The 69,750-nt window shown below is 35.9% G+C and overlaps 8 protein-coding genes and 1 long non-coding RNA gene across 13 annotated transcripts in view; 6 read left to right on the top strand and 3 right to left on the bottom strand.

The window, feature by feature from the left end:
- LOC117613977 (E3 ubiquitin-protein ligase BRE1-like 2) overlaps positions 1-1,174 on the bottom strand; it is a 7,294-nt gene extending 6,120 nt beyond the window's left edge. The window contains exons 1-3 of the mRNA XM_034342628.1: positions 921-1,174; positions 226-387; positions 29-116 (exon numbers count right to left, since the gene is read on the bottom strand). Coding sequence (XP_034198519.1) covers positions 29-116; positions 226-387; positions 921-962 — 292 coding nt within the window. The 5' untranslated portion in view covers positions 963-1,174. The remainder of the gene's footprint in view (positions 1-28; positions 117-225; positions 388-920) is intronic.
- A 20,199-nt stretch (positions 1,175-21,373) lies between these two features.
- LOC117615500 (cytochrome P450 CYP72A219-like) lies at positions 21,374-23,749 on the top strand. The gene is made up of 4 exons (XM_034344595.1): positions 21,374-21,656; positions 22,300-22,517; positions 22,619-23,242; positions 23,324-23,749. The coding sequence occupies exons 1-4, from the start codon at positions 21,377-21,379 to the stop codon at positions 23,747-23,749; spliced, it is 1,548 nt and encodes a 515-aa protein (XP_034200486.1). The 5' UTR covers positions 21,374-21,376.
- Positions 23,750-26,562: 2,813 nt separating this feature from the next.
- On the top strand, positions 26,563-46,853 carry LOC117636906 (probable rhamnogalacturonate lyase B). Of its 2 annotated transcripts, XM_034371642.1 has the most exons (20): positions 26,563-26,641; positions 27,060-27,181; positions 27,284-27,343; positions 34,102-34,221; positions 34,504-34,623; positions 34,720-34,861; positions 41,416-41,537; positions 41,627-41,686; positions 42,051-42,170; positions 42,450-42,569; positions 42,666-42,807; positions 43,628-43,798; positions 44,278-44,439; positions 44,540-44,646; positions 44,979-45,069; positions 45,215-45,356; positions 45,448-45,604; positions 45,988-46,104; positions 46,197-46,323; positions 46,431-46,853. In XM_034371642.1, exons 1-20 carry the CDS (start codon positions 26,600-26,602, stop codon positions 46,707-46,709), a joined length of 2,523 nt encoding a protein of 840 aa, XP_034227533.1. In that variant the 5' UTR covers positions 26,563-26,599; the 3' UTR covers positions 46,710-46,853. The 2 variants fall into 2 exon arrangements, with proteins under 2 accessions (XP_034227533.1, XP_034227526.1); XM_034371635.1 differs by lacking the exons at positions 26,563-26,641; positions 27,060-27,181; positions 27,284-27,343; ... (1 more) ...; positions 34,504-34,623; positions 34,720-34,861 and adding an exon at positions 40,902-40,980.
- On the top strand, positions 29,983-31,757 carry LOC117636937. Its single transcript, XR_004587127.1, has 3 exons — positions 29,983-30,197; positions 30,413-30,475; positions 31,694-31,757. It is a non-coding gene; the product is annotated as an uncharacterized LOC117636937 (long non-coding RNA).
- Positions 36,629-38,288, top strand: LOC117636920. The gene is made up of 5 exons (XM_034371650.1): positions 36,629-36,725; positions 37,035-37,127; positions 37,483-37,599; positions 37,692-37,818; positions 37,928-38,288. The coding sequence occupies exons 2-5, from the start codon at positions 37,099-37,101 to the stop codon at positions 38,228-38,230; spliced, it is 576 nt and encodes a 191-aa protein (XP_034227541.1). The 5' UTR covers positions 36,629-36,725; positions 37,035-37,098; the 3' UTR covers positions 38,231-38,288.
- Positions 46,831-47,319, bottom strand: LOC117636929. The gene has a single exon (XM_034371659.1). The coding sequence runs from the start codon at positions 47,286-47,288 to the stop codon at positions 47,019-47,021; it is 270 nt and encodes an 89-aa protein (XP_034227550.1). The 5' UTR covers positions 47,289-47,319; the 3' UTR covers positions 46,831-47,018.
- An 854-nt stretch (positions 47,320-48,173) lies between these two features.
- On the top strand, positions 48,174-51,817 carry LOC117616817 (transcription initiation factor IIA subunit 2). The gene is made up of 4 exons (XM_034346246.1): positions 48,174-48,288; positions 48,404-48,542; positions 48,656-48,706; positions 51,252-51,817. Exons 2-4 carry the CDS (start codon positions 48,414-48,416, stop codon positions 51,390-51,392), a joined length of 321 nt encoding a protein of 106 aa, XP_034202137.1. The 5' UTR covers positions 48,174-48,288; positions 48,404-48,413; the 3' UTR covers positions 51,393-51,817.
- Positions 51,818-52,508: 691 nt separating this feature from the next.
- LOC117616811 (alpha-glucan water dikinase 2) lies at positions 52,509-66,384 on the top strand. Of its 4 annotated transcripts, none has more exons than XM_034346238.1 (31): positions 52,509-52,899; positions 52,971-53,080; positions 53,201-53,238; positions 53,666-53,757; positions 53,851-54,004; positions 54,250-54,564; positions 55,021-55,131; positions 55,248-55,346; positions 55,455-55,589; positions 56,253-56,341; positions 56,573-56,707; positions 57,358-57,520; positions 57,612-57,701; positions 57,885-58,070; positions 58,994-59,053; positions 59,171-59,230; positions 59,339-59,398; positions 61,086-61,238; positions 61,361-61,444; positions 61,684-61,860; positions 61,955-62,061; positions 62,243-62,456; positions 62,586-62,689; positions 62,774-62,903; positions 63,395-63,520; positions 63,764-63,874; positions 64,588-64,686; positions 65,102-65,275; positions 65,357-65,449; positions 65,616-65,731; positions 65,964-66,384. In XM_034346238.1, the coding sequence occupies exons 2-31, from the start codon at positions 52,975-52,977 to the stop codon at positions 66,166-66,168; spliced, it is 3,786 nt and encodes a 1,261-aa protein (XP_034202129.1). In that variant the 5' UTR covers positions 52,509-52,899; positions 52,971-52,974; the 3' UTR covers positions 66,169-66,384. The 4 variants fall into 4 exon arrangements, with proteins under 4 accessions (XP_034202129.1, XP_034202127.1, XP_034202128.1 ...); XM_034346236.1 differs by having other exon boundaries at positions 53,160-53,238; XM_034346237.1 differs by lacking the exon at positions 63,764-63,874 and having other exon boundaries at positions 53,160-53,238.
- A 2,919-nt stretch (positions 66,385-69,303) lies between these two features.
- LOC117614565 (gibberellin 20 oxidase 3-like) overlaps positions 69,304-69,750 on the bottom strand; it is a 1,807-nt gene continuing 1,360 nt past the window's right edge. The window contains exon 3 of the mRNA XM_034343420.1: positions 69,304-69,750. This exon is cut by the window's right edge and continues 86 nt beyond it. Coding sequence (XP_034199311.1) covers positions 69,531-69,750 — 220 coding nt within the window. The 3' untranslated portion in view covers positions 69,304-69,530.

Here is a 69,750-nt window from a genome sequence, read left to right as displayed (position 1 = left end):
ATAAAACAACACATGTGCTGTAAAATACCACGAGAATAATCAGCGCCATCTAAAATTTGTAAAGCATTTTGGCTTCCTCCAGCACATAGTCCAAGAAGAATTAAATCATCAACCAACTGGACAGCAAAATAAAGAAATCACCATCAGAAAAAATTACATGTCATCCTGGTGGACACAATTGAGACCATGAAAAGGAAGAAAACCCAACCAAACATTTAAGATAACCTGATTCCATATTTGATTCACTGTGATTAGCATTTCATCATAAGAACCTTGCTTATCCTTTAGTTCCTTAATTTTGGCTTCAAGATCCTGCAAATCATGCTTCTGTTTGTCTATTTGCTGAAGAAGTCTCTGGTTCTGGTACTGGAGAACTGCTGCATCGACCTGGGCACATATAGTACGTACACAAAATACCGATACATTTCAATCTACTTCCTATCTCAAATCAAAATTGAAGTGTACTTGAAATGCCTTGAACTATCAATGTGCACTCATCTAAATGCATGCTTTTTTTAATGAAATAGCATACTAACTTCAGAAGTGACTTCATCAACTTAGAGATTAATGATGCTTTACTGCCCCAATTAAACAATTAATAAACAGAAACCCTCTAATCTACACCCTCTACTCCAAAAATTCCAATTCGTAACTTATATCCCTTTTCTTACACTTCCTCAACAACCAAACAGAGCATAGTACAATTTTTCACATTCTCAAAAGCACATCCAAAGCAGAAATTGCCCAAACTCCAATCACCCATCAATCACAGTAATTTAAAAAAAAATAAAACACCTATTTTTCTTAAACCAAAAAATTTGATCAAAAGAATTTTTCCGTCAGTAACCAAGCAGACTGTAAATATATATATATATATATATATATAGAGAGAGAGAGAGAGAGAGAGAGAGAGAGATTACGCTATGGTTATTGGGTGGAGAAGTGGTGGAGCTACGAGCCATGGTGGGCGAAAGTGAGTTTAAATGAGGCCTCTTCTTCTCTGGCTCGTCAGAGTCTGAGTTTTACATTTATCGTTGTTATGGTGCTCTTTACGGAACTCACCGCACCATTACAGCTCTCAGGTTCCAAGCTCTTTCTGTCAAAAGAAAAAACCCTAGAAGGACTGATAGCGTTTCCGCAGGCACGACTGGGAGTGGGAGAGAGAGATCGCTGTATAATAAATTTCAGCCCAAAATCAAGTTTTATATAAAGGTAGCCGGGGGGCTATACTATTTTTATAATAAAAAATTCGGGAAATTCGAGTATAGCCGCGCGGCTATACTATTTATAATTTTAAAAAGACCACCGCTGGCTTCTTGCGCCTGCTTTGCCACGTGTCAAAAAATAAAAGTATATATACTATTTTTATTTTAAAAGAACGCTGGGTATAGCCGGGCGGCTATACTTTATAATTTTAAAAAGACCACCGCCTGGCTTCTAGTGCCTGCTTCGCCACGTGTCAAAAAATCCAAGTATAGCCGAACGGCTATACTATTTTTATTTTGCACTAACACCGAGTATAGCCACTCGGCTATACTTTTTATAATTTTTAAAAAGACCACCTCTCGGTGACTTGCGCCTGTTTCGCCACGTGTCAAAAAGGTATAGCCGCCCGGCTGTACGTAAAAAATAAAATAAAATAAAATAAAAAGGGACCCGCCTAGCCAGCCTTGGCGGCCCATTTTTAGAAAACTTGAATGGCGTTTTTTAAATTTAGATTTCTTGTTTCCTGGCGGGTCTGGCGTGCCTGCAAATACATCAAGCTGGGGTTTTAGCGACTCACGTTTATCAACGACGTAAAGGTTAGCTCTTCCTAACAATTCACTCTCTCTTTTCTGTACACAAATCTATTGAGGCTTTGGACAGGATGGGAATGGATTTAATAGAAACTGGAAATTCAGATGCGTTCAATCAGTATCTGTCGGAGTTTGATAACACCATTCATTTGTAGAGGATCAGTAACTTGGGGATTATTTTCTGTCTTGTAAGTTTTGCTACCATAATTGGAATGATTTTCTTTTTAGTTTCACTTCCTGTTGGTTTGAATGGTCTGATTATGAATTTGCTACAATGTTATGAATGCGGGGTCGAAACTTGGCTGGGTGAAGGAGCTTTTGAGGAATTATTGTAAAAAGAATTTCAGAAATTGAGGTCTCTTGTGGCTTTTGGAAGATTATTTCTGCATATTATGTGATTCGATAGATTGTTCTTTAAAGAAATATCCATTATTGAATAAATTTTCTGTAGATATGCCATCATTATGCAAAATCTGACTGAGAGGCTTAGGCCCCTTGTGCGTTTGAAGACCAAAAGTTGATTGATTATATCACAGCACAATGCAACATTTCACAGAAGCAAGACACCCTGCTTGGTGCTGGCTGCAATACAAGCTTCCCTGTCAACACAAATGACAGAGCACTGAAATACAACCACAGCCCTTTCCAGGCAATGAGAATGAAGGAAATGATCATCTAAACAGTAATCATTTCCAGCAGTCGCCTGTTGTTTCCCCAGTGGATCATGATTCGAATGTGCCATATGACATATCAGTTGATCGAATCCTTCTCTGCAGCACTTCTCCAATGAATATCCTGCAACATGTCACTTACAACTCAGAGAACAGCATGAAGAATGTCCTTGTTTTTGTGAGAATTGATAATGCCCTTGTATTTGATAGAGGTCATGTGTTGAGCTGCACACGAATGATCGTCAAAAATTTCATCTTTTCTATATGGTTTTGAATGTATAGTTGATGTCTTGTATGATTCTTAATTGTAAATAAATGATGGGATTCATTGCTTAGTACCAACAATTGCTGTCAATAATGAAACAAAAACATGCAGAACATGGTATTTTTTAACATTGTTTATGTATAGATTATAAGAAGCTTCAAAAAAATGTTCTCACTTGTCAATGGCCTCAAGGAAATTTTGCTTTCTGATCTGGAAAAAGATCTTCGTCACATAGCGATTGTTATTTCTATTTCATATTGACATATTGGAGACATCAAATGAGGTTGAGAGGAAAAATGTGAGGGTCATTTTTTTGAAGAATTAAACTTAGTTTACCTAGACTGCAAAATGGTTCCTTTTCATTGCTCATAAGTTTGACTCCAGCTCTTCAGTTAACTGCATCTAGAATATTGGTTTTGATCATTATTTCATCCCTTTCAATTTGTTTCTCTGTTTTTCCCACCCGGCAGCACCCCACACACAAATCTGCAGGGCCAAAATGACTTCGTTAAATAACAGAAGTCACATTAGAGTAGAAGCCATGTCTGAAAGTAATTGTAGTTTCCAATATGCATCAGCACCAGAAGAAACTAGTACATTCAGAGTGTTCGAGAAGGCAAGGCTAGTGACTCTTTTGCGTGACCCTCAAGCTTCCTTGTAACCTGCAAAATATATAAATCAAGGCAATGACAAACTTTTGGGGTTTGCTTCATCACAACATCTAGGATGATTTGTTTTTTTTTTTTTACAAGAACAAACAAACTACCTCGTTTGAGTGGAGATTAATTCAACCTTAGTTGACTAGCTGTACCCATTTTTCCATATTTTCATTCAATTTCAATGGTAACATGTTTTGTTAGATCTCCATAGTCGGATATGTATGAGTTTAAGTACGGGATTAATTCAACCTTAGTAGCATCTCCAGGTTCACCTAAAACAAACATAACACTTGATAGTGAGTTTGACGGGATACTGTTGGACTACTCACGGCAATGTGCCAAGCCTGAAACCTTGGAAATTGGCAAAGGTGGGGTTGGCCTATTCGTAACTAGTGTCTTGTGTGGGGAAGGGATCGGGTGAATATAGTGTTTTCTAATTAATGTTGTCTATGCCACAATGCAGGCTGCATCCCTCAAAGAAAAGATTAACCGAATGTTTGGTGGAGAGCACGTACGTTTCAAGTTCATCTTCCTTTGGTCGAGTATTATGTGGATAGAACTACCAGTATAACAATAGCTAGTTGGTGTCTCCTATTTAAAATTAGGATGCCCAAATTTCTGACCTTTTAACTGTCTGAAATCACAAAAACTTATATTTGATAGCTTTATAGGATTTATGGCAAAGATGAGACCAGCTTATTTCTGAAGCCATTGTCATGTGATTCTTTTGCATTCTGTTTTTCTTTTTCTGGGTGGTGCCTTCAGATAAACAGCACAGGAAATAGATCAGTGCTTCATGTAGCTCTTCATGCTCCAAGGGATGCAGTTATACAGAGTGATGGGAAAAATGTGGTCCTAGATGTTTGGGAAGTTCTGGACAAGATCCATTTCTGAGAGTTTTCGAAGTGGATTTTGGGTAATCACTACAATTTTTTTTAGCATCCATTTTGGGTCCATATTGCCTGAATTGTGAAGTAATTGGAAATTCTGGTAGGTTGGTGCCACAGGAAAAGCCCTGAAGGATGTCATTGCTGTTGGTATCGGTGGCAGCTTCTTAGGTCCTAAACAGATTTAGATGATGCTTTCCAGTTTGTCAATTTATAACTCTATTTTGCAGTCTTGTTTGCTATTTAGTGTGAGTTTCCTTGTGAAAATGATTAAGCTTGCTTTGGAAAAAACCCAATTCTCCTCCCTCCTAATATAGAAAGAGATGGTTAATGATTGCACAAATAACACAAACCTCTTCCATGATGGCCTCAGAAAGAAAAGTATCCTTGCGCATTTTCGATTCCACAGAGTACTTTAACAGTGTGTGATGACTTCCTAGCTGCTCAAAAACCCATTTACCTCTAAATGAGTCAAAATCCCCTTCAACCTGTTCAAAACTTATCTCCTCTTCAAGCTGTTCACACAAGTCTAGGACAACACACGCATGAAGCACCATATAAAGTAAGCCCTTGCATCCTTCCTGCACATTACAGGAAAAGTAAGTTTAACTTGTGTATGACTTTTAAGATGATTGGCACTCTCACATCACTTAAGTTAAGAGTACTACAATGACATGTCAGCATGCAATTCTCTATGACAAATAATATGTGTGGAAACATAATAGTTTTGTTCGTTCTCCAAGGTATTGCAAACATGTTTGAGCTCCCACATTGGAACACTAGAGTTCCTAGGAGGTCTTTATAAGACTTACTCTTGGAAATAGAATAGTTTGTATTGGCAATGCAAGTGGCCCAATTGAGTGGCTTGTTGATATAAACCTTGGTTAAATGACTAATTAGTTGGGCTAATGGTTAATTAATATATTTAATTAATCAAAAGACGGGCCTTGGGCCTCGGGCCTCTTGGGCTATGTGATTTAAATGAAAACCGATTAGTTAAATAAATAATTATTTAATTTAAAAACAGTATATCCGAGAGGTTATATTGTTTTATTTTTTATTTTTAATTGCATTTAATAAATAGTATAGACGAGCGGCTATGGTCTTTTACATATACGCATATATACATTCGTGTTCTATACGTATACACATATATGTACGTACGTATTTTTCGATAATACATTTGTGTTCTACACACGTCTCACTTTTTTTTAAAAAGCAAACATACAATAGTCGTATTGTACTTGTACGTACGTATTTGTAATGTTTTATACACGTATTGTTTTCAAAATTTTCAGTAAAACGCACAAAATTCGCGTGTTATACAAATAATTCTCGTATATTATTGAATAAGAATAACATATGTTATAAAAATTACATGAAAATATTATATAGTGGAAGATTAATATCTACTTTGGATATGTTGATTGAAACTAGCAAATTAATATTTATAAGGGACAAACTAATGCAACTAGGAGGGCTCCTTTTTTATTTTTGTATTTTGTATTAAAGGGAATAGACCCTTTCAAACACAATGTATTTAAACAGTATAGCCGGGCGGCTATACTACGATTTTTTTAAATTAAAACGAGTATAGCCGGGATGCTGTACTTTTTTTTGACACGTGGCGCATTAGAAGAAGAGGGTCAACCGTTTTTTTCTCAAAAAAAAAATTTAGTACCGCCCCTTTAAACACAATTTATTTAAACAGTATAGCCGAGCGGCTATACAACGATTTTTTTTTGGAGCCGCGTGTCAACACTTGCCCTTTTAAAAAAATTTCAAAACAGAGTATAGCCGCGCGGCTATACTATTTTCAGTACAAAAAGGGTCCCCAACCATTTGGAGCCACGTGTCAACACATGTTTTCTAAAAAAATTTCAAAACTGAGTATAGCCGGGGGGCTGTACTATTTTTAATACAAAAAATTTCCACCAACCATTTGAAGCCACGTGTCAACAAACCTCTTTTTTAAAAAATTTCATACCTGAGTATAGCCGCGCGGCTATACTGTTTTTAATACAAAAAACAACCATTTGGAGCCACGTGTCAACACTTGTCTTTGCAAAAAAAATTTCAAAACTAAGTATAGCCGCGCAGCTATACTATTTTAATACAAAAAAGGTCCCCCAACGTTTAGGCGCCACGTTTCTACTTTAAAAAAAATTAAAAAACGCAGATTATAGCCGCGCGGCTACTCTTTTTTGTTTTTAAAAAAGAATCCTCCAACGATTATGCGCCACGTGTCCCAACCATTTGGAGCCACGTGTCAACGCATGTTGTCTAAAAAAATTTCAAAACTGAGTATAGCCGGGCGGCTGTACTATTTTTAATACAAAAAAGTTCCACCAACGGTTTGGAGCCAACAAACCTCTTTTTAAAAAAAATTTCATAACTGAGTACAGCCGCGCGGCTATACTATTTTTAATACAAAAAAAGGTCCCCCAACCATTTGGAGCCACGTGTCAACACTTGCCTTTGTAAAAAAAATTTCAAAACTAAGTATAGCCGCGTGGCTATACTATTTTTAATACAAAAAAGGTCCCCCAACCATTTGGAACCACGTGTCAACACTTGTCTTTGCCAAAAAAATTTCAAAACTAAGTATAGCCGTTCCATTTCAAAAATAGTATGGTTTTACCTCTTTGACACATGGGTTTAGACCTCTTTGCCACGTGGGCGTAGGCCATGGGCCGGCCTTTATATTTAAATATATCTATATATATATATATATATATATATATATATCAAACTCAACTATGTAGAGCTCACAGGAGAATACAAATATCTTTCCAGAAAGTTGAGATGGCTCTGCTGGCATGGATTCCCTCTAAAGATCATATCAAACGACTTTGATCAACAAAACCTAGTTGCCATGGATCTGCGGTACAGCAACCTCAGACATGTTTGGAAGGATGCCGAGGTAAATATAACCAAAACCGAGGTTTTATACAAACCATCATACTCTCTCTTCTCTTCTTTTTGGATTTGGATTTGGATTTCTGTATTCTGTTTTGTTTTTTGTTTTACCTAGCAATTGCTTGAGAAGTTGAAGATTCTTAACCTACACAACAATTCCCCATGAAGTTATTTGGCAGGGGCATTTGTCAAACAAGGATTTCAATTTGGAAGGCGGAGACTTCATTGAGGTTTGTGTTGCATTTGGATCTGGTCATACGGTGAAGAAGATAGGAGTCAGTCTTTTATGGGACAAATTTATATATGACACTGACTCTTTTATTGCGTGCAAGTCTGTCCCATATGCTTATATTCTTAGAGATGATGAAGACGACGATGAAGAATATGATGAAGACGACAACGATGATGATGAGGAGGAGGAGGAGGAGGACGATGATGATGATTATGATGATGGTGATGAGGATGATGATGAAGACGGTGACGATGATCATGAGCCAGAAATCAAGTTCAGTGGCCTTTATGATGATGAGGCAGGACCAAGCCTTCACTCATCTGACCTCAATATTGAAATGAGAAGAATGAACATGGAAGAAAGCTGAAAGGGAAGTATATATGGAAGCATCAAAGCAGAAAATAAATCTGCTGGGAAAAAGAATCATGTAAGCGTGAAGAAATCAGCAGCCAATCAGCCCAAAAAGAAAAAAGAAAAAAGAAGATCAAAGGTGTGAAAAAATGAACTTAATATCCACATTGGATAGTATGTATATATTCATAACTGAACTAACACACAATTTATTGTCAAGCAAATTTACTTTATGCTGAATTTTTTTTTTTTTTTTTTGTTGTCATCAATGTTACAGAAAGAGAAAGCTAAGCACAGCTTTCTTTACATTGTAGCAACTATAATTTCCCATTCGTAATGTATTGTCCAGTACTTTTACCAATTTGACTGAGCCCCAGAGGCATAAACTTAATTAGACTTTTTCCCTCTATGGATGCAGATATTTGGAGCATAAATCAGAGCTGATGTGCTGCTTAGCCTGTTGACAGAGTCAGAAATTTTCATAGGAGTAAGCCATATATCTATTTATTTTTCATTTAAAGAGCTGTTGGAGTGAAGTAGCTAGACTAAATTTTTCTAAGACGGGGTGAACTAATTTCCACTAAATAGGATGAACTTCCTAAAATTTAGTACTAAACCTTTTTTTTTTTTCACTCTAACCTAAGGGTGGCTCCGCCGTTCTGGGCAAATCAGATTGCATGTCTGGCTAGGCGGAGGAGCATTGTCCACCTGGTCCCCATTCCGATGGTTTATTTGATGTTATTGTTAGCAGGATTGTAAAGAGAAATCTAAAATCATCTTCATCATGAAAGAAATTAAAAAATAATAAAATAAATTGCTAGCAAAAGTTGACTCTTCAAGTCCAGCACCCAAGAAGCACTTTCTGTCATGTCACTTTCTTTTTAACAAACGTAGTCAAATATTTCCCCCATTTTTTGAAGTCTTTTGTATCACAAATAGTCCTGGAGATTTACGAAATTATCACATTTCGTCCCTAACGTTTCTTTTTTGTAACACCAACAGTTGTTAAGGCTACCCTCCCCACATCAAAATAGTCCATGCCGTTAGTTTCGTAAATTTTTTTGTTAAATGAATGACGTGGCACATGTGTGGAGCCCACACATCAAATGGTATAGAGCCACGTAGTTTTAGCTAATTTTTAAAAAAGCAAATGTACAATACTTGTATTGAACATGTACATACATATATTTCATATTTGTCAAAAAGAAATAGTATAGCCGGGCGGCTATCTTCTGTTTCTTCTAATTTTTCAAAAGAAATAGTATAGCCGCACGGCTATACTCTGTTTTGCCTAATTTTTTCTTCAGAGAATACTAAATATCAGCTATAAGAAGCCAAATAATATCAGGGTCGATAGATGTATCACGGAGACCTTGAAGGGCTTCAAATATATTTTCACAATGCACCAACAATAAAAATATAGATTTCTCTGTCGGCCAATCTTTTGAGGTGCCCTTTGTGAAAATTCCACATTAAAAAACCACACTCTTATAAAGGTGTTTATAAAGAAAGCACTATGATGGATTTGTAAGTGTAGACTATAGCCAAGGCTTTTGGATTAGGCTTTCAATAATAATACTTATATTAATCAAAGACTTGGGCCTTGGGCCTTGGGGCTCTTGGGCTATAAAGAAGTAAAAAAATAAATTTTGGCCTAAGCCCACGTGTCAAAGAGGCAAAGCCATGCTATTTTTTAAATGCAAAAAATGAGTATAGCCTCACGGCTATACAAAAATAGTATAGCCGACCGGCTATACTATTATATATATATATAAAGGCCGGCCCATGGCCCAAGCCCACGTGTCAAAGAGGTAGAGCCATACTATTTTTTAAATGCAAAAAAAGAGTATAGCCGAACGGCTATACTATTTTTTTTAAATTCAAAAAACAGTATAGCCGTGCGGCTATACTATTATTATATATACTATTGTGGAATGTGTGCAGGTGTCTTGGCCTTGTGACTTCGAGTTTACCAGTAAATTTATTGGACAGCAAACACACGAACCTATAGCTGTTGGCAAGTGGAAAAATTTGGAGGTGTTATCATTGGGTTCATGCTTAAATTTGGAGAAAATACTTGCAATTATACAAACACATTGCAAGAATTTTTATGGTTTAGATTTGTCCAAAGGCTCTGTTCATGGGCGTGAGGCATATTGTCAATTGTGAAGTTGGTGCCTAATATCAAGTACTTAAATTTGAAGGGTGCAAAAGTTAATCAAGATGGTCTTGTCACGTTGTTGCACGAATGCAAAGATTTGGTGATGTTGGACGTCAGAGATTGTTCTGGTTTTGATGAGAGCGACGATGAAATATCAAGGCTTGCGTCTCATATTAGTACATTTATGTGCGAGAGGGTTCTGAATTTCCCGAATTTCTTCGTGGTATGGGCAATTTTGTTCTTCTTGTTGATGGATACTCATTTCATGTGCATGTCGAGGAGACGTGGGATGAAATGCTCAATGATTTGTGTGATGCGTTCAATGATTTGGGCAACGAGGAATGAAGAACTATTTGATTGTACTAGGCGATATCTCATCTTTTTTTATATTTACAACACTAACAAGGAATGAAGAACTATTTGATTGTACTATTTGAATTCTCATTTTGAATAGTCCATATATCAATGTCATATGACCTCTGATACCTTCAATAAGTTTCAAAACAGAGCTACAAACTTCTCTTCGTTGTCTCGTTAGATTGTTTTGTATCCAATTTCTCTTCTAGAAAGTAAATTGCTATACAAGCAATTTTATACTACGAAATTCAACATCCTTTGATCCACAAAATGTTGGGGGATTTTGTTGTTGTTGTTGTATAAATGGGTTTAACATGTATTATTTTTTATAAATAAAATTCATTGTTTATTCTTGCCTAATGGGCTAATAGTTGGAAATCATTAGAATGAGAGGTATCAGAAAGAATTTAAATTCTGATTCCCTAATATCGCATGTATAAATAAAATAATTGAAGAAATAACTCTAGCCCCGCGCGGCTTTACTTTCTAAATACATTTGGATATTTTAAACGTATAGCCGTGTGGCTATACTCTTTAAATATTAATATATTCGAATATTGGAAGGGTATAGCCAAGCGGCTATACTCTTTGAATACATTTGAAACAAACACGAAGCTTGCACTCGCATAGGACGGAGCTTGCAGACGCAGTCAAAAGTTTCGGCTGCTTCGTCCTCCTTGTTCGGCACCGGAAAATGACCCAACCAGCCTAGGAGGCCCTCCCAGCCGCCTAGCGCCCGCCTAGCCGCCTAGCCGTCCGCCTAGCCCCATTTTTTGAACACTGCGATTGACTGAAAGTCTGCAACCCGAAATTGAAAAAGTTTACCTGCAAATTTGAGCTTGAGATTGAGATTTGGAAGCCGAAGCAAGCACAAGTCATGGGAACCCTAAATACAAAATTTGCTGACTTGGTGGCTGTCTTCGGTGGAAGGAAATGATGAAGCTATCCTATCATGGAGTTTCTATGGTCTTGCCAATAACAAGGTTCGGTTTTTAGGCCCCAATCTCAAATTCTGACTATTTATTTCTGGTTTGGTTACGCAATAGATTGATTGGTTTGGTTCTTCTTGCTTGAAACTTGATAAATCTTTATGCATTCAATATTCATCCATTGATGGTTCTTCTTGGTTGGACTGCTTTTCATTCTTCGGATATTGCATTTCTGTTATAGATTTTGACATTTGATCATGCCCTCTTGTTTGCTGATAGAAAAAAAAAAAAAAAAGAAGAAGAAAGATTTGTCTCCTCCTCCTCTTGCATAGGAACACAAAACCAACCCACGAAAGAACAGAAAAAATAAATAAAAATTACACCACCTTAGTCCTGACCCAAATGACATGTGGAAACTGTCAAGCTAACTGTAGGGAGAACCTACCTATCTTAGAAGATGGAGGGGCAGAAGAGTAGAAAATCAAATAGCTTACCATATTTTTGTTGCTGGTTCTTCCTCACATATAATAGCAGGGTTAGCCCCAGGATCAGCAGTCCAGTACACAACACAGTACTGGTTACTATGATCTTTGTATTGTGTCCTCGATCTAGGACTAGGAACGAAGTATTTGAAAGCAGAAGATTGAGGAGTCAGAAATTCATAAAGAAGACATAAAGAAGAAATCTAGGCCTGGATTTCTTATATTTGTGTAGTTCGAACAAAATAAATATAAAAAAAGTCTTTGATAGGAGTTCAATGTTCACTTCATCGCATTTTTGCAATGGAAGATGTTGGTTTAGTTGAGGCTCATGTAATCTCTCTTAATATCAAAAACAAAAAAACAAATCCATGTTTTTGCACTTGGTCGCTCCTGGCTCTGATTGTTTCCCTCCTTAGCTGATCCCACATAAAAAAAAGGCTACATGATCTCAATCAAAACTAACATTACTATATTCACCCAAAGATATCAATCAGGAAATAAAAGATGGCATTCGCAGGCCATATAAGTTGAACCTTTGAACATCAGCACTATGAGCCAGTTTGGTACAGCACTGCCTTCAAAGCTATCATATAACCATATTTTGATCTTGCCATCCACTGATGTTGAAAAGACAACTGAGGCATGAAGCATGAAAAAAAGTGTTGGATAATATATTGCAGGAACCGGAAAGTAAATCAGATGATTCAAAACAAAAACATCACCAGAACCACAACATCAATACCCAAAGTGGCCCTTACATGGACATTTTCTTTGGTATGAGGACAGACAGAATAGACAGGAGCTTCATGACCTTCAAAAGTAAACAGTCTTTGGCTACAAAATATATCCCAAACCTTAAACATACATTAATGAAACCAACCTTGACGGTCTTGTCATCAGCACAAGTTATGACCAAAAGTTGGTCGTGAGGGGAAAAGAATGCCAAAATCATTTACACTTCCTAAGTGAGCATCAATCTACGTAAGAAAAATGATGGGTTGGGTTTATAGTCACATACTCAAAAGTTGCAGTTTCCTTGAGAATTTGTGTTCTTTTTAATAACTCACTTCCAATTGTTTGTTGCCTCCATTATAAGATTATAATTGCACAATGTGCTTTGCATATGCAACCCCAGTTCATTGACGAACACGACGGCAGTGAATATGAACTACAAGAACTGAAAATCAGCAACTCCGTACCATTTTAAGTATGGGAACATTCTCACCAAATATAGAACCATCAGGACTCTGTCGGATACGATTAACAGATACATATGAATCTTTGAAGAGAGCTTCCTGAAATAATTGACATTGGTTCAAATTTCGGATCATATCAGTAAGGTTGAAAGAGTAGTACATAATCCAGAAGCAGATGCACCTTTAAGGCCATCGGGCCTGCATCAAGATTCCAGACTCTAAAATTTCTTGAAAGCAACTTTTTCCGTGAACTAACATCCTATAGTCCTATGTCTCCAACACCCCAAGGTTCCAACTGAAGAATCAAATGAGCAGGATTCATGAGTGAACCATCAAAAGTAGTTACCGCACACGATCATCCTAAAAAGACAGGAAATTTATAAACGATGGGAGAAAAAAAGAAGAAAAAAAGAACATAGTTTCTCATTACTTAACATAGAAGAAGAGTCTGCCAAGTGGGATGAAAATCCATGCTCATTGGAGATGAGCCCTCATTTAGTGTCAGGGCAAAAGTAGTGGGCAAAACATTGGGTATGGCAACCGCGGACAAGTGACTTTGGCCTGGATCAGTGACAGTTGATTTTACCTGAACAAATGAAAGAAAACCAAGGTCAAGATACACAAGTTCTATAATTATGTAATTCTGTACATAAAATTGATTCGGATTACCTCATCCAAAATCAGAAAGAACATTTTTTTGGACAAGCATGGATAGTCAATAACCTCTATAGCTGTAGCCACAAAAGTTTATTCAAAAGTTAATAATAACAACTATGCAACGTGTAAAATGACGACACATTTCAAACATAAATTAGAGGGTACCAGTACCCAACAACATCACTTGAAGAACTAAAATAAAATAACTGGGCTCTTTGCAGCATTGAGAGATACTGCTCCCGGAGAGCGCATCTTGTGTTACAGATAAATTTTTGGCTCAGGAGAAGAAGTTGGAAGTGGATTTGATGTTGCTTGTGAAGGCTAGATATAGAAGATTAGAGCAATCTTAGAAGAAACCAGAAAGACTAAACAAAATCTTGTTTAAAAATAGAGAAAGAAAATCAGCTTGTATGGCTGATGAGTAGGAAACATTGGTTAATGAGGACCAATACAAAAAGAATTTCAGTACATTTACCAGAACATATCTTACTTGCAAACTGTTCCCAGTCGATAGAGACAAAGACAAACAGTCCTGCCATTCACAAACACGATCAATGAAAAGCGTTTTAATAACTGGATTTGGACAAAAATCAGTAAGCGTAGACACCGAGCAGGACATTGGTTAATGAGGACAAGTACTTGGGAAAAATAAATTTATGTCACCATAACATATCTTACTTCCAAATTGTTTTCAATTGGTTGAGGCAAAGGAACATTTTCCTGTGGTTCACAAACATGATCAACGAAAAGAGTCTTAATGACTGGATTTGGACGAGGGTCTTTACATTGTTAATGCTGCCAATTCAAGCTGTCAAGTTAAACACACAAGTCAGTGTCTCTCCCAATTACAAGAAAAACTGAAAGTGACTAAATCTTTTGCTAAATATGAGAATAAAAAGTACTCTCTCACACACACAAACGCGCACAGGCATATGTATGGACATATGCAATCACAAAATAGAAAGGAAGACCAAAACTAGAGAGGAAGCATTACCTTTGGTTAATGAGTTTATGTAATCTATGAATTTTGATGCTAGGATACTTCAGTTTGCCACGGAAAAGTGGATTTGCCTCAATTATTTGCCTGAGTTCTTTCATCATATTCTTCCTCATAAACATTATATCTCCACACATAGAGAGTGCCTTATGATCCCTGTTGGATTGAACCCATACACATGTGATGCATTTCTTTGAACAGCTCCTCATTACCTTTGGCAAAAACTTTGAGATCCTTCATGAGGATATCTAATGCCTTGGCGCGACAATTGCTATCAAGAATGAACCAAAAACATGCAGAACATGGTATTTTTTTCAGAGATTGTTTATGTATGGATTATAAGAAGCCTTAAAAAAAAAAAAAAAATGATGTTCTCACTTGTCAATGGCCTCAAGGAAATTTTGCTTTCTGATAGATCTTCGTCGAGTAGCGAAATGTTATTTCTATTTCATATTGACATATTGGACATCAGTATTGACATATTGACCTCAAGGAGTACCGCCGATCGCCTATACCTTTAAAATATATTATTTAACGAGTACAGCCGCGCGGCCATACCGTTTTAAATATATTATTTCAGGAGTATAGCCGAACGGCTATACTATTTATAAAATAAAATAATAAGGACCCGCCTAGCCCGCCTAGATGGCCGATTTTTGGAAAACTTTGATGGCGTTTTTTTCTTTTTAAATTTCTTTTTTCCTAGCATCTCTGCAAATACATCAAGCTAGGGTTTTTTAAAGAAATATCCATTATTGAATAAATTCTCTGTAGATATGCCTTCATTATGCAAAATCTGATTGAGACATTATATCTCCACACATAGAGAGTGCCGTATGATCCCTGTTGGATTGAACCCAGACACATTTGATGCATTTCTTTGAGCAGCTCCTCATTACCTTCGGCAAAAACTTTGAGATCCTTCATGAGGATATCTAATGCCTTGGAGCGACAATTGCTGTCAAGAATGAACCAAAAACATGCAGAACATGGTGTTTTTTAAGATTGTTTATGTATAGATTATAAGAAGCTTCAAAAAAATGTTCTCACTTGTCAATGGCCTCAAGGAAATTTTGCTTTCTGATCTGGAAATAGATCTTTGTCGCATAGCGATTGTTATATCTATTTCATATTGACATATTGGAGACATCAAATCTGGTTGAGAGGAAAAATGTGAGGGTCATTTTTGGAAGAATGAAACTTAGTTCACCTAGACTGCAAACTGGTTCTTTTTCATTGCTCTAAGTTTGACTCCAGTTCTTCAGTTAACTGCATCTAGAATATTGGTTTTGATCATTATTTCATCCCTTTCAATTTGCTTCTCCGTTTTTCCCACCCAGCAGCACCCCACAGAAAAATCTGCAGGGCCAAAATGACGTCGTTGAATAAGAGAAGTCACATTAGAGTAGAAGCCATGTCTGAAAGTAATTGTAGTTTCCAATAAACTAGTACCACAAGAAACTAGTACTTTCAGAGTGTTCGAGAAGGCAAGGCTAGTGACTCTTTTGGCTTGACCCTCATGCTTCCTTGTAACCTGCAAAATATATAAATCAAGGCAATGACAAACTTTTCGGGTTTGCTTCATCACAACATCGAGCATGATTAGTTCTTTTTTCCTGGCTGGTCTGGCATCTCTGCAAATACATCAAGTTGGAGTTTTAGCGACTCACGTTTAGATCTCCATAGTCGGATCTGTATGAGTTTGAGTATGGGATTCAATCTTAGTAGCATCTCCAGGTTCACCTAAAACAAACATAACACTTAATTAATTGTGAGTTTTACGGGATACTGTTTTTGCATTTAAAAGTAGCATGGCTTTACCCCTTTGCCACGTGGGCTGAAGCTTCTTTGCCACGTGGGCTTATGCCATGGGCCGGCCTTTATATATAAATTAGTATAGCCACGCGGCTATACAATTGTTTTGAATTTAAAAAAAATAGTATAGCCGTTCGGCTATACTCCTTTTTTCCATTTAAAAAATAGTATGGCTTTACCTCTTTCCCACGTGGGCTGAGGCCGCTTTGCCACGTGGGCTTAGGCCATGGGCCGACCTCTATATATAAATATATATAATAGTAAAGCCGCCCGGCCATACATAACACATGTTTTAAAAAAAATTCAAAATAGAGTATAGCCGCGCGGCTATACTATTTTTAATACAAAAAAGTCCCCAACCATTTGGAGCCACGTGTGAACAGATGTTTTATTAAAAAAAAATTCAGAATAAAGTATAGTCTGGTGGCGATTCAATTTTTAATACAAAAAAGGACCCCCAACCATTTGGAGCCACGTGTCAACACTTGTCTTTGTTTAAAAACTTTCAAAACTGAGTATAGCCACTCGGCTATACTATTTTTAATACAAAAAAGGTCCCCGAACCATTTGGAGCCATGTGTCAACACATGTTTTATAAAAAAAAAAAAATTCAAAATAGAGTATAGCCGGGCGGTGATACAAATGTTAATACGAAAAAGGTCCCGCAACCATTTGGAGCCACGTGTCAACACTTGTCTTTTTTTAAAAAATTTCAAAACTGAGTATTGCCGCTCGGCGATACGATTTTTATTGCAAAAAAGGTCCCCCCACCATTTGGAGCGACGTGTCAACACTTGTTTTTGTAAAAAAAAAAAATTCAAAACAGAGTATAGCCGGGCGGCTATACTATTTTAAATACAAAAAAGGACCCCCAATGATATGGAGGCACGTGTGAACACTTGTCTTTGTTAAAAAAAATTTCAAAACTGAGTATAGCCGATCGGCTATACTATTTTTAATACAAAAAAGGTCCCCCAACCATTTGGAGCCACGTGTCAACGCATGTTGTTTAAAAAAAATTCAAAATAGAGTATAGCCAGGCGGCTATACTATTTTTAATACAAAAAAGTTCCCCCAACCATTTGGAACCACGTGTCAACACATGTTTTAAAAAAAAAATTCAAAATAGAGTATCGCCGGGCGGCTATACTATTTTAAATACAAACAATGTCCCCAACCATTTGGAGCCACGTGTTAACACATGTTTTAAAAAAAAATTCAAAATAGAGTATAGCCGCGCGGCTATACTATTTTTGATACAAAAAAAAGTCCCCCAACCATTTGGAGCCACGTGTCAACACTTGTCTTTTTTAAAAAAATTTCAAAACTGTGTATAGCCGCTCGGCTATACTATATTTTTTTTGCAAAAAAGGTCCCCCAACCATTTGGAGCCACGTGTCAACACATGTTTTTAAAAAAAAATTCAAAATAGAGTATAGCCGGGCGGCTATACTATTTTAAATACAAACAAGGTCCCCAACCATTTGGAGCCACGTGTCAACACATGTTTTAAAAAAAAAAAAATTCAAAATAGAGTACAGACTATTTTTGATACAGAAAAAGTCCCCCATCCATTTGGAGCCAAGTGTCAACACCTGTCTTTTTTAAAAAAATTTCAAAACTGAGTATAGCCGACGGCTATACTATTTTTAATGCAGAAAAGGTCCCCCAACCATTTGGAGCCACGTGTCAACACTTGTCTTTGTAAAAAAAATTTCAAAATAGAGTATAGCCGGTCGGCTATACTATTTTTAATACAAAAAAGTTCCCCCAATGATTTGGAGCCACGTGTCAAAAAAATACAAAATAGAGTATAGCTATACTATTTTAAATACAAACAAGTTCCCAATATCTTTTGAGACATCCAGCTGTTTAATTCTCGTCAAATTGACTGTAATGTTTTTTTTTTTTGGGTCTGAAAATACTTCATTAAAAGGAGCAAAAACCGACGGCAAAACAACAAGACATCAATATGCATTTCATGAACCCTCATAGGGTTCCCTTGCTTGTAGATTTACATTAATAATGGATGCCCTCTGATTTCTTATAGTTGCAGATCAGATCATGTATTGGGTTATCTTTAATTTCTCTTAGAGATTCAATCCCACACTCGAGCCTAAACTTATAACTAGTGATCCCCATCAATCGTCTCCACTCTTTTCTTCTGTCTTCTATAATTTTTGGCTTGGCCAGAATGAAATTGTGAAAGAGATTGGTGAGTTTTTGCTCAAAAATGACTGTTGAAATGTGGTCAAGATCATCACAGAGAGAGACCAAGTGCGCAAGAAAGAATAGTTGAAACTTAAAAGAAATAATGGCTGCAAATTTTCTAAGAAACTTCTGAATTTATTTTGTTGAGGATCCATAACATTATAGATTTTAGATTTACAGCAAATGCCTAAACTACATAGCATACATTATCTAGAGATGAGTTATTATTATGTTTAGGCCTATATTATCTAGAGATCACACGCCAAGGACGAGGCCCTCTGATTCCACTGGCTCGCAGCTCTCCAAACTTGCTGTCAAGTCAAACCAACGGCAAACATACCCCATTTATCTTCATCTTCCAGAGGCTCAAGGATATGGAGCTCGACATTGGAGAGCCCCACAGCAAACTGGGCCGCTTGTGTAAAGAGTATACAAAAATAGTATAGCCGTGCGGCTATACGATTTTTAAATAATAAAAACCATCGTATGGCTGCTCAGCTTTACTCTTTTTATTTTAAAAAAAGGCTGCATATAGCCGCACGGCTATACGATTTATAATTTTTTTTTAAAACCACCTCTTGGCACCTAGCACCCGCTTTGTCACGTGTCAAAAATAGTATAGCCGTGCAATGATACTATTTTTTTATAATAAGAAACCGTAGTATAGCCGCCCGGCTATACTAAATATTTTATTAAAAACAATTAATATAATAGGAGTATAGCCGTACGGCGATACTATTTATTAAATAATAAAAAAAGAAAATGACCCTTCTAGTTGCATTAGTTTACACTTTATAGATATTAATTTGCTAGTTTCGACATCTCCAAAGAAAATATTGAAGATAGAGAAATTTCACAATAAATCAATTTGAGAGTTCAATTTTTTCTTCTTCTTTTTTTGTGGGAATGTTTGCATTTGGCCTACCTCGTTCTGTCGAGTTCTACTAAATTATGTTACTGCACACATTAGATAATGCTTGCGTTGTTTTCCAATCAGATCATGCTTTTCCAAATTAAGGCTCGATATGTCTTGTTGCTACACATGCTGTGTTGTTGGCTTGGCTTGCTGAAAAGGAGTTGACATTACTTGCAGCAAAGATACCTATTACGACAGAATTTTGATGCATCTATGCATATAGATTTCTTATCACAGCTGGATCGTTAGAGCAGTACTTACTGAGTTGGAATTGTAGGAGGTGTTTAACAAAGCACAGTAACAAATGGTCCAAATTTTTCCCTCATTTTAAAAATAAAAATTAAAAGATTTTTAAAAGGTGCTTCTGAGGAAGAGGAAGGAGAATAGATTTTTAAAAAGATTTTGGCGTTGTGGTTTGGCATGTAGCTTTTTACACAAGGAAATGAGAAGCCTACACCTAACGGAAGTACAACCAGAGAATAGTTGTCTCAGTGATCAATAATCCAATTTCACTGTACAATCCCTACCAAAGTGTTTTTGGGTTGGTGAGATGTCTACATGAAAGTACTTCTGGGCGTTCTGATCATTAATATTTGGAAAAAGAGTGGAATTTATATTCTTTGCCATATTAGATGTGTGGCCACAACATGTTTTTGTCACGATTGCAATGCTAGTTAAAGAGTCATCATAATGAAGTTAGGATAAATGACATTGTTTTGGTTGCGCTAAACTCACTTTTTGGCTCGCTATCAAATTTGGTCACTGTCATTTTTATTTTTCCGATTTTGTCGCCTCATTTGCAATAGTTAACAAATTCAATCCAATGCCTCAATATCGTCAGTTTGTCTAATTAAAAAATATTTAATATTTAGTTAATAACAATTAATTTAAATGTAAAATTTAACTATTTCAAAACACCCAATAGGCCCCATCTCTGATTCTTCCCAATAGGCCCCAAACTTTATAAACCCTTTTTGAAAGAGAAAAATTCACTTTTGGTTCCTATGGTTTACAACTTTTACCACTAAGTTCCATGTTGTTTCAATTGGGTCACTTTTGCCCCTTTGGTTTTCGATTTGTCAAATTATTCTAACTTTTGTTACCTATTGAGGGACATTTTGCCAAATACGAAACTAAATGAGGCTTTCTGTTTTTCTGAATTAATGTATCGAGCCCATTTGTAGCCTAACCAATTTGATTAATATGGTAAATGCAGAAGAGAATTCCTTTTGTTGAATTTCTTTCTAAAAAAACCTGCAAATATGGGAAATGTAGAGGAGCAAAAAACAAGTACATCCCTCTTTTTTGTGTGGTTTCACTCTTTTCCTTCTTGAACTTTTTCCATATTAATTAAGTTGCATTTGGATGAAGGGGGGATTTGGATTTGACAACTGGGCTAAATTTGCTATAAAATGAATATGATTAAAATGGATATGCTAAATTTCCATATTAATTAACTTTTTCCATATTAGATTGAATGCATTTGAAATAATTAGATACAGTATAATTAAAATGAATATGAAATGACTATATTCAAAGAATCATTTTAAATTCACTTCTTTTCTTATTTCTTTCTTATTCAACTCTTGATGTATATACATTGATTGTTATACAATAAACAAACAATTTTACCTTATAATTAATGCCATCTAAATCCATAGATTTGGATTAATACCGTCATTCAAATGGAATCTCTTAAAATTGTTTCCTTTTTTTTTTTTTTTTTTCTTCTGACAAATATTACTTCTTGTTTAAAATCCTGTGTGCATCAGTTTCCATCCAATCAAACAAGTTCTTCTCTAGAAACCCGTCTCTATTTTTCTCTTTTTCTCTCAAAAATCTCAAACACAAGTTTTAGCACAAAGGGAGGTATCAATGGCCAGTTGCGTTGCAGTACTAATTGTTGTTTGGGTGAGCATAGTGATTGCATGGGCATGGAGGGTGCTGAATTGGGTGTGGTTGAAGCCAAAAAAACTAGAAAGATGCTTGAAGGAGCAAGGCTTTACAGGCAATTCTTACAGGCTTTTGTTTGGAGACACCAAGGATAGCTCAATGATGCTGCGACAAGCACAATCCAAACCCATGAAACTTTCCACCTCCCATGATATAGCGCCACGGGTCATGCCATTTGTCCATCAAACTGTGAACACTTACGGTATGCCAAATACTTTTACATCAATTCCTATCACCTTTCTACCTATCCATGTATGTATATGTTGTATGGTGTGTAATCTTCTTTATAAGTTTTAACTTGGATAGTTTTTTTTGGGTTAAATACATTTTTGGTCATTGGATTGTATACGAAAATTCAATTTGGAGGTGCAATTTTTATTTTTATTTTTTTAGGAAGCACATTCAATATTCTTCCTCTAACTCAACTAGTTAGGGTATGTTGTGCAATTAGGGTTTTAAAAAATTAGGGAAAAGCTTGGGTTGAAATTGAAATTGTGAGGTATAAGGTCACGGATTGGATACTATATTGAAGCTTGAATCGATTGAGTGAGAAACATATTGTGACTTCGGATGGCAAGGAGATGTAATCAAAGTGATAGAGCACCAAAATATATTGTTAAGTTGTTGATTTCATTTTAATTTAGTTTGGCTTTTTTATTTTTCCTTATACGTCACAATTTTGATTCCAACTCAAGATTTACCTCAATTTGGTAACAGAAGATAACAGAACGTCTATAAATTGTAAACTTTAAGAAACAAATTGACCAATTTGGTTAAAAAAATTTATGCATGAAACCCAATGACCAAAAAAGTATTTTAACCTTTTTTTAAACAAAAAAATACAGGTAGGAATTCTTTTGTCTGGGTGGGCCCCATACCGAAGGTGAACATCTTGAATCCAGAAGATTTGAAAGAAATATTCAACAAACATGAAAACATTCAGAGGACAGTAGCAAACCCTATTATCGACTTGCTAGTACAGGGCCTTGGATCCACTGTAGATGAGAAATGGGCTAAACACAGGAAGATTATCAACCCAGCATTCCATTTAGAGAAGCTAAAGGTACTCACCAACATTCATTTACATTTTTATTTTTCCTAAATTAATGTATATTTGTTTAGAACTTTTGGATTTCTTTTTTAATTTTTCCTTGTTTGGTATAGGGTATGTTACCAACATTTTACCACAGCTGTAGCGAGATGATTAACGAGTGGGAGAGGTTGGTGTCCAAAGAAGGTTCATGTGAGTTGGATGTGTGGCCATGTCTTCTAAATATGTCGGCCGATGTGATTTCTCGGGCTGCATTTGGAAGTAGCTATCAAGAGGGAAGAAAAATATTTCAGCTACTACAACAACAAACAAAAAATTATGCAGCAGCGATCCAAAGTGTTCACATTCCGTTTCTACCAACCAAGCATCACAAGAGGATGAAGGAAATCAATAAAGAAATAAGAGTGTTGCTCAGGGGTATTATAAATAAAAGAGAAGAGGCAATTAAGATGGGTGAAGCCAGTAATCATGACTTGTTAGGTATACTTTTGGAGTCCAACTTGAAGGAAATTCGAGAACATGGGAACAAGAGAAACACTGGAATGAGTGTTGAAGATGTAATTGAGGAGTGTAAGTTGTTTTACTTCGCTGGCCAAGAGACCACTTCTACGCTGCTTGTTTGGGCAATTGTTTTGCTAAGTCAAAACCAAAATTGGCAAGCTCGTGCAAGAGAAGAGGTCTTGCAAGCCTTTGGAAGCAACCCACCAACCTTTGATGCCCTAAGCCAACTAAAAGTTGTAAGTATATATTTTTGTGGTGTATTCTCTTGATACATATGTAGTTATACTTAGAGACCTTGACCATACAAAATGTCTCAGGTGACCATGGTTTTACTTGAAGTTCTTCGATTATACCCGCCAGGTATTGAGCTTCCACGAACCCTTCGAAGGAAAACACAGCTTGGAAGGTTTTCATTACCGGCTGGAGTCGATGTCTCCTTACACATACTGCTTGTTCACCATAACGAAGAATTGTGGGGTGAGGATGCACATGAGTTCAAGCCAGAGAGGTTTTCAGATGGAGTTTCAAAGGCAACAAAGAACCAATTTGCATACTTTCCTTTTGGAGCCGGTCCAAGGATTTGCATTGGACAAAACTTTGCTATGCTGGAAGCAAAATTGGCCTTGTCATTGATTCTGCAACACTTTACCTTTGAACTCTCTCCCTCCTATGCTCATGCTCCTGCGTTACTAACCATCCTTCAACCTCAATATGGTGCTCATATCATTTTAAGTAAACGTTGATTAGTTAGCTTTTGACAATGATGAGTGAGGAGAAAGGAATACTTGCAGAAATTCTGACGCTTAAGTCAGTATGTGCATGAGAAGACTGTTGCAATTTTTCTATTTATTTAAAAGGTGGATGACCTCTGCTAAAATATGAGAGAGTAATTGTGGGAATTTTCTGTGTATTCTTCTCCTTGTAGCAGACCATATATATAATACACTTTGCCTTGGAGGCCAAGTCAAACTATAACTCCTAATTTTGTTTACAGGAGGAAATCAGAAATAAAACAAGGAAAAACAAATTAATCAACTCACTCTCACGCCAACACTCCCCCTCAAGTTGGTGCATAGATGTCACCAATGCCCAACTTTCTAGTGATTTGTGGAATGCTCTACTAGAAACTGTCTTTATCAATATATCTGCTAATTGATCCTTTAATTTAACAAATGGAAATTGAATCTTTTTCGCCTTGAGTTTTTTCTTGATAAAATGTCGATCTACTTTAACATGCTTTGTGTGATCATGCTAAACTAGATTATGTGCAATACCTATTGCATCCTTGTTATCACTAGGGGTGGGCATCGAGACCTGAAAATCGGAACACCGAGCCTCATTAGAAGGAAAATATTGAAAAAAAACCGTGTTGACTAAAAAGTCAACAAACTGGCAGTGAATCGAACGGGACTGGTTCAAACCGATTTCAGTGCTAGTTTCACACCTTACAAAACTAGACCGGACAGGCTATGCATTTTTCTATTTTTCGAAATTTATTTAAGTCCAATGCTAAATTTTTAATCCCATAACTAATACTTCCCCAAACCCAACTTCAAAGCACCTCTATTTTCTAGGCCCAATCACCTATCTTAGCATGAAATTGGGTCATTTATGAATTTTTAAGCCCGAATATAAAATTTTAGTTGGAATTTGTTATTTTAAAAAAAAATTGAAAAAAAAATCCCGTAAAAAATCAGAAACTGCACCAAAACTAGTTTAAACTAGACCGACTAGTTTCATAATTGTTTTCACCAATATCGGACCGAACTGCACTGGTTGAATAGTGCTGGTTCTGGTTCCTGTGTGAGGTGAAAATCGGACAGGACCAGACCACGCCTACCCCTACTTATCACAAAACAAGTTCATCCTATACACGGGTACATAACTAAGCTATGTAAGGAACTTTATTAACCAAAGGAGTTCACAAATTTCTTTGGTCATCCCCATAAACTCAACTTTTGCACTAGACAGCGTAACCACTTTTTGCTTCTTACTTCTCTGCCTCACAAATGTGAAATAACCTCATGTAGATCTCTTGTGAGTAATACTTCCTGCCCGATCAGCATCTATATACCCATCAATATTCAAATTATCATTCTTAGAGAATATAAGCCCTTTCCCTGGCACCAATTTCAAATATCGAAGAATTCGAAGTACCACATTCATATTATATTCACTTGGACAATGCATGAATTGACTGAAAACACTAACAGAATAAGCAATGTCTGGTTAATTATATGACAAGGAAATTAATCTTCCAACTATCCTTTGATATCTTTCTTTGTTAGTGAGTACCTAATTTTGATACTTTCCAAGATCATGATTCTAAACAATTGGAGTGTCAGCATGCTTGCAATCAGGCGTCCAAAACATACTTCATTTGAGGGAAGGGAAAAAAAAAAAAAAAAACACACTATACCTTGCTTTGATCGGGCCACATCAATACGTAAAAAATACTTGAGTCCACCAAGATTCTTCATTTCAAACCCAGTTGCCAAATACTTTTGGAGTCTAGAAATTTCCTCTCTGTCATTCCCATTAATTATCATATCATCAACATAAATTATTATTTAATCTCAAGATTCTTCATTCAAACTCATAGATTAATAACACTACATTGCAATATTCTGATCATACACTCCAATATACCATTTTTTTAACTCTCTTGTTTGATATTATTTTTTGTATTAATTTGTGATGAGGTGTTTTTTTAATATTTATTTACCTTTAGTATGTAAGTTTTGCTCAGCTAATTTTCAAATCGTGGATTCACCGCTGCAAGTAACTTATATAAGACTAATTACAACTAGTGGAAATAATTTATCCAAAGTGATTCTCTAATTTTTCCTTGTGTATAAATCTTTTGCAAAATTTTGATAATTGGGGTTGTGGTAATCATAATAGTCCGGGGTGTACTTTGTATTTCTTAGCAAAATAAAAAATAAAAAATGATAGTTTAGCTAGCTCGACTTCCCAGGCAGTCTAGAAAACTCAAGCTCCAGGATCAGCTCCTTCAAATTAACTCCAACAATTAGTTAATTAGTAGTTGCCTTTAACATGAGATTAGACGCATCAAGAATATTTGGTGATGATGTTTGCAAATATCACGTTGGATCATCTAACTACATGTCTCTATCTCTAGCTAACCAAGACAGTCTAGCCAAGTGGAAAAGGCATTGACATGTAAATAAGTGATTTTATGTTCAAATTCCCATGACATCACGTAGTGTGTGTGTGAGAAATCTCACTCTCCTTGTAGGTTAAACCTAAAACGTCCAAAAAGCTTATGCTTTGCTTCATTTGTAACTAAAAGAAGGAATAAATATATCACACACTATTCATGATTGATTAAAAATGGGGTTGGTTGGTGTGCTTTTAGCTTTTCGCACACATAACGAGTCGTGCACGACTTGGAAATGAATCACACGCCAGAGAGAAGTAAAAGAAAGAAAGCTTACTTTTTAAGTTGAAGAAAAACCAAGTGGTAGCAGATGAGAAATTCTTTATATATACAAGCCACAACAATTCAACATTGCTGCCTCAAAAGCCACAATTAGATTTTCTTGTGCTAATATAGCTAGCGAGGCCTCACTATGTCATCTCAAAGGGTGCAATTGGATATTCAGGACCATCATGTAAGTCTTATATATGCTCTGGTTTTTTTTATGGTCTTGCTGGATCCTGGATGCATGTAATTGTTATTATGTAAGACACCCATGTGCTTCGTAGTTTTGAAACCCTAATATGTAGTTCAAGATTCATACAAGTAATAATTGCCCATAGCTTCTATCCGTAAAAGACCATGCAATCGAAGGAAGTGTTTTTGGTTGTAATGAAGTGTTTTCATGAATTCTTCCAGAATCACACTCAAACTTGTGCGAAGTGAACGATTTCTCTTTGGTCTTTTTACGAGAGGCTTATCAAGATGGAAAACAAGAAATTGAGATTATGAATAACTATCACATATGCCCCTAGCACATATGAAAAAGTGTTAATGGTTAAAAATGTTATTGGTTTCATAAGTGTGTTTAACCTTTTTTGCCATGTACATAGGTAGTTATGGATAATGGCATACTCCAAGTTACATTGTCAAAACCAGATGGAATTGTTACCAGAATACAATATAATAGCATCGACAATTTGCTTGAAGTTCTTAATGAAGAAGTTGAAAGAGGGTAGGGTACCTATACTTCTCCTCGTATTGCGTTTTTTCGTCAATATTGAAGGAAAAAATAGATATTAAAAGTTCACTATTCTGTTTATTTGAACTTTTAAAGGTATTGGGACCTTGTATGGAGTGAAGCTGGAAGTGTGGGCACAACAGGAACATTTGATGTGTACGTCAAACTACTCTACTTTTAATCATTCTCTTTTACCATATTCTGAAGAAACGAATATATGTTATTTTCTTAATTTCCACCACTCAATCATTTGAGTATAGTGATTGACATTGGTTGGACAGGACGAGGTGGCTAAATGCACTATAAGTGGCGCTAATAGCAACAATTATTATTGGTGCCCATTGGGCTATATTGCATTTAGCCACCTCATTTTGTACAACTAATAATATTCTTTGTCGCTCAAAATTTTTGTAGATATGTCGGATTCTGAATTGTCTTTTCATCAAAATCTTGAATTATTTACTATGACAATATTATGGTGTTTTCTTAATTAGTATATTTTGTTTGTATTATCCAATCAAGAATTACTATATGCAGGATTTGTTATTAGAAATTGTGGTTTTTCCCTTTTTATAAAATTCTTATTAAAACTTTTATATATAAATAATAATAAAATAAATATTAGACAGTAAAGTAAAATAAAGAGTCAAGTAAACAAATAAATAAAACAAGTTAAGATTAAGAAAGCAAGCCTGGTATAGTGAAAGCACGTCAAAGACGCTGTCCTAAAGCCTTTGTAGCCTCCCTACGTGCAGGTAATGACGGTCTACAAGACTCCAAGATACGACCCCAATACGCAGGCTTAAGATCCGCTATGAGCACGTTCACAGTCGGATAGAAAACTCCAAGCCACAGAACCGTTGCCCAAAAATAATATAGAAAGTATGGAATATGTGAAAGTATGAGAATAGAGAAATCTGATTGTAGTGTGTTTGAAATGTGAAGGAGGAGTGGCCTTTTATAGGCATCCAAAACTCGTAACCTCCAAACACATTTAACCATAAAAGTTGGTGGCAATGAATAGAAAATAAAAACTGAAAATTAAACAATTTGTAACTCCTATAATAAATAAAAGAAACCAACCAAAAATTAAAACAGAAAATAAAACGTTTTAAAATTTAAAATCCTTTCAAATAATAACAATCCCCCACAAAGGGTTTTAAAATTTTAAAATTGTAAAATATAAAGAAAATATACATATGGGCAACATAATACTATGCAATAGGTGTAGGTGCCTTCCGGGCTTGAACCTTCACTTAGTGATGATAGTTTCCATTTGAGGAACCTGAGTGTACACAGTATTCAACTCGGTACCTTTGACCAAACTTCAACATATCCCACACATAGTATTGGTTGAGGCTTGGAAGCGGGGTAGCGCTATTTATGGCCATGCGCTAATCTTGATTCTCATGAGAGTTGCTAGAGAATAGCCCAATTCTCACAGTCGCGGCCTCACGACGTCTCTCACTTAGGTGAGTTCTCCAAGAGTACATGTGACCTGCACTCTGCGGGAGATTGCCCGCCTCGAAACTCATTCAGGGATAACTCCCTTCCTAACGTCACATTATATAGCACTGATGTCATAGGGATGAGCATGAGGACATCTCTGGGATGCCTCCACATGATATAAACAGTGCTCAATGAGTCACGCAGTATGGATTGTTTCTACCCATTGAACTTCCTTCATGGGATCGCCAATCACAGAAGTTGGGTTACCTCCCTAGGTGACTCCCTTATGGGCTTAAGCCCATCCCCCTCGACATTTCTAGGACTCTGCTCCTAGAAAGACCTTTAGTCAATTGGTCAGCAATGTTGTTCTCCGACTTCACATACTCCAAAGACACAATGTTCTTACTTAATAGACTCTTCATAGATTTATATCTCACATGTATGTGTCTGTTCATTTTCCTATTTGTGTGAGATTGTTTCACCAAGTCTATTGTAGTCTTGCAGTCACAATGAATAGATAAAGCAGGCAATGGTTTCTCCACCATAGGCATATCCATTAATAAACTCTTAATCCATTCAGCCTCAGTGCAAGTAGTATCCAAAGCTATGAGTTCAGACTCCATAGTACTTCTAGAAATAATTGTTTGCTTCTTCGAATCCCATGAAATTGCAGCTCCACCTAATAAGAAAATGTAACCACTAGTAGACTTCACTTCTTCATTGTCAGTTATCCAATTTGCATCACTATATCCCTCTATTACATTTGGAAATCCTTTATAGCATAGTGAATAATCTATTGTTCCTCTTAGGTACTTGAAAACTCTTTCCAAAGCATTCCAATGTTCCTTGCTTGGATTATGTGTATACCTACTTAACCTTCCAACAGCATAAGCAATGTCTGGTCTAGTCTTATTTGCAATATACAACAAAGAACCTATCATCTGGGAGTACTTCAGCTGAGAAAATGGTTCACCTTGATTTTTCTTTAAATGAACATTGGGATCATAAGGTGTTGGTGTGGGCTTACACTCAAAGTAATTGAACTTCTTCAACATCTTCTCAATAGTACTAGATTGACTTAGAGAGATTCCTTGTGTCGTCTTCTCAATTTTCATTCCTAAGATTACATTTGCTTCTCCCATATCTTTCATGTCAAAATTCCTAGATAAGTATGACTTCACATTATTCACAATCTCTAAATTCGTCCCAAAGATCAAAATGTCATCAACATATAGGCACAAGATTACGTGTTCTCCATTATTCTCTTTATAGTAAACGCATTTATCATGACCATTAAACTTAAAATCATAATCTAGAATCACCTTGTCAAATTTCTCATGCCATTGCTTAGGAGCTTGCTTTAAGCCATATAAAGATTTAACCAACTTGCACACCTTGTGTTCTTGGCCCTTAACTATGAATCCTTCGGGTTGCTCCATATAGATCTCTTCATCTAAGTCTCCATTTAGAAACGCTGTCTTCACATCCATTTGATGAATCACTAAATTATGCACAGATGCTAAAGCTATCAAGGTCCTTATGGTGGTAATCCTAGAAACAGGTGAGTAAGTATCAAAATAATCTATCCCTTTCTTTTGTGTAAAACCCTTAGCTACCAATCTCGCTTTGTACTTATCAATACTTCCATCAGGTTTCAACTTTTTCCTAAACACCCACTTGCACCCTATCGCTTTATTTCCAGCAGGCAAATTCGTTAACATCCATGTGTTATTTTGAATTATAGATTGAAACTCATCATTTATAGCCTCTTTCCAGAATGGTGCATCCACAGACATAACGGCTTCCTTATAAGTTGTGGGATCTCCTTCTACTAGAAAGGTATAGAAATCATCTCCAAAGTTCTTCTCAATTCTCGCCCTTTTGCTTCTTCTAAGTTCTTGAGATTCTAAATTTTCAATCGTAGTTGAGCTAGAAGGCTTTTCACTTATTTGTACTTCCTTAGAAATTCTTGTCTTGTACGGAAAAATATCTTCAAAGAATGTAGCATCTCTTGCTTCCATAATTGTGTTGTTTGCAACCTCCTTTACTTCAGAGTTAATCACCAGGAATCTATTGGCACTACTATTTTTCGCATAACCGAGGAAAACTGCGTCTATAGTCTTAGGACCTATTTTCTTTCTCTTTGGATCGGGTATGAGTACCTTAGCTAAACACCCCCACACTTTTAGGATTCTAAGGTTAGGTGATCTTCTTTTCCATAACTCATAAGGAGTTTTCTCATTATCCTTTAATGTTATCCTATTAAGTATGAAACAAGCAGTTAACATTGCTTCCCCCCACAAATTTTCAGGTAGTCCACTACTAAGAAGCATAGAATTTACCATATCCATCAGGGTTCTATTTTTCCTTTCAGCCACTCCATTAGATTGGGGTGAATATGGTGGAGTAACTTCATGTATAATTCCATGTCTTTACAAAACACTCCAAGCTCATTTGAGGTATACTCTCCACCTCTGTCAGATCTAAGTCTTTTAATCTTTTTCTCCAATTGGTTTTCTACCTCATTTTTATAAATCTTGAGTTTATTAAACACCTCATCTTTTGTCTTAATAAGATAAATATGACAATACCTAGAGAAGTCATCAATAAAAGTCACAAAGTACTTGTTTCCACCTCTAGTAGGAGACCTATTTGAATCACACACATCACTATGTATGAGCTCTAAGATTTGGGTGTTTCTCTCTACAGGTTTGAAAGAATTCCTAGTTTGTTTGGCTTGAACACACACTTCACATTTATGCTTAAGGTCTATGTTAGACTTAGGGATTAGCTCAAGATCCATTAACGTTTTGATTTTGCTCAAACTTACATGTCCTAACCTTCCATGCCATACATTACAAGATTCAACGTTAAAAACTTGAGGAGAAATTTTATTATCTTCAAAAACTACATTTATTTTGAACAATCCATCACAAACATATCCTTTTCCAATAAAGACATCGTTTCTAGTAATAACAATCCTATTCGACTCCATTACAATTTTGTATCCTTGTTTTACTAAGGACGATCCACTGATAAGATTTCTCCTCACTTCAGGAACATGTCGCACATCCTTGAGAGTTAGAGTCTTCCCAGATGTCATCTTCAATTCCACTTCTCCGATTCCACGTACTTGTGCGACGGTGTCATTTCCTAGGGTTACACTTCCTCCACTTGAGTTCTGGTAATTTTTGAAAAACCGTTTGTCAAAACATACATGTACGTTTGCCCCAGAATCTAACCACCAATCACTATTACTTAAATATGCGACATTAACTAGAGGCTTAAAACTATACCTTAGATTGGGTTCATCTTGATCATCTTGATCCACCAACACATTCACTTGGGCTTTAGGACCACTTTGTCCTTTGTTCCACTTAGGCTTGGGCTTGTAGGGCTCGGTCTTCTTGTAATGACAGTCTTTGGCCCAATGATTTGTTCTTCCACAAACGAAGCATGGTTGATCCCTATTGCCATTGGAATTGTTATGGGGTCTATTATGCTGGCGATTTTGGTTTCGGTTGAATTGATTATGGTTGGGTTGGCTATTTCTGTTTGTCCTCTTGAAAGATTTCCTTCTAGATTGGAAACGATTCCTATTGTTTGAAGTTTCCACTAGGTTCACATTTGTCTTTTCTTCCTTAGGCTTGTTACTTGATTTATGTTTCTCTTCAATCCTAAGGGAGTTTAAAACTTGGGTTAAGGTTAAAACTCCTTGTTTGTGCCTAAGCGTTTTTGCAAAGTTTAACCAACTTGGGGGTAATTTATCTATGAGACAAGAGACTTTAAACTCTTCACTAAACTTAGTACCCTTAAGTTCTATTTTCCTTAAAAAATCTTGGTACTCATGAATTTGTTCACTTACAGTTTTATTCTCAACCATCATATAGTTATTAAAGTTTGAGATTGTAAAACGATCTATTCCCGCATCTTCTATCCCATATTCAGCTTCTAATTCATCCCACAAAGTTTTTGCATTTTTAGTATCTTGATAAACATCATACAGATCATCAGAGAGAGCACTAAGGATTCTATTATGGCAATGATATTCTAATTCTTCTTTGGTCATCTTCTCCTTAGTTTTAGAAGTGGTTTCAGTAGTTTTATCAGGTGTGGTTTGATCTTCTAGGGCAGAAACTAACCCTAAAACAGTTAACCAATATTTAAGTTGTCTTTGCCACCTCTTAAAATTTGTCCCATTAAATTTTCCTGGTTTAACATTATTGGTTTCTACACTATCCATTTCAATTCCAATAAACAGTAATGAAGCAACAAAATCTGAAATTTAAATATAATAGAAATTAAGATTGAATATTAATCAAACAGTTGGTGGACAAACAATAACTTAAAGAAACAAACGTGCCAAATTTATGACAAAATATCTAACTTTAATTTTGTCTTAAAACAACGGTTACAAAATCTGATGCACTTAATTAATTTTTAAATTTGTTTGGGTTGGTAACCAAAGCGTGTTTTGTTTTAAAACAACGGTTACAAAATCTGATGCACTTAATTAATTTTTAAATTTGTTTGGGGTTGGTAACCAAAGCGTGTGAGCAATCAAAACACAAGCAAAACTGAAACGAGTAACTAAAACTTTCCAACTGTAGTACTTAAGGTTTTGAATAATAACTTTAATAAGTTTTTTTAAAACCAAAGATGCAGAACAATTAGGTTAAAGGTTTAATATTGGTAAAAAGGTTTTCTAACTTTGGACTTTAAAGCTATAGTTTTGAAAATTGTATAGACAAGCAATAATAGGAAAACACAGCTAATGAAGACAGAGAGTGTTTACGATTTGGAGAAACTTATAGCAACAACAAATACGGTAAGAATAATTTTAACTTACAAAGGCTTTAGATTGTTATTAGAAATTGTGGTTTTTCCCTTTTTATAAAATTCTTATTCAAAACTTTTATATATAAATAATAACAAAATAAATATTAAACAGTAAAGTAAAATAAAGAGCCAAGTAAACAAATAAATAAAACAAGTTAAGATTAAGAAAGCAAGCCTGGTATAGTGAAAGCACGTCAAAGACGCTGTCCTAAAGCCTTTGTAGCCTCCCTACGTGCAGGTAATGACGGTCTACAAGACTCCAAGATACGACCCCAATACGCAGGCTTAAGATCCGCTATGAGCACGTTCACAGTCGGATAGAAAACTCCAAGCCACAGAACCGTTGCCCAAAAATAATATAGAAAGTATGGAATATGTGAAAGTATGAGAATAGAGAAATCTGATTGTAGTGTGTTTGAAATGTGAAGGAGGAGTGGCCTTTTATAGGCATCCAAAACTCGTAACCTCCAAACACATTTAACCATAAAAGTTGGTGGCAATGAATAGAAAATAAAAACTGAAAATTAAACAATTTGTAACTCCTATAATAAATAAAAGAAACCAACCAAAAATTAAAACAGAAAATAAAACGTTTTAAAATTTAAAATCCTTTCAAATAATAACAGGATTAAAGGTACAAAATTCAAGGTTATAGTGGAAAGCGATGAACAAGTAGAGGTCTCGTTCACAAGAAAGTGGAATCCCTCTCAAAAGGGCAAGCTTGTCCCTCTAAACATAGACAAAAGGTTGGAAGTCCATATATTTTCTTTTTAACAAGAAGAAAAATAAGCAAGATTCAAACTTTTTTGTGAAATGTGAGAATAAAGGAAGCTGTAATTCGCCGACACTCCAAAATAGTTATCTTACACTTTTCTCAGTATAGTTTCTCTTTTGCGACATAACGAGGAGTGCATAAGGATTATTTTGAAATACTAATAACACATCCCAAGTATTTTATGATTATTGTTAACATTTTGTTGTTGTTGCGATCGCCACTAATAAGACTTAGAACATGATTTTTCTTTCAGGTTTATTACGCTTCGTAATTCTTCAGGATTCTACTCCTACGCCATCTATGATCACTTAAAAGAATGGCCTCCTTTCAACCTTCCCCAGACCAGAATTGTGTTCAAGCTCAGAAAAGAAAAGTAACCAAACCTCTCTTCTTCATTGTTTTCTATCTTTGTTGTGTCAAGTTAATTAGGGATTAATTATAAGTTTTATTTTTTGTGGGTGATCATTAGGTTTCAATACATGGCCATAGCAGATAACAGGCAAAGATACATGCCCCTTCCTGATGACCGATTGCAGGACAGAAGTAAAGTCTTAGACGTACCTGAGGCAGTCCTTCTTGTCAATCCGATAGAGCCAGAATTCAAGGGAGAGGTAATCAATGCACCTTTCAAGACAGCACAAATATATTCTCATACCCTATTTGTAAAAGTGAAAATACTCATTACAATTAGATGAAAAGGTTTAAAACGAGGGATATTTGGAATTTTTAATTGGACTTTATAAGAATCATACATAGATTTGATAATATAAGAAAAGTAGAGCTGTGTTAGTGGGGAGAGATACACTTACATGAAACAGGGATAACACTATTTTGCTATTTCCGGCCAGTCACGATATGCCACACGTGATAACTTTTTCACGTGGCAAACAGTGATTGGCTGGAAATAGTAGAACAGTGCTATCCCCATTTTATACAAGTTTTTCTGGCTAGTGGGGTATAATCCAGTTGGTTAAGTTTTTCCACCTCCACTAGTTATGTGGCATGGGCAGATGTTCGAAATCTCCAGGCACCCAATGAATTAATATTTGTGTAAACCCCCCTCCCCCCTCTCCCCTCTCCAATTGCTTGTACTAAAAAAAAAAAAAGTCAAGAAAAACTTTTTTTTGGGCAAAAGAAAAAACTGATATTTCAAATCCCTCATTTTCTTCAATAACAAAATATTTATGTGGATCTTATGAATTATATAAGAAATTAATATTTCTAAAGTCCAATTAATAAATTTTATGTCCATTACCAAATTTTATATCTTCCAATCCAAATGATACTATTTTTTATTTTATTTTTAAAAAATAATTGACATGATGCGTGCAACTTAAAAATTTGATAATTTTGTGTATATTTGGAAATTAAAACATTTATTCATAAAAGCTTAGAATTACAAATTAGAATAACAAAATTTTGTTGCTCCTAAATACAATTGTAGGTGGATGACAAATACGAATACTCAAGCGAGAATCAAAACCTGCGGGTCTACGGTTGGATTTGTATGGACCCGCCCGTGGGGTTCCGGCAAATAACTCCCAGTGATGAGTTCCGATCTGGTGGACCCCTCAAACAGTATCTCACCTCCCATGTTGGCCCCTTTTGTCTTGCTGTGAGTAAAATTAACTTCCTTTTACCATAATCATATTCAAAACCAATAATCCTAGGGCATCAACTCATAACTTTTCACAAGTTAATTTCATATATTTACAATCCTTAAGCAACTGTCATATTATGTGACTCATCAGTTGGTATTAAAATGTTGCGATACGAGTTGATACTCGTAATTCTGCTTTAATTTTTTGTTCAGTTGACGTTCATGAAATTTGATATTATAATAGGTAATGATTTTCACGCTCTCATTTTCTTATTATGCACATTCCCTCGGTTTTGCTCCTTGATTCACTTTTTATTTATTCAATCCTAAGGTTAGAAAAACTATCTTAGGATCATTTATGTTACACTTCAATTTTTATTTTTTTTTTGGTTTTACAAATAAACTATCTTGAATCGTACTAACCTGTGGAAAATTTCTTTTCTCCTCATTTTAATTTATCTGTGATACTGATCAAAATGAAAAAAATAAAAATAAAAATAATCAGATGTTTCTTAGTGCTCACTATTCTGGAGAGGACCTGGTGCTGAAGCTGAAACCAGATGAGCCATGGAAGAAAGTCTTTGGCCCTGTTTTTATCTATCTTAATTCCCTTACGTCCAATGCAAATGAAGATCCATCACCACTCTGGGAGGATGCAAAACACCAGGTTTAATTTTTTAAACAAAAAAACCCTTCTACAAGTATTTATATTAAACAAATAATTTCCCATTTTTATGGACAATGTATTTTACTTTTGGAGTACTCCAGATGATGACAGAAGTGCAAAAATGGCCTTACGATTTCCCTGCTTCCAGTGAGTTTCCACCGTCGGATCAACGGGGTAATGTTAGTGGTAGAATACAGGTTCGAGATAGGTACTTAACCAAATCAACTTTTTCTCTTGTTGTTGAAGAAAGTAGAATTTACGTGAAATTGAGGTTTATTATGTGGTGATTCTACGTAAGTGAGCGTGTTGAAAAATATAAAATCTCATATGACAAAACATGATAAAAAATATAACAAATAATTTTGTTAATATTAGAACGGACATGATTGACTGCGCCCGAATTACTAAATTATTACTCATGATTGACTGCGCCTGAATTACTAGATTATTACTCAATACGAAATATTCACGTCTTGAATTTCCACTACATTATTGTCTAAAAACTATACATGTCTAGGTACGTTATAGTGAAGATTGCATTCCGGGAAAGGGTGCTTATGTAGGCTTGGCACCACCAGGAGATGCTGGATCCTTTCAAAGAGATTGCAAGGTGATATTATTTTGTCCATTTTATTACCAAGCAAGAAGTGCATTAATTCACTAACCCAGAAAACAAAACAAAACAAGTCCCCATTGTACATAAAATAGTGAAGTACATGTTTACGGATTAATCACAATTAACATGGGTGCTAGAAATGAAGTACACGTTTACGAATGGGTGCTAGAAATGAAGTACATGTTTATAAATATGCTTATATTGCTAGACGGTGAATATTCGCAGTTTGACAACATAAGTGCCATTTATGTAGAAAAACAAAATGACAAGAAAACATTTTTCTCATCCACAAATGTGTAGACGTGTTCCACTACATTATAAGATCTTGATCATTTTCTTGCATTTGCAGGTTTAGGCAGTATGGGTTATGGGAAAGATATGCAGATTTATATCCTGATCAAGACTTAATTTACACTATTGGCACCAGCGACTATGCTAAAGATTGGTTCTTCGCTCAGGTTACCAGGTGCACTTCTTCGTCCTTCATTGACCTTACTTTTCCAATGTGCCCAATTTTTGTGTGAGTTTGATTCTATTTGACACAGTTTTCATAAATAGGAAGAAAGATGATGACACATATGAAGGCAATACATGGCAGATCAAGTTTCACCTAGACAATGTCAATCAGAGTGGAACCTTCAAACTTCAAATCTCCCTCGCTACAGCGAATATCGCAGAACTACAGGTAGGGTGGTAAAATGCCTAGTTACCCTTCTTTGTTTCGGCACTATATCAAAAGCCTATAATCTGATTCTTTGGTTCTTTCTTTTTTTCTTTTTGCTTTTCCATTGAAGATTCGGATAAATGACCCGAAAGCAGACCCTCCTCTGTTTACAACTGGAGTGATTGGAAAGGACAACACAATTCTAAGGCATGGAATTCATGGCTTCTACTGGCTGTATAGCATAGACATACCAGCCACATTGCTTGTGGAAGGAAACAATACACTGTTTCTAACACAACCAATTAGCAACAGCCCTTTGGCCGCTTTCCATGGACTCATGTATGACTATATTCGTTTAGAAGGTCCACCATCTTCTACTTCCACTAGAGGTGTCAAACCAGCAAATATGGCACCAAACACACCATTGGATTAGTGTTATTCTCTCTGATTTCTTGTAATCCAATACGATCCAATTCTATCACGTAATCCGATCCAATTCTATCACGTAATCCAATCCAATCCCAACCGCCAAAAATTTATTGAATCAAATATGTGAATGTTATGAGTTTAATTCATTGTTGGGATGTGAAGTTGTGAACTAACAATTTGTTTCTAAATTCAGAGAAAATTGATATCAGAATAGTGAAATCAAACAATATATATTTAAGTCTAATGCTAAACTGGACAGGCTATGCATTTTTCTATTTTTTAAAATTTATTTAAGTCTAATGCTAAATTTCTAATCCCATAACTAATATTTCCCCAAACCCAACTTCAAAGCACCTCTCTTTTCTAGGCCAAATCATCTATCTTAGCATGAAATTGGGTCATTTGAGGATTGTTAAGTTCGAATATAAAATTTTAGTTGGAATTTATAAAAAAAAATTTTGAAAAAAAAAATTCCGGTCAAAAATCAAAAACTGCACTGAAACTAGTTTAGACTAGACCGACTGGTTTCATAATTGTTTTCACCAAAATTGGACCGAACCGCACTGGTTGAATAGTACTGGTTCTGGTTTCGATGTGAGGTGAAAATCGGACAAGACCAGACCACACCCACCCCTAATTATCACAAAACAAGTTCATCCCATATGCGGGTACATAATAACTAAGCTATGTAAGGAACTTTATTAACCGAAGGAGTTCACAAATTTCTTTGGTTATCCCTATAAACTCAGCTTCCACACTAGACAGAGTAACCACTTTCTGCTTCTTACTTCTCCAATTAACCAAATTACCTCATAAAGGTGAAATAACCTCATGTAGATCTCTTGTGAGTAATACAACCTGCCCGATCTGCATCTGTATACCCATCAATATTCAAATTATCATTCTTAGAGAACATAAGCCCTTTCCCTGGCACCAATTTCAAATATTGAAGAATTCAAAGTACCGCATTCATATGATCTTCACTTGGACAATGCATGAACTGACTAAAAACACTAACAGAATAAGCAATGTTTGGTTGAGTATATGACAAGTAAATTAATCTTCCAACTAACCTTTGATATCTTTCTTTGTTAGTGAGTGCCTGATTTTGATAAGGTCATGATTCTAAACAATTGGAGTGTCAGCATGCTTGCAATCAGGCATCCCTGCTTTTTCCAGTAGGTCCAAAACATACTTCATTTGAGGGGGGGGAAAAAAAACTATACCTTGCTTTGATCAAGCCACGTCAATACCTAAAAAAAATACTTGAGTCCACCAAGATTCTTCATTTCAAACTCAGTTGCCAAATACTTTTGGAGTCTAGAAATTTCATCTCTATCATTCCCATTAATTATCATAGAGTAATGCTACGCTTACCACATTTTTATCCCACATTTCTATACCACATGATGTGGCATGTCCATATTATATGCCACATCAATTAAATTGATGAATTGCATTTTAATTAAGACAATTAGAAAAAAAAACACTGAAATAAATAATAAAAGAAAAAAATATTAAATAATTTTAATTGATGTGGCTGTCCACTCAATTGTCATATAAGATGGTATAGAAATATGGTAAGAGTAGCATTATTCATTATCATATCATCAACATAAATTATTATTTAATCTCAAGATTCTTCATTTCAAACTCATAGATTAATAACACTACATTGCGATATTCTGATCATACACTCCAATATACCATCTTTTAACTCTCTTGTTTGAATTTTTTTTTTTTTGGGTATTTATTTGTGACGAGGTGTTTTTTTAATGTTTATTTATCTTTAGTATGTAAATTTTACTCAGCTGACTTTCAAATCGTGGATTCGCCACTGCAAGTAACTTGTATAAAACTAATTACAACTAGTGGAAATAATTTATCCAAAGTGATTCTCTAATTTTTCCTTGTGTATAAATCTTTTGCAAACTTTTGATAATTGGGGTTGTGGTAATAATAATAGTCCGGGGTGTACTTTGTATTTCTTAGGAAAATAAAAAATAGTTTAGCTATAGCTTGACTTCCCAGGCAGTCTAGAAAACTCAAGCTCCAGGATCAGCTCCTTCAATCACTCAACACTAGGCCCTTTCTGGTTGTCCAAGCAACACCAAAATTAACTTCAACAATTAGTTAATTAGTAGTTGCCTATAACTTGAGATTAGACGCATCAAGAATATTTGGTGATGTTTGCAAATATCACATTGGATCATCAAACTCCAAATCTCTAGCTAGCCAGCAGCACAGTCTAGCCAAGTGGAAAATAGCATTGACGTGTAAATAAGTGATTTCATGTTCGAATTCCCATGACATCTTAGTAATGTGTGTGTGAAAAATCTCACTCTCCTTGTTGGTTAGACTTAATAAAAATACATATCGATCTGTACTTCCGAAAAGCTTATGCTTTGCTTCATTTGTAACTAAAAGAAGGAACAGAAAGATCACACACTATTCATGACTGATTAAAAATGGGGTTGGTTGGTGTGCTTTTAGCTTTTTGCACATAACGATTCTTGCACGATACTGAGTTGAAAATGAATCACACGCCAGAGAGAAGTAAAAGAAAAGAAGGCTTACTTTTTAAGTTGAAGAAAAACCAAGTGGTAGCAGATAAGAAATTCTTTATATATACAAGCCACAAAAATTCAATATTGCTGCCTCAAAAGCCACATTTAGATTTTCTGGTGCTAATATAGCTCGCGAGGCCTCACTATGTCATCTCAAAGGGTGAAATTGGATATTCAGGACCATCATGTAAGTCTTATATATGCTCTAGGTTTTTTTATGGTCTCGCTGGATCCTGGATGCATGTAATTGTTATTATGTATAACACCCATGCTTTGAAGTTTTGAAACCCTAATATGTAGTTCAAGATTCATACAAGTAATTGCCCCTAGCTTCTATCCGTAAAATACCACGCAATCGAAGGAAGTGTTTTTGGTTGTAATATAAAGTGTTTTCATGAATTCATCCAGAATCACACTCAAACATGCTCTTATTATTAAAAGCGAAGTGAACGAATTCTCTTTGGTCTTTTTACAAGAGGCTTATCAAGATGGAAAACAAAAATTGAGATTATGAATAACTATCACATATGCCCCTAGCTAGCACATATGAAAAAGTTTTAATGGTTAAAAATGTTATTGGTTTCATAAGTGTACTGTTTAACCTTTTTTGCCATGTACATAGGTAGTCATGGATAATGGCATACTCCAAGTTACCTTGTCAAAACCAGATGGAATTGTTACCAGAATACAATATAATGGCATCGACAATTTGCTAGAAGTTCTTAATGAAGAAGTTAACAGAGGGTAGGGTACCTATGCTTCTCCTCGTAACTACTTGCAATTCTTCTTTCTTTCGTTTTTTTTTTTTTTGTTCAATGTTGAACCTTTTAAAGGTATTGGGACCTTGTATGGAGTGAAGCTGGAAGTGTGGGCACAACAGGAACATTTTATGTGTACGTCAAACTACTCTACTTTTAATCCTTCTATTTTACCATATTCTGAAGAAATGAATATATGTTATTTTCTCAATCATTTGAGTATAGTGATTGACATTGGCTGTATAGGACGAGGTGGCTAAATGCACTCTAAGTGGGCGCTAATAGCAACAATTATTATTGGTGCCCATTGGACTATATTGCATTTAGCCACCTCATTTTATACAACTAATATTCTTCGTCGCTCAAAATTTTTGTAGACATGTCGGATTCTGAGTTGTCTTTTCATCAAAATCTTGAATTATTTACTATGACAATATTATGGTGTTTCTTAATTAGTATATTTTGTTTGTATTATCCAATCAAGAATTACTATATGCAGGATTAAAGGTACAAAATTCGAGGTTATATTGGAAAGCGATGAACAAGTAGAGGTCTCGTTCACAAGAAAGTGGAATCCCTCTCAAAAGGGCAAGCTTGTCCCTCTAAACATAGACAAAAGGTTGGAAGTCCATATATTTTCTTTTTAACAAGAAGAAAAATAAGCAAGAACCAAACTTTTTGTGAAATGAGAATAAAGGAAGCTATAATTCGCCGATACTCCAAAATAGTCATCTTACACTTTTCTTAGTATAGTTTCTTTTTTGCAACATAACGAGAAGTGCATAAGGATTATTTTGAAATACTAATAACACATCCCAAGTATTTTATGATTATTGTTAACATTTTTTTGTTGTTGCGATCGACACTAATAAGACTTAGAACATGATTTTTCTTTCAGGTTTATTATGCTTCGTAATTCTTCAGGATTCTACTCCTACGCCATCTATGATCACTTAAAAGAATGGCCTCCTTTCAACCTTCCCCAGACCAGAATTGTGTTCAAGCTCAGAAAAGAAAAGTAACCAAACCTCTCTTCTTCATTGTTTTCTATCTTTGTTGTGTCAAGTTAATTAGGGATTAATTATAAGTTTTATTTTTTGTGGGTGATCATTAGGTTTCAATACATGGCCATAGCAGATAACAGGCAAAGACACATGCCCCTTCCTGATGACCGATTGCAGGAGAGAAGTAAAGTCTTAGACGTACCTGAGGCAGTCCTTCTTGTCAATCCGATAGAGCCAGAATTCAAGGGAGAGGTAATTAATGCACCTTTCAAGATAGCACAAATATATTCTCATACCCTATTTGTAAAAGTGAAAATACTCATTACAATCAGATGAAAAGGTTTAAAACGAGGGATATTTGGAATTTTTAATTGGACTTCATAAGATGTTAATTTCTTATAAGAATCATACATAGATTTGATAATGTAAGAAAAATAGAGCTATGTCAGTGGGGAGAGATACACTTATATGAAATATGAATAACACTATTTTGCTATTTCCAGCCAGTCACGATATGCCACACGTGATAACTTTTTCACGTGGCAAACAGTGATTGGCCGGAAAGAGCAAAACAGTGCTATCCCCATTTCATACAAGTTTTTCTGGCTAGTGGAGTATAATTCAGTTGGTTGAGTTTTTCCACCTCCACTAGTCATGTGGCATGGGCAGAGCTTCGAAATCTCCAGACACCCAATGAATATTTGTGTAAACCACCCTCCCCCCTCTCCAGTTGCTTGTACTAAAAATAAAAATAAAAAGTCAAGAAAAACCTTTTTTTTGGGCAAAAGAAAAAACTGATATTTCAAATCCCTCATTTTCTTCGATAACAAAATATTTTTGTGGATTTTATGAATTATATAAGAAATTAATTTTATGTCCATTACCAAATTTTATATCTTCTAATCCAAATGATACTATTTTTTATTTTATTTATAAAAAATAATTGACATGATGCGTGCAACTTAAAATTTTGATAATTTTGTGTATATTTGGAAATTAAAACATTTATTCATAAAAGCTTAGAATTACAATTAGAATAACAAAATTGTATGGCTCCTAAATACAATTGTAGGTGGATGACAAATACGAATACTCAAGCGAGAACCAAAACCTGCGGGTCCACGGTTGGATTTGTATGGACCCGCCTGTGGGGTTCTGGCAAATAACTCCTAGTGATGAGTTCCGATCTGGTGGACCCCTCAAACAGAATCTCACCTCCCATGTTGGCCCCACATGTCTTGCTGTGAGTAAAATTAACTTCATTTTACCATAATCATATTCAAAACCAATAATCCTAGGGCATCAATTCATAACTTTTCAGAAGTTTGAAATGATGTGGCAATAATTTATTTGTTTATATATATTTTTTAGCAGTTTAATTTCATGTATTTACAATTCTTAAGCAACTGTCATATTATGTGATTTATCAGTTGGTATTAAAATGTTGCGATACGAGCTAATACTCGTAATTCTGCTTTATTTTTTTTGTTAAGTTCAAGTTCATGAAATTTGGTATTATAATATGTAGTGATTTTCACCCTCACTTTCTCATTACGCACTCGTTCCCTCGGTTTTGCTCTTGATTCGCTTTTTATTTATTCAATCCCAAGGTTAGAACAAACTATCTTAGGATCATCTATGTTACACTTTATTTTTTTCTTTTACAAATAAACTATCTTGAATTGTACTAACCTGTGGAAAAATAAAATAATAAAAAATCAGATGTTTCTTAGTGCTCATTATTCTGGAGAGGACCTGGTGCTGAAGCTGAAACCAGATGAGCCATGGAAGAAAGTCTTTGGCCCTGTTTTTATCTATCTTAATTCTGTTACGTCCAATGCAAATGATGATCCATCACCACTCTGGGAGGATGCAAAAAGCCAGGTTTAATTTTTAAAACAAAAAACCCCTCTACAAGTATTTATATTAAACAAATAATTTCCCATTTTTATGGACAATGTATTTTACTTTTGGAGTACTCCAGATGATGACAGAAGTGCAAAAATGGCCTTACGATTTCCCTGCTTCCAGTGAGTTTCCACCGTCGGATCAACGGGGTAATGTTAGTGGTAGAATACAGGTTCGAGATAGGTACTTAACCAAATCAACTTTCTGCCGTATGTCCAAACCTTATAAAATTGAATTGTTTGCTTCTACTTGCGTCTTGTTGTTGAAGAATGTAGAATTGACGTGAAATTGAGGTTTATTATGTGGTGATTCCACGTAAGTGAGCGTGTTGAAAAATATAAAATCTCATATGAGAAACATGATAAGAAATATAACAAATGATTTTGTTAATATTAGGACATGATTGACTGCTCCCGAATTACTAAATTATTACTCATGATTGACTGCGCCTCAATACGAGATATTCAGGTCTTGAATTTCCACTACATTATTGTCTAAAAACTATACATGTCTAGGTACGTTAGTGAAGATTGCATTCCGGGAAAGGGTGCTTATGTAGGCTTGGCACCACCAGGAGATGCTGGATCCTTTCAAAGAGATTGCAAGGTGATATTATTTTGTCCATTTTATTACCAAGCAAGAAGTGCATTAATTCACTAACCCAGAAAACAAAACAAAACAAGTCCCCATTGTACATAAAATAGATCATTTAGGCAAATCTTCTTCATTTTTAGTGTTTGCATTGTGACAGGGCTACCAGTTCTGGACTAGGGCAGATGAGTATGGCTATTACTCTATAAAGAATATACGTGAGGGCCAATATAATCTTTATGCATGGGTTCCTGGTTTCATTGGAGATTATCGATATGATGCAGCCATTAACATAACCGCAGGTCCATCTATTATTTTTGTTCCTTTTTAATTGTTTCCTCTTCAAGATTATTATCAATATGATTAACACATTAATGCGTTTTAATTAAGCAGGTTGTGTTATTGACGTGGGTGAGCTTGTATATGAGCCTCCAAGAGATGGACCAACATTGTGGGAAATTGGCATCCCTGATCGTTCTGCAGCTGAATTCTATGTTCCTGATCCTAATCCAAACTATATCAATAAACTTTATGTCAACCATCCTGACAGGTTACCTTTGACCCCTCTCTCTCTCTCTCTCTCTCTCTCTCTCTCTCTCTCTGTGACAAACTTATGTGACCCAATTCTTTGACTAATTTATTTCGGATTGATCAAAATTAACATGGGTGCTAGAAATGAAATACATGTTTATGGATTAATCAAAATTAACATGGGTGCTAGAAATGAAGTACACGTTTACGAATGGGTGCTAGAAATGAAGTACATGTTTATAAATATGCTTATATTGCTAGAAGGTGAATATTCGCAGTTTAACAACATAAGTGTCATTTATGTAGAAAAACAAAATGACAAGAATACATTTTTCTCATCCACAAATGTGTAGACGTGTTCCACTACATTATAAGATCTTGATCATTTTCTTGCATTTGCAGGTTTAGGCAGTATGGGTTATGGGAAAGATATGCAGATTTATATCCTGATCAAGACTTAATTTACACTATTGGCACCAGCGACTATGCTAAAGATTGGTTCTTCGCTCAGGTTACCAGGTGCACTTCTTCGTCCTTCCTTGAGCTTACTTTTCCAATGTGCCCAATTTTTGTGTGAGTTTGATTCTATTTGACACAGTTTTCATAAATAGGAAGAAAGATGATGACACATATGAAGGCACTACATGGCAGATCAAGTTTCAACTAGACAATGTCAATCAGAGTGGAACCTTCAAACTTCAAATCTCCCTCGCTACAGCGAATATCGCAGAATTACAGGTAGGGTGGTAAAATGCCTAGTTACCCTTCTTTGTTTCGGCACTATCAAAAGCCTATAATCTGATTCTTTGGTTCTTTCTTTTTTTCTTTCTGCTTTTCCATTGAAGATTCGGATAAATGACCCGAAAGCAGACCCTCCTCTGTTTACAACTGGAGTGATTGGAAAGGACAACACAATTCTAAGGCATGGAATTCATGGCCTCTACTGGCTGTATAGCATAGGCATACCAGCCACATTGCTTGTGGAAGGAAACAATACACTGTTTCTAACACAACCAATTAGCAACAGCCCTTTGGCCGCTTTCCATGGACTCATGTATGACTATATTCGTTTAGAAGGTCCACCATCTTCTACTTCCACTAGAGGTGTCAAACCAGCCAATTAATATGGCACCAAACACACCATTGGATTAGTGTTATTCTCCCTGATTTCTTGTAATCCAATACGATCCAATTCTATCACGTAATCCAATCCAATCCCAACCGCCAAAAATTTATTGAATCAAATATGTGAATGTTATGAGTTTAATTCATTGTTGGGATGTGAAGTTGTAAACTAACAATTTGTTTCTAAATTCAGAGAGAACTGATATCTTGGGGAAAATAAAAATAAAAACTCCCAAGTGAAAGATCAGAATAGTGAAATCAAACAATATAGATATATATATAAACTAGTTGTGAGAGCATTAATTTAATTACACAGATTTGCTGTTGCTGAGTCTCTTTTTTGTTTCCTCAGCTGCATCGGCAGCTTCAACTTGCATTTTGCTTCTGCGAAGCTCTGCTTCCGTTGCTTCTTGCTCGTTTCTTGCCGTCAACTTCTTAGCCTGACCAACGAAGAAGGCCTTAAGATTGCGAAAACCCTCTTGCAAAGAAACATAGAAAAACAAGCAATCTTTCTTCATGCGAGACATCATGCCCGTGTTTGATGAGGTTGACGATGAAGATGCTTTCATCCCTTCCATTTCCTTTGCTTTCAGATATATCAGAATTGGATTTGACCACCAAAACAAAACCAAAGTGGTGGAATTTTGGACAGGATATATAAATATCTTATGCAGTTCCGGGTTGAACACGTTTTGCGAGCTGTGCACGGTCACAGGGTACGTGGCAGCTAAACGGCACATCCACGTTTAGGTTCGCAGAGACTAGAAAAGCGGTGCTTGCTGGGTGAAATGAGAATTGATGGGCTGGGTTGAGTTTGCATGGGTATTAGGCTTTTCTATTTGTTGTGGGCTTGAGGCTAAGAGCTTTGCTAATTTATTTTGTGTTAGCTTTAGTTTTTTTCCCAAACAAATTCTAAAAGATTTAAAGTTCAATATGACGTATGAAATAAAGGGATAAATTGATTATGTGCTATTTCAATATTTTCGGTTCGCACGACGACTTTTTGCTGTACTCTTCACTCTTATTTGCTTAAGTTCTTGAGGGGTGTGGAACATATATTCAATTTACTGTCAATGATACTGAATACGTCCAGAGATACTATCTTGTTGATGAGATATATCCAAAATGGGTAAATATCATTCAAATTATTCTCAACCTCATGATATGCTAAATTTTTTATTTAATGTATGACATTATTTTAGTAATATTTGAGATTGTTTTGAGTACTATTTTCCTTGATAAATATGTTGATAGTGGGTGTGATTGCCCAAAAATAAATACAAATATTTGACTCCAAAAAAAAAAGGAAGAATTCAATTCAATGTGCAAATAGAAGTTCCTTCCTCTTTTTATTATTTTTATTTTAATTTTAAGAACAAAAGAAACCGAGAGAAGGGTATATCAGTAATTTGAACCGGTCACCATTCCGTCGCGACTATATATACCCCTGAGCTACAAAAGCTAGGTATAAAAAGCCCCAAATTTCTGCGCTCACAAGGCTCGCGAAGAACCAACGTTCACAGAGCGAACCTTTCACAACACAAACCCGAAAATCTCCTACAGCGTCGCCACCAACCCGTAACTTCAATTCTCTCTCGATTTCAACTTCTCAGTTGATTTCTTCTTATCATATCTTACACCGATTCAATCTGGAACGCTGAAATTTCGTTTCTTTGTGTGAATGTTGTGACAGATCGAAGAACATGGCGACGTTTGAGCTCTACAGGAGGTCGACGATCGGAATGTGTTTGACTGAGACTTTGGATGAGATGGTTCAGAACGGTACTCTCAGTCCCGAGCTCGCCATTCAGGTTCTCGTTCAGTTCGACAAGGTACTGTCTTTGCTTTCGTTTTCTTATTTTCCGTTTAGTTATTATGCATTTGTTTATTTAACTATTATTATTATAATGATTTACCTTTCTGATGGGTTTGTGGGTTGCCGTAGTCAATGACTGAAGCTTTGGAAACCCAAGTGAAGAGCAAGGTCAGCATCAAGGTAACTTTCTTTCTTTCACTTTTGCATTTGTGGTTTTTCATGAAGTGAGGTCTTGGGATTTGTGTAGATTGATGGGTTTATTGTGCTGCCCTAGAGCTTTCAGACTGTAAATGTGGGTGCTTATGGAAGCCGAGTGAATAATGATTATGTATTTGAGTGAATTTGTCTTTAGAGCAGTTAGTTTGATGTAGTAGTGAATTGATTTTTCCGTGTATTATGTATTGTCATCTGTTTCCTTGTTCATATTTACAAAGTGCTTCTTTGGCTGGTTTATTAGTATTGTGTAGGTTGTAACTAGATTTTTTATTGCCCTACATGTGCTCGTATTTGAATCGGAGTACACAATAGTCATTGAGGGCATGGCCTTTTCTCTTTTCTTTTTGGTTTTTGATCGACAATGTAAGGGTGTCGCGTACTAATTAATTGAGTGGATTTTTGCTATGTTTATGGGCATCTGTAATGAATCAAGTGGGCATATTTTTAGCATGCTTATGGGCATCAATTGTTGAGCACTTTTGGGATATCCCTTATTGTTTAACTCATCTTGAATGGCTGGGAGTTGCGGATTAGTTGTAATGGTTCTCAGATAATATTCTGTATTCTTTGTCGGACATTGATGAACAAGAGGACATCTTGTTGGTATTTTCGTGTGCTTTTTTCTCATCCTTCATGTTTCATAAACAAAGTTAGTTTCAAATCCGAAATTTGATATATGACTTGCTCCTTCAAATCTTAAAGGGGCGTGGCCAATCCCCAATCAGAAGATTTTTCAAAAGTGGAGTTGAATAAAACTATTTAGAAGCTCCTTTACTCAATGGAATTTTAATATTCTTGCAATCCATAAATAAATTCATAACTAAGATCATCAACCAAGCGCTCTGTTTCCTAGATGCAAGGCCTAAACCTTATGATGTAAATTCATATTTGAATTTTGAACTTCACGATGTCTTCAGAATTCTTTAAGATAACAGAAACATGCAAAGCAATAAATTTAGGGACATTCATGATTATTTGGGACTGTTCTTTTGGAGGTCCTTAAACTGCATCTCGAGTCTCTATTTAAGTCAAGGGGTGATTTTTTCTTTGTTTGTACTTACAACAAAACAAGTCCACCATAATATTTTTTCTCCATATAATAAATATGTGACTAAATGAATATCATGTAAGTGAAAAAAACAAAAACAAAATAACACCTCTTTCCTTTGTTCGTATTTTTCTTCCATTGTTGCTTTTATTTGAATTACTTCCATTAGCTTCAAAAACGTCTTTTTATCTTATGTTATGCAAACTGACTGTGCTTGTTGGCATACACCTTAACATGAAATGCGATAAGTAAATGTGGGCCCAGGGCGAATGCTTACGTGTGCCTAGATAGAGTTATGTAACATAAATGACGTCTTCGTGCTCTAGGCATATAGTATAGTCAAGGTTGTATGCATGCATACTTTTAAATCTAGCATTGAATGATGATTCCATTTACGTAATGTGCTACCAAACTTTCATTTCGTACTGTCAGATAATTAATATTCTAATAGATCTAGTTTATCTAATAAATGTACGACACGAAGGTGTGTCCCTGTGTCAATTAGGTTCCTTTTTTGGAAGTATTGGGTCATCAGTAACTGGTCCCGCTTCTGGCTACGAAACCTTGAAGTTAGTGGTATGAAAGGGCTAATCTGTGTTCTAGAAAACGAGGTTCATATTTTCCTTCAAGTAATTGTGCCAATGGGGCCAATGGTTACTGATCCGACTACTATGAAAGCTTTACATTGACAGTATAAAATCAATTTCTGAACGGAAGTTTGTTAGCGTGAAAGCTATTGAATTCCTACCCTTAGGGGGCCTGTCAGCATATATAGGGCTTGGCTCTTAAAGAGATGATAGCGAGAATCGTGCAACCTCCTTGCCTGCTAATGTGTCATATTTATTTAAAGATATTAACTTGTCAGCTATCTTCTGTTGAAAATTCTGTCAAATTATGTCTTGGTAGTTTTCCAGTAGTAGAATCTGATCTGGTTGCAAGTCCTTTGTCTAGTCTTTTCTTTTTTTAGATCTGACTCTATATCAGGACGTGGCATGACATATGCACAAATCTGGTCAACAGATTTGATATGCCAAAGTTATTAGTGGATAGAAAATTTTGAAGGGGCTTACTTTGAGGAAGTATGATATATGCACAAAAAGATTTAAGCAGGGGTTCTAGGTTTATCCTTTTTTTTTTTTTTTTCCCTGTCAGTGTTGTTACTGTCTTTTTTGTTTGCAGTTTAGTATCTCATGCAACAAAATTTTCTAGTTAAAGAAAAAAATGTACCCCAACCAAAAATTGCAGTCTGCTGTCAACTAGTTCTCATCTGCACGACATAATTCCTTCCTGATGTAACTGTGATGAATCTCTACTCAGATGCTTTGTTGCCTGTGGACTTCTGTTCTTGTAGTATCTCATATTTCTATCACGATGCACAAATAAATACCGGTTCCAGACAGAGTTAAGACGGATGTGAAATCTCAACTTTTTCTGACAAAATTTCATTGTCTCCTGTTACAGGGACATCTGCACACCTACAGATTCTGCGACAATGTTTGGACCTTCATCTTACAGGACGCTTTGTTCAAGAACGAGGATAGCCAGGAAAATGTTGGCCGTGTTAAAATAGTGGCATGTGACTCAAAGCTGCTCACACAATGAGATGTCAGACTAATGGTGGTAAAGTTAAATAAGAACTTTGTAACCTGTTGCTATAGAGGGTGAGGAGAAGGTGGCAGTTAATCTGGTTAGTTGCAGGAACTGGAAAACTGTAGGAGATTGAACATAAAATTGTAAAGCCCTCTATCTTGACACTTATAGTTATTTGTTGTTACATTGAGGATGGTGTGTGCTTGTTCATAGATCTTCGTTCAATGTTCTATTGTTGTTTTGAGAAGATGAAACAAGTTGGAGATGAACACGTTCGATGCTTGTATTATGGACTGTCTATTCACAAGTACTGAAATTATGCTTAATTCATCAAGCATTTCGGATGCCCAAATGTGTAGCATCTGTTCCTTGTATTATCTTCAGAGGTCAAAGTTACCTTTTGTTTAATTGATTAGAAAAATCAGTATTGTGAGCAATTGTGCAAAGTTCTGGTGTGTTTCTATTTATTCTTCTCTCTTTTCCAAATCTGCACAATTTTTTTCTCGTTTCTCTTTCAGCCGTAGATGTCATGCGTTTCATGTTAAGAAAGCCTCACTTCTACTTAATTTCTTTCAACTTTTGATATCATTGACATGATGGGTTATTCTAGGGTGGTGAATCATCATTGAGAGCTTAGACTTGAGGTTTTTTAATCTCGGATTGGTCTTTGACCTTAAGTTTTACCTTACAATTGACCTTAATTGGTGGAAGTGTTGTTGGTTGAAATTTACTTTTGGAAATTGTCTAGCATGTCCCAAATACACATGACAAATTATGTCCAACTATTTTACCAAAAAAAAAAACATAGATAAATTGTAATTAGATTATAGGCTAAATGAGGAAAGATAACGTGTCGTTATCGCGTTTTATTGATGAACACTTGCCTAATTCATAAACTAACGCATTATTATAGTATCAACCGGTTATCAGTCCAACTCGACAAAATCTAATCAGAACATTTAAATTTTTTCGTGCGTGATCATGTCATGTAATTGTGTTCTCCATTATTTTGCCAGATATACCCTTTACATGCAGAACACTACCCACTGGTCACGCTACAGCTGCATTATGCCCAGGCCTAGCTGCATATGTCGGAAGAAACGACACCGTTTAGAGGCCCACGCCGAAGCGCGCCAAATTGAACGTCGTTCAGCTCAAACTCTGCAAAACAATTTGAATCGTCAAAAGATGGTGCTTCAGAATCAAATTAACGGCTTTTTTTCTCAGTGGGGAGCTCAGAATCAGCGATCGTTTTCAATGCCGCTCTGTCTTCAAATCTGCCACTCACAGCTACTTTCAACTTCAGCATCCAATTCTCTGCCCCCCCTTTTATTATCCTCCGCAAACCCAATTCGAAAAACCCACCACAAAAAAAAAAAAAAACCAAACTCTCCTCAATTTCTGGGGTTTTCGAGGGCTTGTTGATTGAACCTCAGCTGCCATGGCAGCCTCCAGTTCATCGCAGTCCCCTGTTCCTCGGCTCCATCATTTTGAGCTCGTTGAACGCATGAAGCTTCAGGTAATTAGTCAAAACCATCAAAGGAAGGTGTTTTCTTTTATTGTCTCTGATGTCATGATCTTGTTGTGTAGATTAATGTCTCTGGGTCTTCTAAAGGACGCAATGTTAGGCTTGAATTTCAGCTCAGCAACTGTGCCAACAGTTGGATTCTTCACTGGGGCTGTCTTTTCCGTGGAAATATGTAAATCCCCAATTATTTATTTATTTATTTAATTTCTTCCTGTTGTGATCTCATATGCAATTTTGATGACCATGTACAGGAACTGGTTCATTCCCAATGATCGTTCTTTGGGTTCACAAGCTTACAAGCAAGGCTCATTGCAGACACCATTCACCAAGGTCATTCAAAACCAATTTCTCTATATAAAATAAACAGAAAGTTTTACACCACGTCTTATAGAGGGGTTTTTTTTTTTTGGCAATGATACTGTTGAAACTTGAATTTAATGCTCTAATCATGCTGTCCATGCATGTCAAATTTCAATTCAGTTCAGCATCTCTGTTCATTTTATCTATACCTGTCCATATTAGATTTTATATTTTTGTTGTACATTTTATGAATTGAACCTTATTAGTTGGATGGTTATCTACATATGGCGGATTGGCTTGAATTTGGTAAACGTTGTTATGTGCACGAATAAAGAGTTTTATCTAATGGCAAGATCAACGAAAAGTAATCCTATAAAGTAATAAAGTGATGTTAAGAATTGCCACTTTTGAACTTTTGTTGGTGGATTTTATCCTATATGTTCGTGCTAAATTGCAGAAAGGAGAATTGTATTTGTTAACCATTGAGTTGCGGGACCCCAACCTACATGCTATTGAATTTGTTCTTAAAGATGGTAGTCGTGAGAGATGGTTGGTTTCTATCTCCCTTTTCATTTTGATTTTTGCTTCATCCAGCCATACTCACGCTTGCACAGTAATCAAATGTTGACATGTGTTTGCTAGGTTGAAACTGAATCATGGGAACTTCCGGATAGAAATTCCTGAGACTGATCCAACTACTTTAATGCACCCTATACCAAAAGAGCTGATTGAACAGAATGCATGTTTAGCTTGGGAAAGCAAGGGCAGGCCCGTGAGCTCGCCACAACAAGAAAAGGTAGTTCCCCTTTTATATTATATAAGCTTTTTCTATTAAATCAGAAATATTCTTGCCTTGCTGAACGTTAACTAAAGTTTATGCATTTTTACATACTATTACAATGCATCTGTATATGGATTCCATGAATTGACAGGCTCCAACACATGTTTTAGTATGGAAATTACTGAAGTTGTACCATGGTTAGGGATCATTTTCTCCCTCTTTTCAGTCATTTTATTTTCTACTTTTCATTTCTCACGTAGCAAGATTATGAAGTTGCTTTAAGAGATCTACAAAGTCAGATGTCAAAAGGAATATCCTTGAATGAGTTGCAGTGTAGTTTTTCAAACTCCAGTTCCAAAAGAATGGTTGATAATAGAGAGCAACTGAGGAGTGGAATGTCATACCCTTACAAAAGGAAGCATAATGTTGAGCAGTGGTTGCAAATGCATTCCACAGGATCTGCCAAAAATGCTAGTATGCCAAATTCAGCTCTGATGGATCTTGTAGACAAATCTATGGGAGGAGACGATGTGGTTTCACGGATAAGTTATCATGTTGGAAACTATGAGATAGTGGTTAGTTTTCTTCTATTTCACTATTTTACATCAAAGAGAATAAATTCTGTAATGGAAGCTCCGTAACCGTTTGCCATGTTTAACATTAAAGTAGAATTGTCAATGAATTGCATCAGGTAGCATGGTTACAATTGAATTAGCTCCGTTTGGTTTGTTAGAAATTTGGATATCATGGACCCTTATGAAAGTCAAGTTATTTGATTTATTGATTGTTTGATTAACATGGATGTTTTTCGATCAAATATCACTATGGTTCTGGTCCTTGCATGTTTGCAACCATCTTATATTTTGGGGGTTCTGAGTAGGACCCACATGGAGCCTGTGTAACCCAGTTACATGGAGGATTGGAGTTGCTGAAGTCCCAACAATCAGTTATAAGGAATACTTTCCAGAGGCGGAAAGGAAAAAAAGTAAAACTTCTTTTTGACTTTTCATTCTATCTTTGATTGTTTATAGGTCCTTTCAAAAATGGTTAGGGGTGAGTATCACATCTTCGTTGCTATGAATATGAGAGGTGCTATAGTGCTTCACTGGGGTGTTTCAAAATTGTCCCCTGGGGAATGGTTGGTGAGTATTTGTTTTCTGACTTTGGAGAATGAAATTTAATGGACAAGTAAACTGTTCATATGTTTCTGGGTATGAGTGGTACTTCACCTTAAAGCCAGCTTTTGTCATTCTTGCAGGCTCCACCACCAGAGATATTGCCTAAAAAATCAAATTTGGTTCCTGGAGCATGTCAAACTTATTTTACTGATATATCAACTGGAAAGGGGTCCTTTCAGGTATGCTAATCAACGGATGCTGAATTCTGTGATTTTGATTTTAACTGTCTTTTCGTTTTCAACTAAAACATTGCCTTAACGACTCTACCTTCAACCAAAAACAAAAAGGTTGTAGATATTAATCTGCAGCAAAGCAATTTGCTTGGTATCCAATTTGTGATATGGTCTGGTGGGTCTTCCTGGATAAAAAATAACGGCACAAACTTCTTTGTTGGCGTGACACCAGTGATTTCTAGTGGAAAGGTAATGTGTTTCATATTGGGAATTATTACTCCTTTTTCCAACTCTTGCCAATTAACCGTACTAATAGCAGTTGTATCTCATGGTGGCATTAGTTTCTTGCGTGCATGAATATATGCACAAGCTGATCATGCAAGTTTGTTATATTTTATATAATTTAGACATGAGCTGCCAATCACTGGGATATCATTTGTGGATTATGCCTTATTGATGATCCTCCTAGTTTCAAAGATTCTCATGTATATGCCATGCCTCCTCCAGAGTCGAGACAATTAATAGAGCCAAAGACATTATTATATTCGATATTTCCTCCATCCCTGTTTCAAAGATTCTTAGCTTTTCCTCTTCAAAATGAATTTACTTTTTCTATATCTGTTCTTTTCAGATTTTTTTTTTTTTTTCCAAAAAAAATAAAATATTGCTGTCATATGAAAATTTCTCTTCCAACTATGGGCGAGACATAGCCTAGTTGGTACACTTCTCCTTTAAAGAAGAGGTTCGAAGTTCAAATCCTCCTCCCCCAACTTTGGTTAGTTTTAATTAAATTTTTTTTTCCAAGTAATGGTTGCAGAAATCTAATTTTTACCATGTCATTCACAATGTACTAAGCAGACTTTAGATTTATGATGTGTCCATGGTGAAGACTGATACATACCTTGTATGCAGGCCAGCGGAGATGGTGACGGAATTTCCAAATGGTTACTTGATGAAATATCTCGAAGAGAAAAGGAGGCTGAGAGGTCGTTGATGCACAGGTGATGCCAATATATGGTATCTGTATAGATCAATTTAAGTTATAACTAATATGCATGGAAAAGCTGGGCATTTTCATTGGGCCACTTATGAGTTTCTTTGTATGGTTACATATATGGGCATAAGAATAGTGTCTTATGATGATAATGTAAAGTCGTTCTTATATGAAGCTAGGAAAATTGCCTTCACCTTTGTTCAATTCATCTTTTGAACATTATACTGATTTGACACAGATTCAACATTGCAACGGAACTCACAGAATGGTGCAAAAATGAAGGGGAGTTTGGGCTTGTTGGTATATTGGTGTGGTTGAGGTTCATGTCATGCAGGCATCTCACATGGAACAAGAACTACAATGTGAAACCTCGGTAATTTGCCTTGTACTGTACCTTCAATTAAAAACTTTCTTGACGAAAAAGAGCTCCACATGGTCTGGTGATTGTCCCATGTCACATCTTTCTTTTTTTTCTTTTTCTTTTTTTTGAATTCTCTGGGAAGAAGTAATAAAGGATTTGTGAGACATGCAGTTCGCATTTTTACCTCCTGTATTTGAATACTTATTATGACCTCTCCTTCCATCATTTTTAATGACCCATCTGCTGCAGTTATCGTAGCAGGGACCTCATATTTGCTTCTCTCTTTGGTTTTTTTTTTTTTTTTTTGTTTTTTGTTTTTTGTTTTTTTTTTTATTTGTTTCTGAATAGAAAAAATAATCCAATGAAATTGGAACTGACAATGAAGGACCAGAAGACATCATTAGGACTTTTAATAGGCAGTTTTTCAGTTGTGTTTTTTTATTTTCCCCACTTGTCCTGCCTGGAAAGTATGTCCTGCACACTTTGCAAACTTTATCTATCTTTTGCTTCTTGTTTGTGTTGCAGTTGTAGATACTTCTTTTTTGTCTATGTGATTACGCTAAGCTTTTAAATGACCATGCGAGTATGGCATATATCTTCAACCAGAGACATTGCCTGGCTGAAATGGTCTTATTTCCCTTATATTTGCAATATACCTGCAGTGAAATTAGCGAAGCTCAGGATAGGTTTACCAATCTACTACAAAGAATATATTTAAACCAGCCAAATGATCGGGAAATTGTGAGACTACTAATGACACATGTTGGTCGTGGAGGTCAGGGAGATGTTGGACAGAGAATTCGCGATGAAATACTTGTCGTTCAGGTATTTAAAATGTATTGAGCGCATAAAAATGTGTACATGTAGCTCCTGTTGCAAGAGATTTGTTTATGATGTGCACATGTTCTACCATCAGAGAAATAATGATTGCAAGGGTGGCATGATGGAGGAATGGCACCAAAAGTTGCACAATAATAGTAGCCCAGATGATGTGATAATTTGCGAGGTATTTTAATTTGTGGATTTGTTTTTCAGCAATTGCACCATCTGACCCAGGCCTAATTGGGCACCAACATGGTTTTAGGTTATTGGTTCAACTGCATGCCACGTGTAGTGTGTAATGTAATTGCAAAATGTTCAAATGTTCCTCGGATGCACGTGTTTATATATTCCTCCTTTTTTGTAACAGGCACTCTTAAATTACATAAAGTCTGGTTTTAGAGTTGATGTTTATTGGAAAGCATTAAATACAAATGGTCTCACAAAAGAGAAGCTTGCAAGTTATGACCGACCAATTGTGTCAGAGCCTCATTTCAGGGCTGATACTAAGGAGGGACTCATCCATGATCTCACAGCATACTTGAAGACATTAAAGGTAAGAATGCAATCTAAACAGGAGCAATCATATTTAACTGATGCTGTCGACCTGAGCTTCAGTTCACATTTTTCAGTACTAAGTAGTTAACTAGTTGGAAGTTTAGCAGACAACATGCATATCATATACCCTCTGGTCGATTGTTGTTACAGATATAGCAACAGTGCGATCATACTGAGTAAAGGAGTTATTTCTTACTAAAACTTGAATGCCTGAAATTTTATATATAAAATTCAACCTGGTGGAAATTTATTTACGAAACACAATTTCAAATCTACTAGATGTCAAAGTTGTACAATTACATGACTATATCCTTTTCATATTTTAATCTGACTTTTCTGATTAATGGATATTTCGCCACATACACATTTAAGCCTTAGAAAAATATCAGTTGATAGAATGATTTTGTTTGTCATTAGTGTCTGGATCTAATATATGCCAATTGAAATATTTTATTATTATTGTTGTTATTTTTGTGGTCTGGTGTAGGTGTCACTGAGTTGACTTAACCACCTGTTGATTTCTTACAGATGTGAATTCAAAAACCTTCTAGGATCAACTCCACCTTATAAGTCAAAGTTTTATTTAAACTTGATGTTAAGGTTTTGGAATAAGGTTGACCCATGAAGTGACAAGTTGCAGTACAATTTTGGCATGTGGTACCTTCCAACCTTAATCTCAAAATGAAAGAGAGTAGAATAGATAGATGAAATGAAAAGGATAGGTCTGATAATCTGATTACAATCTATAGCTTATTCACTTCAGTAGCATTTGTAGTTTTGGCATTCTTCAAATCAACCATACTTCAAGTTTTCATTTTCTAAGTTTTACTCGCCGTTATATTTGTTACCCTATCCCATGACTTATATGAGACTTCTCATGTCTTTTTCAACTTCTTATTCCTTATGTCACCGTGCCCACAGGCTGTTCATTCAGGTGCTGACCTCGAATCAGCTATTGAAGTTTTGGTTCCCTCAAATAAGGTAATGTTCATGAATGCTATTTGAAGATCAGTGACTAGAAAACTTCCGGTTTCTCCACCGTTGAATGTGTGTTCTTTTGGCTAACAACTGATTCACCTTTTCACTTTTGATCATCAGGCTCATGATTTCACAAGCACTGGATTTAATTATGTTTGTGATTTGTCACCTAAGTTGCAGGTAGCTTCTTATTTTTGTAAAGTCCTGCATTGAAATTTTTAGTGCAACACTATTGGCTTTTCCCATGTGAGTGATGAAGATCTCTCTTATTGTGCTGTCAAATAATAGGAGTGCCTGAAATTTGTCAAAGTACATCTTGGTGATGAAGATATTGTTCGACTGATGGAGGTCATGCTATATTATAAATTTTCAAATTTTGATGCCTCCATATAGGAATATTGCTATAACTTCACTTCACTTTAGTCCCATTGCTTTTCTTAGAAAAACATGCCTTAATATTTTGGTAATTTTTTTCCAGTATTTACATTGAGTGATACAAAGTTGTACCTTGCAGTTGGCAGGTTATCAGCCCAGTTGATGTGTGTGGCGTTGTACTTTGCATTAATGAGCTCCGTAGTATTCAGAACAAAGTCTATAAAAAGCCAACCATTTTAATTGCAACTAGAGTAACAGGAGAAGAGCTCATTATGGCTAGCAGTTCCTCTTCCTCCCCACCACCTGTGCTTGAGAATTTGCCCGAAGCACTACGGCGTCAAAAATGCTCGACTATATATATTGTTGCAGTGTTAATGCAGTTGGCATCATTCATCCTCAACCATATTCATATCAGTTTGAGCCTAAAGTTTTTTTTGCCCCTCTTCCTTACCTAAACTCATTATGGCTAGCAGTTCCTCTTCCTCCCCATCGCCTGTGCTCTCTCAGCCCAATATCTCCACTCTGGTTTCTCATTCTAGGATTCCTGTAATGGACCTCTCAAAATCATACTCTAAACAGCTCATTGTAAGGGCTTGTGAGGAGTTTGGGTTCTTCAAGATCATCAACAATGGTGTTCCAATGGAATTCATTTCCAGGCTGGAATGGCCATCAAATTCTTCTCCTTACCACTTCATGAGAAAGAAAAAGCAGGCGGGCCTTATCGATATTTGGTATCAACAGAAATTGCTCGAACAAAGAGAATAAATAAATTGAAAATTCAAGATATTGGAATTAATTTGTCAAGATATATAATCATACAAAGCGCAACTGCAATTCAAAAAAACCAAAAAGAGATAAGACATTTTAATCAATAACTTGACATCAAAATCAAAATCAAAATTTGTTCAAGCTCTGACTTGTTTGAATACCTTACCAAAACTCTTCACGGTTGTTCTCTGTGAATTGGATTTTGTATTGGCATTTAGAAGGAGGTACTCCACCCAACAAACATCACCATTTTTTCCAATGTTCTTGTTACCATATCCTAATGTATTAGCATGCCCTGCTTTTTCCTTCTCGGAAAGTGGCAAGGAGAAGGATTTGGCGGCCTCAGATTCCAACATGGTAACGAATTCCATTGGAACACCATGGTTGATGATCTTGAAGAAGCAAAACTCCTCACAAGCCCTGACAATGAGCTGATTAGAGTATGGTTTTGAGAGGTCAATTACAGGAATCCCAGAATGAGAAACCAGAGCCAAGATATTGGGATGAAAAAGCACAGGCAGTGAGGAGGAAGAGGAACTGCTAGCCATAATGAGTTTAGGTATGGAAGAGAGGCGAAAAAAACTTTAGGCTCAAACTGATATGAATATGGTCGAGGATGAATGATGCCAACTGCATTAACACTGCAACAATATATATAGTCGAGCATTTTTTACGCCGTAGTGCTTCGGGCAAATTCTCGCGCATGAGGTCAGCAATAAATTTTTTTTAAAAGTCAAGCATTTTTTACACCGTAGTGCTTCGAACCCCTCCCAAACCACATGCAACAAAGCCAAGCTAACATTATCATTTTGCGACATGCACGTTATGATCTACTAAATTTTGATGCCTCCATATTAGAATATCATTGTGAAGTTCGAAATTATTTTTTCAGAAGTTACTGGAATCTCGTATTGAGCTTCGTCCTGTTCTGATTGCCAACCACAGAAGACTAAAAGATATACTCTTCCTTGATCTTGCTTTGGATTCAGCTGTCAGAACAACTATGGAAAGGGGACTCAAAAATCTGAATTTTGCACACTTACCAGTAAGTGGTGACTATGCTTTCTAAGTACAGTGTCTACTTATCTCTTAGAAAATTTAATGTCATTTGGATATTATTTATGCAACACAAAAATTTGTGCTTCTGTTCCATGCAACTATAAGCAGGAGATTATGTTCTTCATTTCATTGGTGCTTGAAAATGTATGCTTGTCGACAGTTAACAATGAAGACCTCATTTACTGCACCAAGGTATATCTCTCTGAGTATGGATTCCAATCTCTTTCTGGTTGACATCATCATTTAGAAAAGGAAAAGATTAAGAAATAAAAAAGAAGAAGATCTTGTAGCTTAAGGTTTTGCTTCTCTCATATATTTCAACTTCTGGAGTGGAAATCAATCATTTAGAATTAGATCTTTCTTCATCTTTTCATTTTCAATGTTGAATGGAGTTCCTTTCTCTGACTCTTGGTGTTATGTTGCTGTCATAGGACTGGTACCATATCTGTGAATTATACAAACCCAACGATGGTCAGTGGGCATTACAAACAAAGGCCATTCTTGATCGGTTACAATTAGTACTTGCTGATAGGTCTCAGTGTTACCAGAATAAGATCCAGCCTAGTGCGAAATATCTCGGAAATCTGCTTGGTGTTCAGAAATCGGCGGTATGTTATTGGGGTTTGACTTGGCATCCATAGTAGACAACGATTTAGGCTTTTATTTCAAGTATTTTTCCTAAAGTATTTTTCCTGATGTCAGATTGATACTTTCTCTGAGGAGTTAATTAGGGCTGGATCAGCAGCTACTCTGTCTGCTCTCATTAATCGTTTTTATCCCATTCTGAGAAAAGTGGCAAACTTAGGCTGGTAAGATTAAATTGAAGATTACTTCATGCTAAAGTGTAAAAGTCAGTCTATGAATCTGAGTTTATTGCTATAACTTCACTTTACTTATAGTCCCTTTCCTTTCCTTTGAAAAACATGCCTTAATATTTTGGTCAATTTTTTCCAGTATTTATGTTGAGTGTTACAAAGTTGTACCTTGCAGTTGGCAGGTTATCAGCCCAGTTGATGTGTGTGGCGTTGTACTTTGCGTTAATGAGCTCCGTAGTATTCAGAACAAAGTCTATAGAAAGCCAACCATTTTAATTGCAACTAGAGTAATGGGAGAAGAGGAGATTCCAGATGGAGTTGTTGCCGTTCTGACACCTGATGTACCAGATATTCTATCACATGTCTCTATAAGAGCAAGAAATGAAAAGGCATATAACTTTTGATTCTTAATCATGAATTCCCAAATAACAAAACTGTAAAGCATAATTTGATAAGAGATAAAAAACAAATTCTTTGTAAACCAACACATTATACTTGACTAGAGTATCGTCCTGCAGGTATGCTTTGCGACATGCTTTGATCCTAATATTCTGAGAGATCTGAAGTCGAAGGAAGGTAAATCAATATCAATACTAGTGAAGTCGGCAAATATTATTATCAGGTTGGTAACTGGAGTGGTTGTTTATGTGTTAGGATTTTTGTGCCTCTTTACTTTCCAAATTCACTGTTTTCGTTTTATTTGCAGAGACATCAGTAGCTCCAATTTTTCTTTCAAATCCTTTGGTACTCAGTCCAACCATCAAGGATTAAAGTTAAGAAAGAAGGCTTTCTGCGGTAAATATGCCATTTCAGTTGAGGAGTTCACTAGTGACGTGGTATGCCCTTGGAATAAGTTCTAGTCCATCTAAATTTCTGTTTGTTCTTTCATGTTTCAGCTATAGTAGACTATTTAATAAACATCTGAAGAGATTATGTTATGTTTTTAATTGATTGTGTCCCAGTGAGAAGCCATTTCAAGTTATATGTAGATGAAAATACTAAAGAGACATCATAATTGAGTCATGCACTTGCAAATTTATTACCTTTTTAATAACAGTTAACCAACTTTGTTAATTTATTTTCTAAAGGTAGTCCAAGGAAGTAGAATGCAAAATGGAGTGTTATACTAATCTCTTTATTCTCCTATTTTTCCCGTTTGGTCAGTTAATCTCTTTATTTTTGCAACTGTTCATACTAATGAAATCTGAGAGTTACATTCCACACTCTTCTTTTCTTGGATATATTTGAAATTTCAAGTAACTTCTGCTGAAGCTTGAATAGGTTTTATACAAGAATTCATGTTATCTGATGATTTTCTATTGCATAGGTTGGCGCAAAATCATGCAATTTAAAATTTTTGAGAGGAAAGGTGCCAACATGGATTAAAATTCCAATGTCAGTAGCCATACCATTTGGAGCCTTTGAGAAAGTCCTATCAGAAGATTTTAATAAGGTATTGTTCACAAAACTGACTTACTGATCAATTTATTAATAAGGAACGAGTTTTATCATGGCATCATGTGGACGAAGTGCACGTGTCTCTGAAAATATTGATCTTAGTATGTCTCATATGAACACACGCCAGCTTGATGACATTGTTCACAATTTTAATGTATCTACAGCTTTTTCATTTGTCAAATGAAAAGGCAAAATAAAATAAAACAAATGCAGGCTTTAATATCTCATTCTTTTGCAGGATATAGCATATAAGATTTCTTCATTTTACAAATGCTTAAAGGGTGGGGACCTCTCAAAACTACAATCAATACAAGAAACCATTCTACGAATGAATGCTCCTATTTCTTTGGTACTTAAACCATCTTCAAATTTAGCATTGATAACTTAGTTGGCATTCCTATGTACTTTTACAGTGGCCTGTTGTCTTGCTGAACTGCTGCCTTTCAAATTCATGGGAGTTACTAACTTTGAAATCTAACTATAGAATGTAAAGCTATACTGCGATTTTTCCAGATATCATTTCTGTGGATAAAACTTGGCATTACTTATTTTCCTCATGGTCCTTCAATCAGGGTTCAGAGAATATGCCAAATGTTATAAGAGAAATGGAAGAGTGATATGAGTTTCATCTTCCTATATATTTTACTCATCCAGCTATGAACTAATCATCACCAATGTGTAGTCCTAAATGCCAAGGACTTGAGAAGTTACTTATTGAACCACTTTAACCTCGTTTCTTGATTAGCCTCTGGATCCTGAGTCAGCAAGTAATTTGATGCTCTCAGTGCCTTGCGAAAACAGCTTTGGACCCTGACCCTTGACTAAATTTGCAACCTTGTTGCTTGTTGTTCAGATCCTAAACAGTATCATTTCATCGTTCTTGCATGTATATACTCTCTCTTAGGCAAATGGATGTCTGCCATAACCTTTATATTTAAGTGGGTGGATTATACATATATATTTTTTTTAACTAAAAGATTATATGTTAGTTTGTTACTGAGCATTTAATTTGAATCACACTTCAACTGCATTGTTCACACTTTTCTTTGTATCTTTTGATAGACTTCTGAGCTTAAGAGAAAAATGAGAAGTTCAGGGATACCTTGGCCTGGTGATGAAGGTGATGAGAGGTGGAATCATGCTTGGCAAGCAATAAAGAAGGTATCAATGTCAATCATGTACTTTTTCTGGTCCATACAGTTTACTAGCTTTGATCTTTTGCAGTTGTAAATCTTAATGTGTTCATCTGGAAATTTCAAGTCTGTCTATCCATTCCTTTGGATTATTCTACTTGCATAAAATAGTGTGGTACTTTCTATTAACATGTGCAGGATCTACTATTTCAAAAACCAAAGAGGGACTTGTTAGTTTTCTATAATTGCAATCACAATATTCACAAGTATTCTTAGGCTTTTATAATTTATACATATATGATTTTAGAAAGCTACTGAATAGATTAGAAGGTATTCTAGAAATGCATTTGTGCAGAACTACCAGATAGTAGTGACATTAGCCATCTCAAATTGACTTTTGGTGCAATCTATCAAGACATAATATTTTTCCATATTCATAACAGGTTTGGGCTTCAAAGTGGAATGAAAGAGCCTTTATTAGTTGCAGGAAAGCTAACTTAGATCATGAAAATATATGCATGGCTGTATTGGTTCAAGAAATTATCTGCGCTGATTATGCTTTTGTAATTCACACGAAGAATCCCTTATCAGGGGATACCTCAGAGATCTATACCGAGGTAGGCCTTGTCTGTGAGTTTAAAATACTGGATTTCTAAGTCAATAAAATGTTGTCTCATTCTTTCTTCATGCAAATTCAGATAGTTAAGGGCTTGGGTGAGACTTTGGTGGGTGCATATCCTGGACGTGCCATGAGCTTCATTACCAAAAAATCTAATCTAAGTTCTCCAATTGTAAGGCCAACTATTATTTTATGACATGACAATATTTGCTTCATTTATTTAGTTAAACCTACGAGATCAATCTCAAAACTGGCTTTCCTCCAATTTATAGGAGAGAAGAAGTTTACGTGGTAGATTTCATGAACCTTTACATCTCAAAAATGAATCTGACTTTCAGGTTATTGGTTATCCAAGCAAGCCAATAGGATTATACAGTAAGAAGTCTATCATATTCAGATCAGACTCAAACGCTGAGGACCTGGAAGGATATGCTGGTGCTGGCCTTTATGACAGGTTTGTCCTGAAGCTGAATTATTATTTTTGAATACAAACAATAGTCCAAACTAGAAGGGGGAGGGGGGTTTCACACACACACGCACGAGCACTACAAAGGTGCCATGGGGATACAAACCTGAGACCTTTGGTCTGCAAGTAAGACCCTTTTCCATTGAGCTAGACCCCATTGGCAAACGACAGAGCAGCATTTTCATACTCCCGCACTAATGTGTCTGTGAACTTGTTGCAGTGTAATCATGGACAAAGAGGAGAAAATTGTGTTGGATTACTCCAGAGACCGGATGATTATTGATAGAGCCTTCCAAGTCTCGCTCTTCTCAAGAATTGCAGAGGTGGGAAAGATAGTAGAAGGACTTTATGGTCGTCCTCAGGACATTGAAGGGGTGGTAAAAGATGGAGTGATCTATGTGGTTCAGTCAAGGCCACAAATCTAGCGCTAGCAAGCACTTGATGTCACAGTTTTATTTTATTTATGCTAAAACTAATGCATTTTCAATATAGATGAATGGTACTAATAATATGGAATTGATGTTCATTGGAATTTTTAGGCTTTGTCTGGTGTTGAAACAATATATCGTCCTTTGTCAAACAAGACAATTCAAAGATTCTACTTGTGATTCTCCAAAGTATCTCAATACCAAAGTCATTACTGTTTTAAGAGCTGATTAGTGATTGTGATCAATGATTGGACACAGAGAGAAACCACCATCATAGAATTTAAAAAGATGGAACTTAAACTATTTCATGTTTGTCTAATGTAAAAGCACAATGAAATTTAAAAATGGTATTTTACGTTCATCTTTATAGAGGACCTATGAGTGGTGGTGGTGGTGGGTTTGCTAAGGTGGGAGGGCAATGATGGTGATTGTGATATTGGTGGAGGCAGGGGCTGGGGCGGCGGTGGTGGTGGAGACGGTGGGGAAGGTTAGCAATGGTTGTGGCGATGGTGGAGGTGGTGGGGAAGGGTAGCAGTATTGCAATACATCTCAGAGGCCACTGCATTTCTGTGCTAGCAATGGGTACCAGGACAGCCCATGAAGCCTTATTCTTCGTCCTCATCATCCTCCTCCTCAAAACGTTGGATGCACGATGTGTTCTTGAGCTTCAGAAGTGATGATACATGCAAAGGCTTTACAGGCCACCTCTACGTGACAATGGAAGAGGCTGGGATCAACGTGTTTATTGACAACCAGCTAAGAAGAGGGGAAGAAATAACAGCGGAATTGGAGCAGGCAATCCAAGGGTCCAGGATCCCCATCATCGTCTTCTCAATGAGATATGCTGATTCCAGCTGGTGTCTTGAGGAGCTGGTAAAGATAATGGACTGTAGGAGAACACTTAGGCAAATAGTTTTGCCAATATTCTATGATGTTGATCCTTCGGATGTCAGGAAACCGACTGGTATTTTGCACAAGCATTTCAGAAACACGAAGAGCTATTCCAAAAAGATACTGATCATAAGGTAGTGAGTTGGAGAGCTACTCTTACTGAAGCTTCAAACTTGTCTGGCTGGGATCTTAGAAACGCTTTGGATAGGTATGACTTCTGGCCATAGCCCTTTCTTTTTGACCTTTTGCCTTTTCATTTGTCCTTTTCATATAATTGCCAAGATCATGCGTTGGTTTTCTTGAGCCTCTGTTAATCAAGTGTCATTAACAAAAAAATAGGACGATCATAAATAAGCTTAAACTGTTAGGATATGGGGCAATAATACTGATGACGCTGGGCTTTGAGTAGTTAGATTAGGAGGAGTTTTGAGCTGGCAATATATCAACATACTGATGAGATGAGCTCTGTTGTATTACTGCATGAAGGCAGGCAACTTGGCTTCCATCTCTCATGTATATTGAGGATGATATTTCACATTTTTTATATTATGGGTTCAATTCAACTTATTTTGCAGGCATGAAGCAAAGTTTATCCGGAAAATTATCAAGGACATCACTATTCTGCTGAACACATCATAAACGGGAAGCCTATCAGACACAAAAATCATGAAAAAATAACAAAAAAATAAGAACAAGAGTTAGGGAAGGTAACACAAACACTACTGAAAAAAAAGGCTCAAAAGACACTGAGCCCTATCAGTCCATTTTGCTTCCTTTAGCTACTGAAGAAAGTGCCTATTGTAGTTATACATCAGTGTCTTTTGAGCCTTAGGGATTGTTAACTAAGATCTACATGCATATAGAATACTAATTAATAAACTATGTATTTGTTGGAAAAATAAGGAATTTAATTGCTATATTTAAAGAAAATCCAAATTTATTCATGCTATTAAATACACAATTTAATGCAAAAAATCATCAAAATGATATAGAAAGAAAAGTTTAGAAAAACCAGAACACAGGAGTCTAGCTAGAATTTCGTTCCATCTTCTTAAGACGAATTTTTCGCTCACTTGTGCTTCAAGGTTCTAATGAAAAACGTCTCCTGGGATACAAAGACCTCCTTCTTATGGTAGTAGCACTCCAAACCACAAGAATAAAGAACGCAAACTTGTGTATGAACTCTCTCTTAAGCTACTCTTAAAATTCTAAGAAACTAATGTAAAAAAATGCTCTAGAAAACTAGATATCCATGAATTGATTGAACACAAAAAAATGTAGTGGGCTTCTCTATTTATAGATGATGAAGAGCCATTTCTCAATGTATGTGTCTGAAAAGGCAAGTGATGCATCTCTTCACTTAAAAAATGAACTTTGTTTTAAACTTGGATAGCCATACCTTTTTTATTTTAATTTCCATTTAATAACAGAAGATTCACGACATGCATTTCTTGGGAAACCCTAGCCTCCTTTCTCCCAAAAAACACTCTTAGAGCCTTTTCCACTTTGGGGGGGGAGGAAGCCATTGTTCTTCCCCCCTCTCCCCTCTCCCCTATCCCCTCTTCTCTTCCTCTCTTCCTCCTTTCACCTCTTCCCCCATTTTCAGAGACAAAGGGTTTTCCCTATTTGTCTTAGTTTTGTTATAATTTTCATCCAATCATTATAGGCGGCTGCGGCTCAGCGTCGGATCTTCACCTGCATTTTGGCGTCAGATCTCCACCACCATCTTTTTTGCAATTTCTTTATGTTTGGAATAAGTTGCAGAGACTCTTTGGGTTCTCTGTGTAGTTTTCACCTCTCCTTTTGTGAGAGTTTTTCATCTCTCCTTTGTGTGAGCTTTTCATCTCTTCTTGATGAGAGTTTTATTTGTATTGTTATGACTTGGTTTTTTCAAGCTTTATCTTTTTTTTATTATTCTAAGTTTGCAATCTTAATTGGGATGCCTATGCCAGAGTTTCTTCGATCTTGCCTGATCGTTAGTGGAGACATACCTGATTTTCTTAATTTTGATATTAGACAGCTCCGTTATTGTAATGACCTTTTTGTGGCTAGTTTGTATTGGCCCTTTGTGGCTAGTGGCTTTTTTAGTTGAATTATGAATGCAACCATAGAATTTCTCAACCAAAAAAAAAAAAAAAAAACAGAAGATTCAATAAAATTTCTAACAGTATTAATTAATATAAAGGCTATAAAAACTACGAGGCGAAATTAGGCCTAGTCAGGAACCAATAGGTCAGATTAAATAGCCAGCTTTATTAAATGGTAACACTTCAACAACAAGAAAAATAACATCTTCTTTTTTCCTTTTTAGAAGTTTTAACTTCTAGGATTTTGTTAATGTGGGTCATGCCAACAAGGACCGAAATATATTAGAAAATAAAAATTTAAAACTTTTTCTTGGTGCACTCCATGACATCTCCATGCTAGCTAGCTAGAGCTCTTCAATCTTCATAGACAGATGTAAATTATCAATGGGACGTTTTGAAATGGGTCGGTTTGAAATTGGAACGATCAGCAGAAAGGAACCAGTCGGTGAAGTTTTCGAGGGTAGTTTCGTTAACCCTGTAATGGTTTTGAGTGAATTCAAGCAAATCTGACCATGTGAAATCCGGAAACTTTCTTGTGCCTCCCTCACCTTTGCGCACAAGTTCCTCTGCGGGCTTCACCACCTTGTCAGCTCTAGGACAC

The sequence above is a fragment of the Prunus dulcis genome, chromosome 1 (genome assembly GCF_902201215.1).
Source record: "Prunus dulcis chromosome 1, ALMONDv2, whole genome shotgun sequence".
Classification (NCBI taxonomy): Eukaryota; Viridiplantae; Streptophyta; class Magnoliopsida; order Rosales; family Rosaceae; genus Prunus; species Prunus dulcis.
This window is presented reverse-complemented; position numbering and strand designations above follow the sequence as displayed.

What these genes read in the sequence shown, in the direction of transcription:
- LOC117636929 (XM_034371659.1), bottom strand. Translation starts at nt 47,288, where the DNA reads ATGGAAGGGATGAAAGCATCTTCATCGTCAACCTCATCAAACACGGGC.
- LOC117636920 (XM_034371650.1), top strand. Translation starts at nt 37,099, where the DNA reads ATGCTGGATCCTTTCAAAGAGATTGCAAG. An exon ending in CCTTTCAAAGAGATTGCAAG is followed by an intron (nt 37,128 to 37,482) that starts GTGATATTATTT and finishes TTGCATTTGCAG; the next exon opens with GTTTAGGCAGTATGGGTTAT. An exon ending in TTCTTCGCTCAGGTTACCAG is followed by an intron (nt 37,600 to 37,691) that starts GTGCACTTCTTC and finishes TTTCATAAATAG; the next exon opens with GAAGAAAGATGATGACACAT.
- LOC117636906 (XM_034371642.1), top strand. Translation starts at nt 26,600, where the DNA reads ATGTCATCTCAAAGGGTGCAATTGGATATTCAGGACCATCAT. An exon ending in AGCCAGAATTCAAGGGAGAG is followed by an intron (nt 42,808 to 43,627) that starts GTAATTAATGCA and finishes ATACAATTGTAG; the next exon opens with GTGGATGACAAATACGAATA. An exon ending in CGAATATCGCAGAATTACAG is followed by an intron (nt 46,324 to 46,430) that starts GTAGGGTGGTAA and finishes TTTCCATTGAAG; the next exon opens with ATTCGGATAAATGACCCGAA.
- LOC117616811 (XM_034346236.1), top strand. Translation starts at nt 52,822, where the DNA reads ATGGCAGCCTCCAGTTCATCGCAGTCCCCTGTTCCTCGGCTCCATCAT. An exon ending in TGCAGACACCATTCACCAAG is followed by an intron (nt 53,239 to 53,665) that starts GTCATTCAAAAC and finishes GCTAAATTGCAG; the next exon opens with AAAGGAGAATTGTATTTGTT. An exon ending in TGAATTTTGCACACTTACCA is followed by an intron (nt 61,239 to 61,360) that starts GTAAGTGGTGAC and finishes AACTATAAGCAG; the next exon opens with GAGATTATGTTCTTCATTTC.
- LOC117616817 (XM_034346246.1), top strand. Translation starts at nt 48,414, where the DNA reads ATGGCGACGTTTGAGCTCTACAGGAGGTCGACGATCGGAATGTGTTTG. An exon ending in TTCTCGTTCAGTTCGACAAG is followed by an intron (nt 48,543 to 48,655) that starts GTACTGTCTTTG and finishes GGGTTGCCGTAG; the next exon opens with TCAATGACTGAAGCTTTGGA. An exon ending in AGAGCAAGGTCAGCATCAAG is followed by an intron (nt 48,707 to 51,251) that starts GTAACTTTCTTT and finishes CTCCTGTTACAG; the next exon opens with GGACATCTGCACACCTACAG.
- LOC117615500 (XM_034344595.1), top strand. Translation starts at nt 21,377, where the DNA reads ATGGCCAGTTGCGTTGCAGTACTAATTGTTGTTTGGGTGAGCATAGTG. An exon ending in TCAAACTGTGAACACTTACG is followed by an intron (nt 21,657 to 22,299) that starts GTATGCCAAATA and finishes AAAAAAATACAG; the next exon opens with GTAGGAATTCTTTTGTCTGG. An exon ending in TCCATTTAGAGAAGCTAAAG is followed by an intron (nt 22,518 to 22,618) that starts GTACTCACCAAC and finishes TGTTTGGTATAG; the next exon opens with GGTATGTTACCAACATTTTA.